The following is a 72,089-nucleotide window of genomic DNA, read 5'->3' as shown; positions in this document are numbered from 1 at the left end:
TTTTTTGCAGGTGTAGCTATTTCATTCTTAACTACTTCCTGTTTATCAGTTTTTCCTGCTGTATCATGTTTTGCTAGCATGTTTGTCCATGTCATTTCAGTTTTAGTGTTTTTGTGCATCTCTTTTCCATCATCAGGTGTTTCTCTTAATTCTTCAAGGTCAGATTTAGAATCTTTTTCTTCTGTAGCATCATTTCCTTCACTTTTTCTTTCTCCCATGAATTCTATTTTTTCTGATGCTTTATTTGTTCCTGTTTCATTTCCTGTTTCAGTGTCTGATTTTTGAACTTCAGTCTCGTCTCCTGCTGTTAATTGTCCTTCAGCCTCTTCCTGTTCTCCAACTGCATCAGCCTCAATAGCTATATTTTCTCTTGTAGGTCCAGCTTCAAATGCATGTTTTTCTCTTACAGTTTTAATTTCAAGAAATCCTTTTTCCCCACATAATTCATCACAAACTTCTTCATCTTCTGTAATTTTAGTTTGGGTTCCAATATCTGTTCGTCCATTCTGAACTTCAAAATTTGCTTTACATAGCTCTTGTGTCTCCTCCATCTTTAAACTATCAAGCAAAAAATGTTCAGCTGGGTTTCCAAATGTGTGTTTTTCTTCACTTCCATTTTCCTTGATCTCTTCTTTGCTTTCTATGGTACCTTTTCTCTTTAAATTAAGAATTTTTCTCAAATCAAAGTCTATCATCATTGCGGCAGAATTTGAGACATTCATAGCAAACACATGTCTTGATGACATTTTTTTATTAATGCAAGTGTCACATGGGCAGTAGTCATTATCATTTCTTTGGCCATTTGAATCAGTCATCAGTCCTGTTGTGTTGTTATCATCAGTTGTTTCTGCTAAATTAGTGATGGACTGGCTGAGATTGACTTTTAGACGACTACGCCTTTGTTCAGTTAAAATACTTGATTCACGTGACAGGGGTTCTTTTGGTGGTCTAGGTTTTCCTGCCTCACCCTGGATTTTTCTGAGTTCATTGTTTATGCTGGCTTGTATTCTTTTATGGACTTCATCTCTTAATTCAGATATCATTGCATCAAGCTGTTCATTGTCATTTAAGTTCCAGCGTACCTTGAATTCAGCCATTGAAGTCACATAATGTGTCATAAACTGCTTCTCTATATTATTTAACAGATTCAGGACCCAGACAGGATCAGGATTTGGAGAAACCTTTGCTCTTAACTCAGCCATTTGCTCTGATGCTGGGGTTTCTGAAGTTGTGTCTTCCTCATGTTCAGGTAGCTTTTGATTAGCCTTATCTTTATGTCCACAGCTCATGTTTAATATGGATGCTGTATCAGTAGCTTGACTAAAATCTGAGACAGTTGAAAGAGTGTTCCTGTCTTGCATATGGTGGTCTGGCGTCCACCGGACCCGGCTTGCAATGTCAGGAGTAGCTGGATCTGTTTTATCTTCTTCTTTTGTTAGTATCTCAGTCTCTTCAGCATTTGTATTTGTTTGTGATTTTTGAGTCACTACACTCTCATTAACTCTGTGCTTTCCAGAGTCTTGGGGGCCACTGTTAATATCCCCCAATGAGGATGACTTGGTATTGTTTGCTTCATCTTTAGACTTTTGATTGCTAAATTTGCTTTTATGTGTGATTGTCTCCCTGTCAGAAGGGTCACAAAGCCAAAGGGACTGGAGCATGTTCATGAGATGATTGTACTTTTCAGCTTTGCCATTTGCATTGTTGGGGTCGAAATCCAACAACTGAAGGTTCACTAAGCTCTCTAAAAATCCACTTGCTGATGTGCTAAGTTTTCGGCCATACACATGAGATACTTCTGGTAAACTATTACATCTGTCAAGTTTGGGATTAAGTAATATTCTCATAATATGGACAGAAGAGGAACTATCAGAAAAAGTGCTTGGTGGAATGCTTTTCAGAGTCGCAAAATCTTTTGCAGTTTCCTTCATACCATCTAATTTTCTCTCAACATTCTCAATTTCTTCATCTCCTACTTGCTCATTTTGTGCCCTAAACAAAGCAACATCAGCATCTTCCTCACTTCCATTCCCTCGTTCATATTGTGTTATGTTACCTGATAGCTCCAATAGTTCCTCACAGTTCTCATGGAATTCATCCCCCACATCATAAAAAGCACTATCAAGTGGAATTTTCCTCAACCATTCATTCACTACTTCAGTAGGGGAAGAGCTTGGTAGGATTGATGGCACTAACTCAGAAGGGTCATTATCTTCTTTCTGTGCCATAGAACTGTTGCTTTTTCTGCAACTAGATATACTGGTATTTTCACTTTTGTTATCATTGATGTTATTTTTACAATCTGTAGCAGCCAGGAACCCATTACAGATTTTACTGCTTACATTTGAATCTCTGGTTGTGATCAGTGTGTTGCCATTCTCATTCAAGGGAGGTGAACTATGATTGGAGACATCGTGGGGAATGACAGAATCTATGGATTTCTGTGTTAAAGGGCCATTACTGGTTAAAACCGCTGTAATGAGGATATCTGCTGAGCATGGCCTTGAAATCTCCTCCTCTTTGTTAAAGTGCATGTTACGTATAAGATTACTTTTGGATCGCGCACCTACACAGTTATATTTAGCCTTAGCATTACTCTTTTGTCCATTTACTTCCGATTGTGACAATGTAGTGGACACATTGCTTTTGGGTCTGTCAGTCACTGCAGAAGAATTTTTGCATTTACCTTTAGATGATCCAAAATCTGAATGAGCAGACTTGCTGCTTAAATTCTGACTGGAAGCTTTCTTTGAGTTCTTTTTTGCATATTTATTGTTTGCCACCTCATTGTCTGTTATTGGCTGGGAAGTGTCCTGGTGAAAACATTCAGTTTTCTTGGATTTGTCTGAGACAACTGTTCCTGCTGTCAGTGAACTGTTAGTTCTGTCATCTGGTGTTTGCATGCTTTTCTGACATTCATTTTCAATGTTTTTTGATGAAACTTTGCAACACACATCAGATTTTGAGTTTAACTGTGGAGCTGAAGTTACTGCAGCCAAAGACACACTGTTGTCCTCTTCAGCATTATCAACATTATATTCCTCTACAATCCCAATGGATACTGAAGCACTTGCCGGAGTTAAAACTCTTTCAGAATTGTGGTGGACTGACATGGTATTCGATTTTTTAGACAAAGAACTAGAAGCCCTCTCTTCATTGTTAGCATTATTTGAGTTTTCTGTCATACATGTATTTAAAGCAGCTAAAGCGCTATCAGATCGTTCATTCACATGCACAAGTTGTCCACCAGGCAAAGCTGAAATATTGGATTTGACTGATCTAGATGATACGCTTGAATTGGTAGATACATCAGCTGGTGCCCTTTCCTTTATCTTTATATCCCAAGTCTCCTCAGATTGGATTTTGCCAACATTTGGAAAATTGTTTGATGCTATAGAAATGTTTTCATCTTTAGCAGAGGTACTAGATTTAGCAGAAATGGTGCTAAGACATATTTTCTCCATTGGTCTGTTTGATTGTGTATCTGACCCCTTTGATCTGCCTGATGTGTTAGATTTAGCAGAGACTGCACTAGGACATCTTTTTACAAATTCTTCATTATATGCATTTTGAGATTCTTTAAAACAGTCTACAACAGCACTTTTCTTTGACTTTTTAGATGCATTTGATTTTCCAGACATGACACTTAGACTTCTCTCTGCAATCTGATTTTCCTCTTCCGCAGGAGATACAGAATCTTTAGATCTTGCTGACGTATTTAAGTTAGGTGAAACTAAAACGGAAGTTCTGTCATGCTTTTCTTCACCTTCTTCCTTTGATTGGTCTATCTTTGAGTTTTTAGATTTTGCAGAAATATTAGATTTTGCCGACATAGATGTTGGTACTTTCTCCTGAGTTTGGTCTTTGAACTTGTTGGATAGAGAGGAGATTTGAGATTTACAGGACATAGCACTTGCAGCTCTGTCATCTTTGGTTATTTCATGTGTTTTTTCAATTTCCCTAAATAAATCCTCTGTTGTTCCTGTATTATCTACTCCATCAGGTGAAAAGTTAGATCTATCTGAAATAATAGACTTTCTAGACATGGCACTTGGTGCTCCTTCTTCGTTGTCTTCATTGCCAGTGCCTTGTCTAGGAGCCTCTGATACTATTGACTTTCCAGATCTTTGAGAACTTACAGACAATGAATTTTGTGATTTTCTACCAGTTTGTTTTGGTTCTTCTTCCTCATTTTGACACAAGGCATCAGAAACAACTGAGATCTTAGATTTAACCGAGATACCAGACATTATGCTTGCTGGTCTCTCTTCTGCATGGTCACCTTCTGCTGCTTCTGTAAGCCTGCATTTTCCAGATTTTTTAGAACTATTAGATTTTGAAGATGTTGCACTTAGGGGTCTTTCCACTTTTTCCCCCATATCTGACATGCCTGACTTGTTTACTTTTGTGGGGATATTTAATTTTGTGGCTATTGTACTTGAAACCCTCTCTTTTGACTTGTCTTTAAAATCAACAGACTTGTCTAGTGCAGCTTCAGAAGTTTTAGCTTTAGATAGTTCTGAATCACTGGTCTCAGAAGGTACAGCACGTGTTAAATATCGATCTTGTAGTAGTTTTGTCATTTCAGCTGTGTCATCATTGTCATCTCTTAGCTTAGATTTTGTTGATCTTACAGAAGAAGCAGATCTGGAAGATATAATACTTGAGGGTCTTTTTAACTTTTCTTTCTCTGGATCAACTGCAACCTTATTGGCCACTGGTGTAATCTTTGGTGTATTTGACCTTGAAGAGGTACTGGACTTATTAGATTTTGCACTTGGAGCACGGCCCTCTATTTCCTCCTCTGCTACATCACTATCATTTAGGCTGATATCTAAAATGCTTGATGTTTTAGATCTTACAGAAGCATCAGATTTAACAGACATGGCACTTGGTACTCTCAAAATTGACAGTCTATTATCCATGTCTACTGGTGTTCCTTCTGATAATTTTGATGTTCTTGATTGGACCGATATGTTTGTCTTAGTTGATAAATCACTTTTTAGACTTTTAGCTGACTGTACTTTCACAAGTTTTACAGGAGTAGCTTCTGAGATACTAGATTTGATAGAAATGATGCTCGGAGATCTGTCTTCTATTTGGTCATTCATTTCACTCAACTCGGAAGTCTCCAGATCTGATATTTGTGATGATCTTGATATTATTGACATTGCATCAGGCATTACCTCCTCTGTCTGTTCACCCCTGTTAGCTGATAGTTCTAAATCTGATGACAGTTTTGAGATGGTAGAATGTACAGATATTTCACTCTGGGCTCTGGACGGATTTGCTGAAACATTTGAATTAGGTGACATTGCACTTGCTACATAAGCTGGTTCTTCCATTTTAGTTTTTGGTATTGGAGACTCAAATGTATTTGTTTTTGACAAATCAGATCTAAATTTTAAAACATTTTCTGACTGATTAGTTGCCTCTGATTCCTCTCCAGATATCCCACTTTCTCTAGCCCCATCTGTTGATTCTTTATGTTGAAGCCTATGTGGTGTAGACAAGGGTGCGTTGTTTTCATTCTGGTCCACATTTCCGACTGTTTCTTTGACTACAACCTTTCTGAAGGTTTTGGATTTCACTGAAGAACACAAACCTGTGCTTGATGTCCTAGATAATAATGACTGCTTTGGAGACTCCAATGGCTTACAGGGTGTTAACAAATATGGGCTCACTATAGCATTTCTGGTTTGTTCGTCATTCTCCTTCTTACTTTGGGATGCTCTGGAATTACTTAAAGATAGATCAGTTTCCTCCTTATCTTCATCCTCTTTAAGGGATGCCAGGATATCTGAAGAATTGGTTTCAACAGACAAAGGCCTTTCATCTTCTATTGAAGCCTGGGTAATCTGGACACTCATCTGATCGTTTTGTCCATGCTCTTCATCCGTATAGCCCGCTTTCTTTGCATTGGCGGAAACTGTACACACTTCACTACGACTACAGCAACGACTAATGGTACAATATTGAATTGGGTTGTCACCCTTGTCCTCCTCCCCAACAGTCTGATGAATGTAGGTTGCCTTTTCTACTACATGCTCAGTGTATTCTTCACATGATGTGGTGTGCACACTCTCTACAGATTCCTTTTTGCATTTTATTTTATGTGATATTCCCCTTAAGCGAGTGGATCCGAAGTGTCTCAGAGTTTCCTGCTCACTAAGGGCTGGATTTTTCCAAATGTTATTTTCCTGACATTGAGTGCAGCAGTATTGGCACTGTGGCTTCTCCAAACGATCCTGACAAACTTTGGCAACATAAACATCATCAGCTTCACTAGTGGATAGTGACTCTGTCTCAGGGCAACTTTCACCATGGCCACAGTGGGGAAAGTACACATTGTCTTGTCCCGGAAAGGACACATTAAAAGTGCATGAGGATTTCTTAATCTCAGTAGAGCAGTGCAATGTCTTGTCATTTAGAAGTCGAAACCGGACCTTCATCTCCATTGACAAGCTACCATCTTCATTGACAATCACACGCTTCTCTATGTCATCATCCAGCATATTCTCTCTGGCTTGAGGAAAAGAACCTGTTGGCATTCTTTTTTTGGATTTCTGTCCAAAGTTGACTATAAATAAAGGAAAATGTGACAGTTAATATAGATGTGAATGTTTATGATATTTTAAATATTTCTGTTTCAATATAATTCAATATTAAATAAATGTTTAAAATATAAAAAATATACTGTAAATAAATCAAATATCCACTTATCATTGAGAAAATTATGTAATAGGATAAATTGTTCACTTTAATGGAGAATCTCTCTCTATGGGAGAAGTCATTAATTTTTAACATGGGTTTACCAATAATATTGCACTTTATAAGTGCAAAAGAAATGGTCTTGTGTTTGAGAAATATTGCTTTATTTGTGTAACTGTGTATGTATATGATGAAGCACTGCTGATAATTATAAATTTGTTGTATAAACTCTGATAAGGTCTTGGTTAAGAGCATGCTGTAGCTTGCTGGCAAAACACAACATATTTTGGACTACTTGCTTCACCGGACTGTATTTTTATTTATTTTACGAAAGAAATTTTTTTTTTACTAAAACAATTGTTGCTAAAATCGTTGCATATATATTTTGGTATGTGGCATCTGGGTGTATATTATTATAGTATATTAGTATTGGTAAACATACATATCAGTAAATACTAACTGTATGTTATTCAGTTAACATCAGCTTTTGTTTTATATCAAATAATGATTCTGACTGCAATACATTTCTGTATCCATGTCCATACAAATGATCCTTTACCTTTTAATTTAGTCAGCAAAGACAGTAGGTGATTACATTGAATTATGAATGTCCCATGTCCGATTTCTAAACAGAACATTGTTTTAATTAAAATATTAATTAACATACCATTTTTCTTGTACCCTTGATCCTCACTGCAGGTACTGGACCGTGACTTAAATATCAGATTTGGAAGTTTATCTTCAGAATTTTTCTGGAAACTCTCCAACAAAAGTGGGTGGAACAGTTCACGGCCCACACAAACCAAGATCCCTGGGCCCTGTAAGAGACTCTGAACGCTGTCAACCTAAAACAGAGTACAACATTTTAGATGTGAAAAATGGGTAGATTTGCAATCAGGAAAAAGAATAACTTAGCTGGGAAAAACATTTGGCTAACCCAGGAACTGGTGAGGAACTACGGCATAGTCGATTACAGCCATACACATTGAATGCTGGCAGGAAGTGCAGACATCTGTGCTACAAATTTCCCCACGCTGTCTCACTAATCACTTAAACAGCCGTTTAATACCAGTAATGATATTTATATTTCAGCTTACTTATAAAAATTATTGGCATGACACTCAGATGACGTGATTCTGTTGAATACAGCAGTCATTTTGTTATTTACAGAAACAGACAGGCATGGTTACTATATTGTTTTAGGTATTCATTCACAAAAAAACATACAATCTACGGTATGAAATGTATAGTTATATGCATGTTTAATATTAGACAGCATTAACATACTGTAATGAAGTAATATCTGAATCTCATTAACCAGTTAACTAGTTAATAGGATGATAAAATGAATTATTATTTAATGGTACTACTGCTATTGTTGTTTAAATATTATTAATGGAAGCTTGTGTATGCTAATGTTAATATGTACTTAATAATACATTAGTCAACTTACTTATCATTTCACCATGGCGCAAAAGGGTTAAACATTTATTTAAATAAAAAAAAAAATAATATATATATATATATATATATATATATATATATATATATATTATAATAAAAATTAATTAATAATAAAAAATATATATAATTAATAATAAAATATAAGGAGTATTTTACTTTTTGATGCCATATTTGCTTGGTTTGCACTTCTCAAAAACACACCCCACATAATTAATCAAAAATAGTTAATGGAAAAAACCTTGAAAGATATGATTCTGAGTGCCTCACACTATATGTTTGGAAGCCGTTGACCTCGTTCTGTTGGTTCAAAATAGCTCTGATTTGAGCAAGATTAATAGTTATTCTCAGCATGTTGGAAAATCACTACAGGAGAAGATGCTACCAGAATGCTTTCTACTAGAAAAACATATCAGAGCAGCATTTGAAAAGATAGTAGTGTAAACATACAAAATATGACATGATATTCTTGACACAACGACCATCAAGAATAAAACTCTCAAAAAATGTGAATTACTTGTATATATCTAAAATAATCTTTTGAATTGCATATCTGCAAATAACATCCTTCTGTATGATCGAGCAGGCAGATTAAAATATAAAGAACTTTAATTCATCAAAGAACTGCAAATAAGGAAATTGTAACTACGTATATAACAGCTTAAAACATAAGTTACACTGTTGAACAGTACTGTGGTGACACACAATATCTCAGGCTATATAATTTGCTGTATATCACTTAATCCTGCAAGACCTTATCTTGTGTTCTCTGAGGTAAACTTTTAACTACTGTCAACAAAGCTGTCTCGGGCCTTTATAAGATTTACTGCTGCACTGCACTTGTGCCGTTCCTACTGGCAGTTTTGTATCAATCAGGCCCCTGTGGAGAGGTGTGTGCTGCTTTACAGCATGTTTTCTCTGGGAAGTACATGCCTTTAGCCAGCAATGCCAAGCAAAAGCCAGAGGTCTGCTGAGTTCAGTCCTGATTAGCAGGAAAAGCCTGGATCAGCTCCAGACATGTTCTACATTACAGACCAAGTGCTTACTTAAAGCAACAGCTCTTCAACTTTGCCCTTGATAACAAGGTGACATTACTTAATGCATCATAGTGATGGTAAGTGCCTTCAGTATTATAAGCAAATGCAATGACTTTAAATTGGAATACTACTATTAGAGTTTTCTCTTATTTCACTTTTACTATCAGTTCAAAATGAACCTTAGGTTTCCCACCTGCTACTGTATAGCCACACCTGCGATAGCACCTCCTCATAAACCTTAGACCACAATTTCCTTTATCTACCTAAATCACCCCCAGCAGTGGTTATTCCCTACTGTACAATTTATTTATAGCGTTGCCCTTTTTGTCCTAGTGTGAGTCATATTATCATTTAACTTTAACACAAAGTAACCAGCTAGTGCACTTCTTCAATCCAAATAATTGTATTGCAATTCTATAATTTGTCATTTTTGTGTAAATTAGTTTTTTAATAAGTTAAAAAAAAAGGTTACAAGAATTACAGACAGTGAAGAATGTTACTGTAAACTAAACAATAGAACAATTTACAGTTTTCACCACAAGAGGCCTCTGTATTTCAGTAAATTGAAAATCCTAGGTACTGTTGATTATTTTTATAAAACAACCACTTATAAAACTGAACTGTCCCATTTGCATCGTCCTCACACAAAAATACACTATACATACATTTAATTAAATAAATATAATTTAACAGCAAGACATATCTACTGATTTTTTTTCTTTAAGAAGCAATCGTCCCACATTTTGCCCAAAATCATACTGTTTTTTTCAGTCAAAAGAGATTGTTGACCAATTTATGAAGACAAACCAGGACTTTCTCATGAATAAAGGCATAACATTTATTCATATTTACAGAAGTTTTGAAGCACAATAAACAGAGACGCGATAAAATATTTGAACGATGCTAATGTTTTAAATAAGGCCTTCAGTCCATGAATAACAATGCCAACCGAGCTGGCTTGGCGCCTACAGCAGTCATTCTCATGAACATTTAGTAAGTGGAATGACTGGTCCTTGAAAATTGATGAATAACTCGTCGCCAACTTGCGGAAGAGATATCTCTCTCTCACATTACAGGAACTCGTCTGGGAGTTATTGCCACATTCCGCGTACAGTCCTGACTTTGTGCCAAGCAATTTCCACATGTTTGATTTCTTAAAGGAGCTCCTGGGAGGCCAACATTACAGAAATGAAGAAGGCGGGTTGATCATGAAACTGACACACTAAAGAACTTATTTTATACGTTTATTTATATTTTATTTTATTATATCATGATGGTATCCAAGCACTAGTGAAAAGTACTGGGGCATTAATTTAGCAGGAAATTATATTGAGAAATAAAAGTAGTTTTTTACTCTCATTGCTGTGTTCTGTTATTCTGCATAACCAAAAGTCCTGTTTTAACTTAAACTCCCCCCATATATCATGCATCTAAACTCAGGGAAAAAAAGGTAAACCCAGAACAATAGGATCTTACCTTGCAACCATCCAGTGTGTACAGTTTTCTGATGAGACACTGCATAAGTTCAGATACATCATCCAAAAAGACCCCAAGGCTGCGAACAGGCTTACGGTGCAGGAGAATAGTTTTTTGGATGGACGGGTTGCTATTCTTTATAAGCAAAATTCTCTTGTAGTGCCTGCGGGTGTCGTATTGGTGGTGGTTGTGGTGGTGATGTGTGATACCATTCACCCGATCCCCCTCTGGTCTCATGGGCCTTCGGGATGTATGCTGGTGGCTTGGGCTTTGGGGTTGGTACCATGAAGCAGAATGATTTCCTGAGACTGCTGAAGACAAGGGCTTGGCATACTGACATTCTGAACTCAGAGAGCATCTACAATTCTCCAGTTTCTCCAAGTGTGTTGAGGGTAAAGAGCTTCTGTGAGCTACTGCAAAGTTATGGCTAGCAGTTAAAGGTGGCTTATCCACAACAGCATCAAAACACTGAAATCTCTGCTTGGTGGGTGTCATCGTGCCCAAAGCCTAAAGTAAGTGTAAAGTCAAAAGATAAGAGAGTCACATCAGGTCAAGGCCGGGAAATTTTGCTCCGGGGGATTGCTTTCCTCCCATGTCTCTGTAGCCAAGGAGTCCACATACACCCACTCTGTTCTCTGAAAAGGAAAAACAGCAATCAGGTTAAGTAATTGATGTTTTTAGTGCTTTCAGTAATTTTCATTTTAGTGATATGACATATTAAACTTAATTATTGGGCCCAATTAATAAAGCAGAAAAGGTTAGAGAAAACCCATGTGGACGCAGAGGCGACACCATGAAGACAGTAACCCAAGCTCAGGAACGAAACCAAGGATTCTGAACCTGTGACGTAGCAGTGTGTCACACTGCACCAATGTTCCACCTGGGGTAAATCTCTCTAAATTTAAGTACCAAAAAAGTTTACCTAACTTGTGCAAAGCATTTTCAAGCCTAATGAGATTAAAGATTTGTTCAGAGATTTTGCAAACTCAAAACAAGTTCCTGTTCCAAAACAGATTATCATCTTGTATTTAGAACAGACTTAAAAAGGTTTACTAATTAATGACTAATAATGACTAATGATGCTTGATTCCTGCACTACAACCAAACAAACCAGAAGTCTTAGAGATGAGAAACTAAAAATGGCATTGTGATTAAAAAACAGATATTTAGCTTTTCTGACTTAATGAGCTTAGCTTCAGGTTAAAAATGAAAGAAAAAAAAGATGTATTCATGTAACATGCTGAGGCTGCAGCAAATGCGTTTAAGCTATCAATATACAAGGGCATGTTATATAATTTAATATAATTTCTTAAAACACTAAAATAGTTGGTTTGACTAACCTGGCATATACTGTACCTATCTTGTATTGACTTGTCTTATCTTTTTTTTATCCTATTTTTAGAACTACAATAAAATATATAATAAATGAATAAAATAAAATAGAGGTTTAAAGATAAATCATTTTTTAATCTACATATATACTGCAAAAATGTCATCCACATTTTTAAATACAAATTTTGATTATTTTATGACTTCTGCATGTTATATTTTTAAACATTTCTTTTCCAGCAACAACATTTTTTTGGCCTGTAAAAAAGACATTTAGGGATCTGGGCAGTTAAATAATTTGTGTGTATTTACACTGATCATCCATAACATTATGACCACCTTCCAAATCATGTATGGTGGCAAAAGGTTCCCCCATAACAGTGACGCACTATGTGTCCTGACACATTTCTGTCACAACCAGCATTAACCTTTTTCTCCATCTGATCCACACTAGTGCATCTATGGGATCAGACTACATGGGCCAGCTTTCACTTTCTATGTGCTTCTGTAAGCCTTGACCACCCATGTCCCGATAGCTTACTGGTTTTCCCGACTTGACAACTGAGTCAGAGCAATTCTCTTGTGGGATCTTCCCAGGCTGCAGTGGTCAGGACATTCCAAAATGGTCCAAGGAAGGAAAACTGAAGTGTTAGCTTAGATTAAATTGAGGATAAGGTTAATGCTGTTTCCAATAAAGTGGTGTCGGGGGGGCTACTTAATATTAGGGCGTTGGTCATAATGTTATGGCTGATCAGTGTGAGTGTGGGCATTTGTGTATATATATATATATATATATATATATAACAAAATTAATGTTAAATATTATCTATACTATTTTATTCATACTTATTAACTGATTAATAAATCAGTTAACTGGTTAATAAATATAATTATACACCATAATTGTTCATAAAAACATTTCACATTTTGCATGACATCATACAATGCATTGTCCAGCTATGTTAAAAATATTTGATTGGGAAATATTTTTACTGATGCAAAAATAGAATAAAGAATAAAAAAATAGAATTTGGAAGAATCTTTAGCTACAAAAATTTTGTATAAAAGCAATGCCAAAAGTGCAATTGATGCAATTGTGCTTTTGTAATGAATAAAGAGAAGTCACTTAAACAGTTGCATGTTAATTAAACTTTAAACAAAGACCTTTCGGTTTACAGTTATTTAAGTGGAATAGTATTGTAATAGTAATATAGTATAAGTTTTTACAAACCCCAAATTTTCAAAGGATTGCCTTAAATAATTTATTTTTTCCAAATTTGTCAAATAACATTTTACAAACTGTATATTTCCACAAAATTATTAAAAGTAAAATACTCACTGTTTCAACAAGCATGGTGTTTCAGTATGGATAGAAATTTGTTAGACTGGTTGCAGTAAGCTGCTGCAAACTCCAGGTTTAAGAAGTGTTGCTTCACCTTAGGGACTCCCTGCTCTTCAGAGCCTTGAGATACTAAGGATAGAACTAAAAGCCTAGCTAATCACCCTGATGGCATTAAAATCTGCTGAGGCTTTGAACACATGACAAGCTCTGCACCGTTCTATAACGAAGGGACATGTTTAGTGCAGGCCCTGCTAAACTTACGTAGCACTGCCGGTCTTGAGAATTAATAAGAGCAGAATTCAAAGAATTGAAGATTACATCACATGTCATTACATAACACTGTTCTTTGACTCCATTAATTCTGTAAGTAATAACATGGTGCATGGTTACAGATTATAATTTACATAATTATATAATAATTTTACCAATGACAATCTCAGGCTTACATTTTGTCTTTTTGGCACCTGTTTTGAAAAACTCAAATATGGCAGTAAGAACGACAACAGGGAACAACCTAGAAGAGCACAGTAGTGCTTAAGGTAGTGTTTAAAAATTTTTTTAACTGTTTTAAATGTTTTACTGTGTTAAAGACAGAGAAGAGATAAAATACATAGCATTTATGACAATCCGTTGGCAACTTTCTGGCAATTTCAAAAGGTAAAGAAAAGTGCTTATTCACCAGCAGGACTCACTTCTTCCACAGACACATTTATTGTCCAGCCACTTTTTTTAAATCATAAGGCACACGGCGCAGCAAAATGGGCTAGTCGATTTTTTTAAGGACCACCATCTGAGTCAGAGGAACAGGCAATGACAGACTGACAAAAGAATTTTGAATAAGTAGGCACCTATTGACCTTTAAGGGATGATCCCTGGATAAAAAAAGACGGGAAAGTTTTCTAGGTGGAACTCCACTCTGGAGAAAAGTATTTTCCAAGTGAGTAAAGGATGAGTAAAGAAACTGCAGCTCTCAGCGGGATTGGGTTTTGTTCTGTTTGTCCAGTCTTTCAAGAGACCTAGTTCTCAGGCCCCACATGTGACACTCGAGCTTAGCCACTGCCGCCTCCATCAGTATTGTACATCAGACCTGATTAGTAAGAAGTTCTTAAATGAGCTTTTAATTGTCTTTTTTTCATTATGCCACTTAGTTGTAACCTTACATTTATGAGGAATGCATTAATGAAACAGATTTTTGATGCCTTTAAAAAAAAAAAAAAAACCTACAGTAATCATATTTATAGAATTTTTGTCTTCTTCCATTACAGTGAACTAAACCCTATAATTAAAGATAAATGCACCTGGAACTAATGCATAATCAATACTGACAAAGGGTTGGGTAAAAATAATAAGTAACACTAAAATGTTATTACCTTTCTAATTACATACTCAAAACTGAAATATCAAATATACAGTTAATGCTAGTTGTTAGTGTTTTTATTTCCCAGGAATTATTTAAATTACTTAAATGAATGAGATTTGTATAAATACCCAATAAATAATTCCTGGGAAATAAAATGCATGAACAATGCGCATTATTATTTCCTCACTTTTACATTTACATTAATTACATCAAACTAATTTTACAAAGTGTTTGTTTCCATGTTTGTCCATTTGTATTTACAAGATGGCATTCATCATGTCAGTGCAAACTGTAACAAATGGCAAAATCTTCAGTTTTACAGGCGATCACAAGCATGGCTCAGAAGACTTGCAGTCAGTCATTAAGGAGGATTATTTTCCATCGGGTATTTAGACTGGACCAATCGCAGTACAAAAATTTTCAGGCTATGGGTGACGGTGACTATAGGTTAGGGAGCCATCAGCTCATGTTGTAGTTAGTGCTGAACCTAAGATGTTCGAGATGTTCAAATGTGCAAAACAGAGTAAGTATACAGTACTAAGCTTCTATAATAATACTTCTTTATTAGCAAGCTAAAAAATGTGTGTCCTGTCTCTTTCGAGAAAAAACTGTTTAGGAGTTTCACAGCAATGGTGGAGACGATAATTATGCAATTATAACATTTAACATTTTATTTGTATTTTTCAGGAAAAATAAAAAATATATATATTTTTAAGGTGTAATTTGGTCTATTATTTAAAAAGAGCTTCACACCTCTGTGTTAAACAAATTATAGATTTTTACGAATTATGTTACAAAAAACGTAGACCCATGTCTCTCTCTCTCTCTCTCTCTTACATTTTAAGGTTCTAGCACTTAGTACACTGGATGTATCAAACAACTTATTAATAAAAGCAACAAAAAGCAATAAAAATTGCTTTTCTGAAGCAGAGGATGCTTCAGAAAGTGTGCCAGGCAAAAACAACAAACTTGCTCGAAAGCATAAGAAAATAGGCACAAGGTGTATCCAAAGGGTATGACGGGATCCATACACTGTAAAGAAATGGCCAAATAACTATTTTTAGTACCTTTATGTTTACAATGCAAATTTTCAGTAAGAATGAAATTTAGGTAAAAAATTAATGCACAGGTCTTTACGTAGTTCATGTTAAAGAATTTAAAATAAAAGTGTGTGTAATATTATGCATTAATTAAACTACATCCTCAACAACACTGCAATAACACATATTAAATACACATTGTGTGTGACAAAACCACTAAGAAATAATTTCTTATTCTGTAACAGGATATGCTATGCTTATTTCTCAATCACAGATCATGGTTTCTATTGCATCATGTGGAAGGCCAGGTGCATGTGCGTCCTGGAATGGAAAGAAATGGCATCAGGATGCACTTTGGGAAGAAGACAAGCCGACAGAGGCAGTTTGATGCTTTGGGCAATGTTCTGCTGGAAAATCTTAAGTCCTGCCATTTATGTGGTTATTGCTGTAATTTGACACATACCACCTAACTAAACATTGTTTCTGACCAAGTACAAAGGCTTCAAGAAAATGGTGTTCCCTGATAGTAGTGGCCTTTTTCACCATATAATTAATGACTTACTACTAAGGGAAAGGTATTGTAATATGTTATCCAAATTTCCATAAAAGTACTTAGTGAGTGGGAAATCATAGGAAAGACTACAGCATATAGTATTTCTATGTGAGACCTTCCACAGCAGAATACAACGAGTAACAACATACAAGAAAATAGATGAATAAAGAACCTTTGTCACTTATATGCACATCTTTTTGTATATCTTTGTCATTTGGTTTGCCTAGTTAATTACCAACTATCTGGTCTTAAGCTGGCATTAAAAAATATATTTTTAAATTTTGTTCATGCTTTAACTCCTTCAGCTTTAGTGTTACCTTTAAGACCAAATATAGCTAACCTACAAACAATGCCCTCTTATTGCCCTGCCTGCATCATCAAGAATAGCTCTATGACCTTCATCCCCCCTGAATTCATGATCTGAGCTTATTTTTAAGAGCAAAATGCATGTGAGCCTGACAGGCACTTTCCAGGTTACTCACGTGTGTGCTGAAGAAACATTTATACAGTTATTAAGTGTTATTTGTATAAATTGTATAAAATGATGCTATTAAATAATATGTAAGAGTAAAATAAAACAAAGCATTGGCAGCAAAATAAACTTTAGGTACTGTAGGGATTCTTGTATCTCTGAATTCAGCTCGTGTTATTGTAGACATGCGTGCATTACAGACTCATATTGTAACGTTTTCATAAACTTTGGTGGACATTTTTCAAGCAATCAAGGCGCACACAGCTACAAATTTTAATGACTCACTCACATTCAATAAATATTTCTGCCGCTGATCTTTTACATTCTTGCGAAAAAGTATGACAACATATGGAGTTCACAACTTGCGTCAAAAAAAAATTTGAACATCCTGTTTTGCACCTGCCAAGATGCTGTCATGGCACACTGTCAGGCTTTTGGGGATATTATGACTCATTTCCAGGAGTCTCATTTGATGTGAAGTCTTAAAGGAAATGAGCCTAAGCATCCACCAGGAAGAGATTCGTAACAGACATCAACAACATCCAGACATCAACAACATCCACACAAAATGCCTGCACACATGTGGGGAAGTGCAGCTACTTTGTGCAGTAGCCAAGGTCAGCATGCTACTGCTGCTCCTGCTGTTGCCTCACATAAACATGTCGGATCAAGGAGCTGGTGCTTCTTTACATTGAGTTAGAGATAAATATTTAAATGTAGATGTTTGTACCCTGAAGTTTAATGTTTTGCATGAGCTAAATATAGTTTAATGATCAGAACGACTTGACCTGGAGTGATTATGCTTTCCGTGTCAGAATTATTAAAATCCAATTTTGTGCTTTTGATTTAACTACATGCTACAGTATGCTTACAGTACGTAACATAGACGTCACTGTCATTACTAGCACTGTGGGATATTAGTCATGTAAACCAATGCACAAATTATTTTCAATAAGGAAAGCTACATTTTACCTGTGATAATGTGTTTTTTCACATTTGATTATGCCATAAGTAATATGCTATCACATAAAAAGTACATTTAATTCAATTTAATTGTATTTTATTTGTATAGCACTTTTTCACAATGGTCACTGTCTCAGTGGTTATTGTCACGTATGAGCTACGAATGGCAATATGTTTTTCTTATTAATAAATATATATGTTCTTGTTCATACATTACACACATCTTTTATATGATACGTCACTTTCCGAACATAATGTAGCTTCACTTGTTTTGATATTGCACGCGCGAACTCAAATAACATATCATATGTAAGATATATGAACATGAACATATATATTTCTTAATGAGAAAAACCTATTGCCATTAGTAGCTCATACGACAGCTACCCACCAGGAAGGATGAGGGCCTACACACGCTTCCTCTGAGACCTGTTACGCCAACCAACTGCATCTTTTTACGAACTTCTGTTTATGCTACATCACACACCAAAGTACACGCACAGAGGAAATCACTATCTGTCCTCTTCTCCATACAGACATTTGAGATTGGCTAGTGTCCCTCTCACCAAAAGACTATTATAATTTTGCTTCCTTGGCTCCCAGCAACAGACGGCTTTGTGTCTTTGTTGGGACTCGAACATACGCTCTTTCTTAACAATAGGAAAAAGCTTTGTCAGGAGCCAACAAAATGAATAAATAATTACGCATGCACTGAATGTTAAAACTCCAGCACATGAAACATTTTACACAAATTTGTGCGAATACATTTTTTTCATCTTTATCTAGGGCAAGTGAGCTTTAAAATGCATTATCGCAAATAGAGTATACTACAGAAAGTTTTAAAGGCACAAAGGCAGGGTTCACTAGACAGGTAATGATATTTTGACATAAAGTTCAACATGTTAAAACTTATTGTATGTAGGGACATCACTACTGTTTGGTATCCACAACAATAAGTTAAATTACTTGTACAATAAAGGCAGAAATTATAGCTTTTCTGCATTTCACAATTTTTACAATCAATCAATCAATCTTTATACATACATGGACACTAGGGACAACTCCACGCACATCTTCACTACATGTTTACGTTTACATTCTGGACCATTGCACAAAGACACTTTAATAACCTTGGCACAAAGTCACTTTTTCTATGCATATTTGCACACCATTATATTTCTATTTGTACAGCACATTTCTATTTTCAGTTTCTATTTTTTAGTTCTATTTTTCCTAGTTAAATTTTATTTTATTTATTTATTTTTTTTATTTATATTTTCTATCGTATTTCTTTTATTCATATTTATTACTATTATAAGCTTCAATTCTCTTTTTAAGGTCACTGGCGGTCGTGTAAGCATTTTACTACATTTCGTACTGTGTATGACTGTGTATGTGACAAATAAAATTTGAATTTGAATTTCTTTTTATTTTAAACTATAAGTAAAAGTCATAACCAATCAAAAAAATTAACTATTTTAAGAAGCAGTAATTGAACTTTAAGATATTTGTAATAGTCCAGATTAATTCAAATGATTAGATAAATGATTGACAACTCTGCAGTTTCTATATATAAATGCATCTACCCATGGGCAAACAGGACACGGCAAGACTTTTTCACAGACCAAATGGAAGATCCACATTGCAATTAGGAAGCACAATAGGAACATCCTCCTCCACGTAGGGCTAAAGAGTTATGGCACCCCGGGGAGATCCTGTTCTACGCAAAAACAAACCTACAGCTTGTGCTGTTTACATGCATTGACCCTGTTATGACGCATTGAATATTTTCAGACGTTTTATATATATATATATATATATATATATATATATATATATATATATATATATATATATAAGTGGCACTAATTACCAATTATTAAAACATTTTTTTTATCTGGTTGCAAAATAATGTTTATGATTTATATATATTATACCTTTTTTTGAGGTTAAATAAAAAAAATCTGAAGATTCCCATAATTGGTATGCATCTGGAGTCTACTGGTATAAACAGGAGAAAACAAGGTGTGCAATGTTGTTGCAGGAATTGCTTTTTTTCCCTGAAAAGGTAACTGAAGATCCCAGGGTTGGCAGAAGAACACCAGCCTTATTTTCTCAGTTAATGGCACCCTTCGGTATCTGCAGAAAACATGTGTTCTTCTCTATACGTCTGGTGTATTCATATGCAGGTACAGGTGGGTCTCCGTTGGCCGGTTTCACCGTCCCTTAAGTTTTCCAGGGGTCCCCATCTGTGTGCTCTACCACATGGCACACAGCCCTGGGCCCGATCTGCTCCATTCTTCAACCAGCCATGCTCCACGCCTGCACTAACAGCGCTTGCCGAGTCTGTTGTTTTAGTACAATGAGCAGGAGAACAGCTAGCCTTATAATCCCCAGCCACAAGTAATCGATGCCAAGTATGAGCAGTAAACAGGTTATTATTGTTTTTTATTTCTTTTGGATTAATGTGATAGTGTGAAAAGCGACCACAACGGATAACCTACTGATCAACTTCGAAGGTGCTGATTAAATGATATATCATAGAGGAAAGTGTGAATGAAATAAAACCAAAAGTCTATAAGATTATTTCTTATGTTGAATCATTAGAACTGTCACACATGGTCACAGGGACATTGTTCTCTTGGTTATAATGACTTTTAGAAGAAAATGTTGTCAGCAACCTCAAACGTAAGTGATAAAATATAGATGCTAAAAAAAATGTTTTTAAAAAAACAAAAATAATATTTTCTTATTCTTTATCTTTTATTGACGTTTTGAGTCATATTGAGGAGAAATAAAATGTAGAAATCATGCAGAGAATCATGCAAACCGAGCTATCTGACGCAGTTGATTTAAGTTACGGGTGGAGAAAAAACAGATCAGCAGTTTACAAGATTATGACATTATTCAACTCAATTCAATTCAATTTCATTTGTATAGCGCTTTTAACAATTGGCATTGTCTTAAAGCAGCATTATGAGTCTTAAATTAAAATGTACAGTTTAAGCCAAGAGTAAAGACCATGAGGTGAGATCAGAGTGCTAAATAGAATGATAAAACAAAAAATAAATGACAACTGGTACCACCATGAGTGGTAATTTAGGGAACTGATAACCAAAATGAAATTAGACGTCGTATCACTAAAATATGTGACAGCTCTGATGATCATGGAGGTCACTTGGTAGATCAGTTGTTAAGGGTGGATTTTTCCTCTAAGACGACTGTGTGAATGCATGGCATTTAAAAACCTGAAGTGGCCAAAACCACAGACAGATCACAAACTAACATGCACAAGTCATACGTCCCATAATCTAGAATGAGCCATGTTACTGCAGTCATGACACGTACAGTACCTCCAATAAGTCACTTCCTTGAAGTTCCCGACTTCCTTTATACCAGCTTTAATGCTATATGCTGTTTATCATACTCATTTCCGGACAAGGCCCCATGCTATCATTCAGCCTTTTTTTCCACACCCAGGCAGGCATGGAGTTCAGAGCAAAAGCCAGTGTGTCTCCAGTTAGGGATGTCATTAAGTAGGATCGCCTCTCCCTGAGGATGCTTAATACTTTAACCAGATGTGTTCACCAGGGCCGCCCACACGCTGTCACAGCACCATGTACCTGCAAAGGTCACCTTGTTTATTTGCTTGGCGATGTGACGTCACCGTGGGGGAAACAGGAAATAGTTGAGACTACCTGACAGTCTCTGACTTGACACTGGACCTGATCCAGGGAGCAACCATGGAGAAAAAAACAAGAAGTGGTCATTAAAAAAGGGAAATTTGTTTACTCAGCTTGTTTCCTGCAGACACAAATGCGGCACATCTTAAGGAGTCAAAAATAACTAAAAATATAGAAATATACATATATATATATATATATATATATATATATATATATATATATATATATATATATATATTACATAAATGCAATATGACAAGTAAAATGCAAATGTAAAGCATGTTGTAAAACCTATGGCTTGTAAAACTTTTTCAAAAATTCAAAAAGAGAGTCACGGAACAGCAGTGCAAATTGTTGTTAAATGTCGTTGCCATTAACGTTCATTTGTGCATGAACCCCATTAACAAGTTTTTTTTTTTGCATGATAATAATAACAATTGTTGTTATAAAAGAATATTATTAAAAGAACAACAACCTTACTGTGATTGAACCAAACTCTTTCAAAAAGTCACATATAAATATTTAATAGCCTTTATTTATTATATCACTGTTTACTCCATGCATTTGGCATGCCATTGTTTAGAGAACCTTAAAACCTAACATCACAATAGAATAGAATAGAATAGAATAGAATAGAATAGAATAGAATAGAATAGAATAGATTTACATATACAGTATAGAATATATTTTCACATGATCTGCTAGTGATGTTGAGAAGGAATAAAGTTTTCTCCAATACAAAGCGTTTCAATAGGGTTAAGGTTAGGACTCTGTGGAGGCCAGTTTATGTGTAAACATTATTTGTCTTGATCCCTGAACCACTCTTACAATTTTAGCCTAATGAATCTTGTCACCCTGGTATATGACTGTGTCAACAGGGAAGAAAAAAAACCTAATTATAAATAATGAGATTGAAATAATTTTGATTGCCTCAAAAGATTGCTGAATCTAGACCTGGTCAATTGAAAAACCAACAGATTATAAAATGGCTTTAGAGGCTGGTACTGTGGTCGTTATGCATGACATAAACATGAAGCTTCATGCGATTCCCTTCTTACACTGATGCACCCATCTTTCTGCAATGGATATATTTGGGCTCATCAGATGACATGACCTTTTTCCACACCCAAGTAATTGGAATCCCTTTGTTCTAAATAGTCTCACTAACAAGTGGTTCTTATATACACACACAGCTGTTTATTTCCAGACCTGTTATTTGTTTTGCATTTTTTGTGGGAATACTTTTTCTTTCACTATTAAACATAACTGCGATTTCAACTGCCGATTTTTTTTTATAATGCAAATGTGATCTGCAATTTTTCTAGGGTTTAATAATGCTTTGGATATTTCTTAACTAAAATCTCTTTAGTTTTTTGCTTGATTTAGCACAAAAAATCTTTCCCAAGAACAGAGGATCCATCTTCCAACATGGCTGTTGAAGATGTTAGGGTTAAAGAAGTTGTTGCCAGCTATTGGGTGTTAATCCTTGCAGTAATTATTCAATTAAAAACCTTTAAGTATTCGCTTATTTAAATTCAGTTGTGGAAAGGTTTTGGCCAGGTAAGACATGCATTGTTTATTAAGCGGTCAGGAGGAATTGCTCAGAATATCTTAATCTAAACTGTTGCTCACTCATTGTTATTAGTTTTTCTAGCCATTCTGTATAAACTCTTTGTAAAAGTCCTGAGAAATCAAAAGTTTCTGAAATGCTTAAACCATTCTATCTCATACAGACATTCAATCTTTCAGATTTTTTATGTGAGCATTGCCTGAAGCTCTTGACCTGTATCTGAATGTTGTTGTTGTTGTTGTTTTTTTGGTGCTATACATGCATGAGGGTGTGTGCATGCATGCTTGTGTGTGTGTATGTGTGTGCGTATGTGTATGCTGTCATATTGGATGATTAAATAATTACATGAATATGCAGATTTACAGGTGTTTGTAATAAAGTAGGCAGGGCGCATATTTACTTCAAGAACCTGTGCTTCTCTTATTTTTGAAAACTACAGTACCAGCTGGTACTACTGGATCAATAATCAGCGTGAAAACTGCTTCCCAGCCCCCAGACACTGCTCAAGAAAGGCCATCATTAAAAAAAACTTGACTAGGATTTGACAGGTAGACCATCAATCACTTTCTTTTAGGAAATGTTGTATATAATAAAAAACTGTAAAAGAAAGAAAAAATAATATATATATATAAAATAAAATAATAAATATATATATATATATATACCCGAATGTCATCACAAAAAGATATGACATTTTCTCCCTACTTTATTAGCTATATATATCCTTGTACCGTTACGTATAATTATTTTGCCAAACGTCTTCCTGGTTGATGACACTGATTAAATTTATAGTTATCTGCTATGAATAAAGAGAAAATACTCAGTAGAAATTATGATGTACACAACAATAGAGTTCAGGTCTCAGGAGGTTAATACAGTAAAATATCATGGTTATTTTTTTCAGGCTCCATTTCGTCTCAATAGACAAGCAACCTTAAAAAAAAATTCATTGTTTACAGATAAACTATAGTTATGAACTACAAGAAAACTCATTTTCTAATTTTGTGTAAATGTCCACCATTAAATATGCTGAAATGCGGGTCATCCCATAGCGTCAAGTCCAGTGTGACAGCTGCATAAAAATAAGAAGATAAATGTAAAAAAAAAAAAGGGTATATCTGACCTCAATCCCACTAAAAATCTATTCTAAATACTAATCCACAAGAATCATCCAAACAACCTGCACGACTTTCTGCAAATCTGGCAAATGAAGACAATTATGCATTCTCAGTGTAAAATGTCATATTTCAGTTAATTAATACTACTCATGCAAATTGCATATTTCTGTATTATTATTTTTATTATTATTATTATTATTTACATCATGAGCTATTTTTATCCTATTTAAAGGATGTGGAAATAGGGGCCACTCTCAAGGTGACATGGTAAGTAGTGTATTCTTGGCCTATGTTGTATTGAGCCAAGAATATTGAGACAGTGAAAGACTGAAGCAGATGAGCTGAACATTTGCCCTCATTTCCTGAGAGTAAGCAGGCTCCTTGATATCCTCTATACAACTTGTGGATCAGCGGCTTGGTCATGTGTGTCAAACAGAATTCTTTGTCTTTTCAACAAAGCCTTAAATTCATAGACCCCTTTTGTAACTACCTTACTTTCCTAATAATTGCACTGAATTACCAATAATTATTGCATTCAAGAAGAATAATTGAAGAATAAGATGCAGGTTTGGGATTTAAATATATATTGTTATGTAGTGTTTGACCGTAGTACATTTATGGTCTAGTCGCTACTACCACATTTTTATAAATAAATAAAAAAATAAATAATGTAATGTCATCAGGCATTAGAGTGTGACAATATTTGCTGTTTAATATGTCACCATGTCCTTCCTTCCCTGGGGCAGTGAGCACCCTTGAGATGTATGAGTTTTAAGCCCTAAGTGAGATGCATGCTTCAGGCACCCTGACCCAAAATACCCCTTTTCAAAAAAGCCATCTCTTTTACGCATATAGCCACAAGGAAAAAGGGGCAACAATCTGTCTTGGCTGAAATCATTTTCCACTGCTGACACATAACAAATGTTATTTAATGTGCTGTAATCAGAATGACCTGTACAGATCAAAAATATATATAAGGTTAAAAACTCAATACTCTTGGCCATATTAAACTGTCTTCAATTAGAAATAAGGAGTCCACAGTGCTGAGTCCACAGTGTGTGTCCAGGCCACAGAAGGGTCAAATAAGATCCCTAAAAAAACACCACAGTGTAAGATATTAATCAGTGAGAGCCATGTTTCCTCCCAGCTAAAACGAACAGCAGGTTCCCTTTCCCTTGCCATGGGCTCTTTTAATGCACGGACCAGCCAGGGCCCAAACATCCTGACGGAGAGAGGCTTTACTCTTATCAGGCAGGAAACACTGCTCCTCCGCTACATCCTCTTTACAAGGAACGCGACTCAACCGTTCCCAAAAAACGCAGGAAGACCAAGCCAGACTCCAGGATTTGTCAAACACCCCCCACCACCACCATCACCCGCTTTTCTCCCCCCGTCCAGATTCCTTTTATCGAAAATGAAGAGGAATTTTTTGGGGGAAAAAAGACTAGGAGAAAAAGAAAAACGATGAACGTGTAAAACAGTCAACAGGGCTGAGGTGCATTTATTTATTTCATGGAGATTATGAAAGTCTGCATCAGCAAGATAGTAAATAGGGAGCAATGTGGGTGGGGGGAGGCGGGTGGTGTGGGGGGAAGAGTAGGAGGGGAGTTTCTGCTTAAGAAAGACACCCTGAATAATACACAGCAAACAAAAGGCCAGTGGAAATGGAGGCGGCAATGCAGGGAGACGAGACCGATGTTCTATGCCGATCCTTTGAAAGTGTGTGGGAGTGAAACTAAGCAGGAGACATGGTAGTCATACCAGCCTGGCAACACAGGGCGGGTACCACCAGCTCCATGGTGCGTATACTATCAAAGATCCAAACAATACTTAATCTTAGATGAGGGAACTCGAATTAATGTACGCTTAAATTACTAGAACCGATAAACAATAAAGTTGATTCCTAAGAAACCTTTTCAAAAACTTTTTTTAAATGCTATTGGTGTTAGAAATTGATTGTTTATAAACTACTGTAAAATTAACCACCACAATTAACTGATCTCCACAAGCTCAAAGATCATTTAGGTTGGTTTGGGGCATACAAAAGAAGGAAACAAGGTGCAAATTAAGAAGCAGTGATTAAAAAGATTGGCCTATCTGCGACAGCCAAAACAAGAGTCTTTGATATACCAGTGTTATAATGTTTTTTTATTCACTGTAGCCTGTATTGTCTGATTTCTCAGAACATTCATTTTAACATTTCACAAATTGCTAGAGCATCTACAAAGCATTATTTTTCAGGTCATCCGAAACAATAAACATTGTCAATGTGCTGGGTTTACTTCGACATACACAATGCAGTTTTTCAAGGAAAAATGCCAAATGCTTGGTCCTTCATAACGATCATACAAGCAACCCAATTTTTAATATACATCAGCTTTCTTTTTGATCTACAATCTTAGCTCGCACTGATATCTGCGGAGATATCAAATTAGAAATTTGGTATTTTATTCAAATTAAATTAATGCCACAAACCTAAATCAGCATACAATAATATTCCTTATTATTATTTTCTTGGTAACAATTTATAAGTATAATATATAATTCATATGGATGTGAATAGAAAAGGGAGACTACAGAATTTCCTTCACGAAACACTAAGTCAGATGAAAAAGAAATCGCAGAAGAGTCCAGTCTCAATTAAATATGGTGTCTTGAGGTAAAAAAAAAAATGAGGTTTGTATTAAAGATATGATTATTAGAGGATTAAAAAAAAAACAGCAATACAATATGGATTAATGCAAAACATTTAGATACATAAATAAGCTATAGGGCAAATATACAAGCATCTCTGGCAAAGTCTGAGAACATTTCAGCAGGACTAACAGCTATTCCAGTCATTTTATCCTCATCCTTTTCCTTTTTGGAAACAAAAATGGGAATGAACTTTAGAACAATTATCTATGCATCCCTGAGGTGTCCATTGACTTCTCCACAGCTTCTCCTTTCCTCTCTACATCACTTCTCTTTCATTCACCTGCCAATCACATTGCTGTCCCATTTAAAGTCTATGGGTTTTGTCTTTGTTGACTTTAAAATTATTGTCTTTTGGTTTGTTTCACTTTTTAAGAAATGCTGTAATTGTTGTAGTAGGCAGCTGTTGCATCGGCCAGTACAGAAATAAGACTGGTTTCTGTGGTGCTGCTGGGACAAGTAGATGCTGGTGTTACCTGGATGTGTCCTGTCACGGTCATACCACCCTGTTCGCCATGATAGTTGGTGGAGTTAAGGTACTGGTCGAACTCATCACGATCCACCTCACCCAGCAGTTCAGCCTGGCTCAGCTGGTCCAAAGTCTCCAAGTGACTCTGTTCAGGTGGGGGTGAGAGTTGCCCTAAGTGTCCCTGGAGGCCATGGTGGACTGGGACTTGAGGGAATGCAGTGCTGTAGTAGGACAGTGGAGGAGTAGGGATAAGGGTGGTTCCACTACATTGGTGTGGCATAGGGATGTGATTCAGATGTGCGCTACCACAATGGAGAGAGGACTGATGTGAGTACTCAGGGTGATAAGGAGGAGGGCTGCCCATGTGAGCTGGGGTGGGACGTTGATCCTCTGGGCCTGAAGCAGAAGATGAGCAGGAGCTGGGAGGGGGGACAGAGCTGGATGCTGAATAGTAGGATGGATGCTCATGATCTACCACATCAAGAGGGGACATTTCAGGTGGAGTGGGAAGGCCATAAGGATATGTGTCAAAATTGCTGCTGGAGTTTGCAGGGTCCCTGAAGACCCTGACACCAGGCAAAGTTGCACTAGAGGAAGAGAATCCATTGCTCCCACTGACAGTATTCTCTTCTTCTTTGTCCAGAGGGTGACAGCAACCCCGCGGGTCTGACAGAGAGCTCTGATCAATGCCAGGCAGGAGGAAACCTGGGTCAACCCGCTTACAGATTCGCTTCAACTGCTTCTTCCTACGAGGACGGTACTTGTAGTTAGGGTAGTCCTGCATATGTTGTACCCGTAGCCTCTCAGCTTCCTCCACATACGGCCTCTTCTGCAAAGGAGTCAGGGCCTTCCATGACTTACCTACCACAACCCAGGAAAAAAGTACAAACATTAGACATGTCGCTATTTCCCTCACATAAAGAATCATACTTGATCATTAACATTATAATTACACTAGAATTTTTTTTCTTATATAAACATTTCATATATATTTGCTTAGACAAAAATACTGAAATGTTGTGTTATATGAACTATATCAGTGTAGGGAAATTTAGAATGAATTTCATGAACAGAAGATCTAAAAATCTAGTAAATCACTATAATGAAATGTGAGAATTATAATTTATTAAAGCTCTTTCAAATAAACCACTATTATTTCGATCATTATTTCTGGTAATGTTGGTACTATATGGTACATATAATGTTTTTTTTCCCTGTTCATTTCTGTATTACATTAAAAAAGTACAATTGTTGTTTTAAAGGAAAGTAAAGTGTTCCTGATACCGTCAAAGCAAAAATATAACGACGTTTAAAAGTAGTTATGAATTTAGATTTAAACAGTGCAAACTAAAATATGAATACTATTTATATTAACTTAACAACAACAAAAACAATAATAATAATAATAATAATAATAATAATAATGTATCGTAGTTTTTCCGATTTCAGCTGACACCCCGCCGTAAACTTCTACAGCATCTCGATCAGTATCAGTAAAACCAGTCGGAATTACGGATGCTCTGATTTTAGTTACAGTTTATTATACATTTACAGTGGTGTTTTTTTTTTTTTTTTTTTGGTTTGTTTTTTGTTTGTTTCCAATCAGAAAAAGCTTTTGTATCTTTTAAGTTAAAACTTAAGTTAAAACTTTAACTAAAACTCTCTGATAGGATCCTCGCAAATCCGGCTAAACCACATGGGCGATTTATTATAAATTCAAGCCTTTAAATTTTTTAAAAATGTTGTAATAATAATTATAATAATAATAATAATAATACGCATAATTAAAACGAAAAACTAAACACAGGAAAGTTATTTAATTGATGAAACCTCTGATGTTAAATTAAAAGAGGATAGTACAGGGAGTATGTCAACTTTTATCAATGTCAATGTCTGAGAAAAGAATCTGTATAATAATAATAATAATAATAATAATAATTTGATATAGACAATTACGAATGAGAATAATAATAAGAAGAAGAATAAATCTCTACATGTCTAAACCCTTACCCAGCATTTTGCTGAGCTCTGCATTGTGAAGGTCCGGGTTTTGCACGGCGAGTCTTTTGCGCTCGTCTTTAGCCCACACCATGAAGGCGTTCATGGGTCTGCGGATGCGGGGTTCGGGGGTTTTATCGGCCGCTGCTCGGTGGCCCGTGCGTCCGTCCCCCGCGTCTCCATCCGTGGATGTGCACTCGAAGCTCTCCGGCCACGACGAGTAGGCGCTGATCAGGGCAGCCATGTGCGCACTCCGCTCAAAACTTTACCTGCCGCAAACTCTCCCTCTCTCTCTCCCTCTCTCTCTCTCTCTCTGTGTCTCTCTCTCTGAAACTTTCTATGGCTTGCGCTCACGTGCGCGTTCACCTGCAGATTGGTGTTTGGAAAGAAAAAAAAAAATCTCCGATAAGACCTGATTTTCTGTGTATGTGTGTCTGTGTGCTCTGCTCCGAATCTGTCCTTCACTGTCCTGAATGATGATCTAGTCTGTGTTTGTCGGCTTGGGTGAGAACGGTGTGCTCGTTTGGACTCCTCCTCGAAAGCAGTGATTCACTCTTTCCCCGTGCATGGGGGAAGAAGCGCTTTATATCTGAGCTGCAGGTTCCAGCACAGGCCCCGCAGGACACGCAGCTCCTCCTTGATTGCAACTTGAGACGTGCGGAAAAAAAAAAGAGTGAAGGAAACTACCTCAACACCCTTTACTCCAAAATGAGTTTATATGCTTGTGTTGTCGTGACACATTACTAGGATGATTGAGGTGTAAAGACAGACATGCTCTTTGCTCTTCTTCTACACTTAATAGATAATCTTAATAGATAATCTAATCTAAGTACTTGTTATATCATTAATGGTTTCTCACTGAGTGAATAACAGAAGAGTATGATCTGTTTAGCCCTAGATTTCTTAAATCGTTTAAATTAAATGCTTCTGAAAGTTTTTATTATTATTATTTTGCTTTAGGACCAGATATGCAAATGCATGATGTGTATACCAGACTCCTTCACTAGAAAGCACAAACATTGTACTGGAAAGACACATGCATGTTTTAAAGCTTTACTCATTTTCCATTTATGTACTTTAAACCACCTTTAAATATGCATTATATCTAGGTGAAAGATACATAGTAATGCTACAAATATACCACTTACAAATATACCACAGTGACAAGGAAGTATACATCCATACATTTTCCATATAGACTATCCTTTGTAGGGGGTATTATAATTGTCTGGAGCCTATCCTACAGGGCAGAGGGCACAAGGAAGGGAGAACCCTGGAAAGGGTGCCAACAGTCACACCCTCAATCATACCTTGCAGACAATTAAGAAATGCCAATCTGCCTAAACTACATGTTTTTGGACTGAGATGAAACTGGAGTACTTGGAGGAAACCGGCCAAGCACAGGAAAAACATACAAGCTCCATGGACACGGACTGGCAGCAAGATTAAAACCCTCAACCCTGAAGATGTAAGGCATGCCGCGTGATCCCTAAGTCACTAAAAAAAACTTTGTTTTGCTGCAATCCTCAACATATTGTATTTTGATTTTCAAATGTTCTCATTTGTAGAAATATTTGGGAAAATTGTCTAAAATGCTTAAACAATTTTAACCATTGTTAGACAACAAGTGTATTGCATCACAGGAAAACATACAATTAAAATCCTGCCTTCTGGTCTAGATTTTTGTATTTATATTTGCCATCTTGTCAGTCAACACCCTTTTACATCCTCCTAAATAATTATAAGAATTTGCATGCTGATATTGTTGCTTGGCCTTCAATCAGCTGATTGCACCTCAAAGTGACAGAGTCCTTACTGACTCTGACTCTAACTCCAGGTTAAAGTACTTTGAGATTGCCGAGTTAACAAACTTGTTCTTGAATATATCCAGAACATCCAGAAATTGCCACTGGTAGTTTTGCGCAAGACTTGTAGGTGTAGTGACATCACCTAAGCGTCAGCTCTTTATTCATTCAGCTGTCGACTGACATAACAGCAGGATGTGAGACGGTTTTATGTAAGCATTTATTCGTTGCTCATAAAGGCAGCGATCTTACAAGAGTAAAAGTAGGTATTTGAAAGTACATCACATGCTTCTTATACTTATAGGAAAAAAAATTAATAAAGTCGTATTAAATATATAAAGGTTTACTAAAACAAATTGCATAAAGGGAACACCAATGAGAGCGTAGAACCCTGGACGGTTTTCTTTTTTCAAACCTTGTGGAACCTCGTTTACAAGAACGCACCCCAAGTTTCTTAAATGTTTACAAGTAGTTGAGGCACTGTAAAATCTGAGGTTGGAATGAAGTCAGTTTCCTTACTGTCAGCAGAGCTCTTCTTATCACACAGAGGGTTCCTGCTGACAGATTATTGAAGTAATGGCCACTCCATGGAAGCTGTGGAGCAGACAGGAAGTGCTGGGAGAAACGTGCAAATCGTGCTTACACCCATTAATTCTGGTACTCAAGGAAGGCGCAAGTTGTTGCCAATCCAAACTATTTTCAATATTTCAACATTTTCTATTTTTAAAAAGTTACAAAAAAGTGTTAATATTTATAGAGTAGGTTGACCTCTTAAAGCATAGTCTAATAGCCTCCCCTCTAAACACACACACAGGAACAGGAAGTCAGGGTAAATTTGCCACAGAATAGGGTCCTTCACTTCCTGTTCTCACCACCTTGAACAGAGATGACAGTCAGGACATCTGTTTGGGTGTTGAAAGGTATTCATGTGTAATTCCACTTTTTTCCTTTTTTTGCTATTTTGCTGCTGATTTCCTCCCAATGAAAAGAGTTTGATCACAAGCCTGTCTGTCTTGATGGAAAATACAGGAATTGAAATTGGGATCGTCTGTTGTAGCTCGAAGCACTTCGAGCAAATGGCAATTTCGTCTTCCAGCTGATTAAATGAAGTGAAAATTAAAAGCAAGACCGCACACTTTTCTAAACCCATTTCAAAGCTAAATCTCTCTTCCACGTCACTCTAATCCTTTTCTATACCATGCACAAAACGTACCAGGAGGACGTGCATCACCGGTTTTTCTCTGGACTTGCACCCAGGTGGTGGAATGAACTTCCACTTGCTGAATGAGCAGCTGAGTCACTGGCTGACTCATGAAGAGTGACAACCTACCTCTACACGAAATACTTAAACAGCACTAACAACATAAAAAAGCTCGACTCGTACTATTTTTGTTGCTCTCCAAACATACAACAACGTAAAAGACTGAAGAAAGGGAGGGTTCAAACCAGTTAATGAGGTTCTGGGATTTACTCTAAAGATTAAATATCACTGGCAAAGGCATTACTGACGCATAAGGTTTAAAGACTTAATCCTGTTCAACATATCTTTTCTTTTTAATAATTGCATTTCCTCAAAAACAACAGCAGCTTCTCAGAATATCTCACACTTGCCGACCATTAGAGTTGCCTTCAGCTTTAGAGCACTAACGTTATTTTAGTATAACTTTATAAAAAGCAAGTCATCAAGTGTGTCTCATATGGCAGGTGTGTTTCTCTTTTTCAGTGAGACAAACAGAAAAGCTAATATCACTAGCCAGGGTTCGCAGTCCAAACTGTCCAGTCCGAACACTGCTCAAAAACAACTTTCAGCCTAAAACGACCCCTGAAAATGTCATGTATTGGAAAAAGAAGACTTTTCTCTTTTTTTCTCTCTGCCGTTGCAGGGGAAACAGGGTCACAGTGTGTTTCTGGTGTATGAAGATTATCGACTCAAAAAAATCCCTTTCCCTTCTCCCAAAATTTGCAACATATCTTAGATTAAAAATAATTATGTACATCATAAACAAACTGTCTTTATTTAAAGTTTATCTACGTTTGTAGTAATTCATCAGACTGACCAATTTAAAAAGAACAATTTAGTATAAAATGATATTACCCTAGCAGCTAATATTTATTTATTAACTCTTCTTTCCTCTGTTTAAGAGGCAGTGGGATTCGTGCACCAATGGACCTCTGTTAGTGCAGTTTCCATTTTGGACACTAGGTTCAATAATTGCTGAATTGAAAATGAAAGCAAATGCATGAAACATCAGATTACATCGATCAAATGAAAGAAATGTTTTATATCGTTGATCACTGAGAGTTACTTCTTTAAATGATGTGAAACATTCTTCAACAAAGTGCAAATCTGACTTCAAATAAAATACCACAGCAAAATTTGGTACAAGTTGAATTTTTACTTTATTAGCCTACATGTAAAATTCATACAATCTAAATCATAGCACCATCGCATCACATTGCAAAGATCTCATAAGTACTTAGACCCGTCACTGTGGGACAACCAGTAACTTTGTGCTAGACCTAGGAAAGGCACAGAGAAATAACCCTATTTTATCACTGGGGAAATCATTTATGTTAAGCTACTTATAGACCTGGACATTAGAACCAGTAGTCCTGTGAGTAAATCAACACTATTGTTAAATGCAATTTAAAGTAATGAAATTTTAATTTAGCATCACATTTATGCTGTTCACAGGAGGTGCAAATATCACATTATGGCAAAATAAAAAGTGTCAGAGGGAAAAACAAGATTATTTCGATTGGACAGCTCATCAGCTTTTTATGGGCGTGGTATGTGAAGTGTGGGCTCTAATCTATCAGCATCTTCATACATCACATCAGGAAAAGGAAAGCTATGACAGTAGGAAAGAAGATGCAGGAATATTTTAAAAACTGAACATTGAATCAGATTTCTGCACTGGTATTACACTCTTCCCAGCACTTATAATTTTTTATAAAAACATTTAAAACAGGTTGCATGGATTTTTCTTAATATTTGTGATTACTCTTGGAGCAAAAAGTGGCATTAAAAATAGCATGTAATTTGATGTTTAAAATTGAAAATGAAATAAAAATGTTCATACATGGATTTATAAAATTGAATAGATTTTTGGCTATACAAATGGTTCCCGTTGCAAGGCATACAGTACAATCTGACCATAAAGAACACAATGAGCTTAGAAAATTAAATGCTCATTTGCTGCTGTTCAATTTATTAACAAACTACAAATACACCAAATCAAGTCCTAATTGTCATTTTTCTTTTTTCTCTTTTCCCTTTTGGATTTCTTTTCTGTTATTACTTCTGTCTGCTCTTCCTCTTGTTCTCGCTGCTTTCTCTTCTTTCTCTTTTTATCCAAAACCTTGGTGTCTGTGATGTTATCAGCTTCATCGTCTTCATTAGGTGTGCATGTAGGCGTTTCTTTATTTATTCTTTTCTTCTTTTTCTCTGAAGAAAGGGCCACTGGGTCTTGTTTTGTTGCTGGGACGCAGCACTCTTCTGCTGTATCCTCCTCTCTAGCTTGTCTATCTTTCTTCTTCTTTTTCTTTTTGCTGCCTGAGTCAGCATGCTCAACAGCAGTAACCTCAGTCACTGGGGCATCCTCAGTTTCTTCCACCTTTTCCTCGTTGTCATTCTTTCGATCTTTTTTCTTCTTTTTCTTTCTTTTTTTGCTCTCCTCCATGTCGCTGGTGTCGCGAGAATCCTCTGTGAATTTGCATGTCTCTGACTGGGTCCGTGGGTTGCTGTCGATGTCAGGAGTAGAAGCGGAGGACCCATTCTCGGCACGACCTTTCTTTAACTGCGCCATCCGCTGTGCGAAGTACTCCTGCATGGTCAGAGTACTGGTCACTGTGTTGTGTTCCGCCTCCGGGTTTAATGGACCATTCTTGTCATCGCTGTCCTGCTCTTTCTCCTCCTGAGAATCAGTACTGTTACTTGCCTGTGGAAACAATGAAATAAATCCTCAGATTAAAAGGGACATTATGGACGTAGGTATTCTCATAGATCTGATGCAAAAAATCTCTACCACTTTATTAATAATCTTTTTTTATATAGCATGTCTCATTTTAGCTGTGCTTTAGATGAATCAAGTGTAAAAAGTATTTATGAGTAATCAATGAATTAACATTGAGAAATACTAAAAATTATATCTGTATTTTATGTATTAATAAAACCACAAGCTCTTTAAATGAAACAAATTAATAAGCAATTTAAAACAATTAACTCTTTCAGGTTTCATTTCAGTCGATCTGGGCCTACTGTATATAAACAGTGTTGGGTGTTAATTCAACACTGGAAATGTTAAAGTGACTGGGATCAGTTTTAATTTAATTAGACATCTTATAATTAAAAAAAGAAAAGAAAAAAATTGTCAACTTGCTTTTTTTTTCCATAATAAAGATTACCTCGCATTTCCACTCGATGTTTACCAAGTTAAATCCTATATTTTTACTCAAACTGCCAGGGAGATGGTACAGGGGATTGTACAATGGCAGTGAAAACACACAGACAGGGAGATTAATACGAACTTATCATAAGTTAAATAGAAATATTACAATCCTGGAAAAATAACATTTTGCCTGAGGTATTCTAATACAATCTTTACACACATCCCACAGTTAAAGAAAATAAACCTCATTCAGCAGAGTGACATTACACAGGCTATGTGTTGGACTCAGGAGACTTATGTGTCAGCTTAAATGTAACGACTACATTTGAAATTTTGAATGGAGTAAAAGACTAACGATCACAAATAAAGTTGTAATTATAGACAAATTTGCAGGAAAGTTTAAAAAGCACAACCTGTCAGACATAACACATGCTTGTGCATAAATACAGATGTATATTGAAGCAGGACATGACAGTTAACAACAGGATTAACCTGTCTCTCACACCCACATTACCGCTCCCAAATAACACACGGCACAATTTAAAGGGCATTAAAAGTTCATTCACTACGAAGAATGTTTTTAAATATGACACGCAATACTTCGAAATGAATGAGAGTAATTTGCCCTTATTTAAATCGAAACCTTAACTTATCATCTCTGAAGAATATAACATTAATCACTGTAACATGATTCAATTACATACAGAATATATAATACCAAATGATATCAAGATTCTTTATTACCTTACTGTATAAGCAAGACATTACTTTACCTGAATTTAAATCGGGAGCACCCGAATCCTGCTTTGGTTCATTTGTGAATTTTAATCTTTTCATCCCATCTTAAAAATATTAATAACCTAACCTTTACACAACTAACTTATCATAACATTAACACAATAACTTTGATTATCAATAATCAGCATCCAGGGCTAACCCATGTCTGAGGGGACAAAAGATTAAGCCAGTCTGGTCTATTCTCAAAGTAAGCAAACACCTTCATGAAAATAGTAAATGATGGCCCACGAGAGAAAGGCACCAGAACACCCAGTGCACCACAGCACATGGGAAAATCAGGCACCCGATCCGGCCTCCAAATTCTTCAGATCTCAATCCGATTAGAGCACTTATGGCACACACCAGACAAACAAGTCCAATCCACTGAGGTCCCACCCAGCAACCAACAGCACCCAAAGGATCCACAGTCAACACTCCAGCACTAGACACCCCAGCACATTCCCAGAGGTCTTGTAGAGTCACACTCTAAGGGGCCAGAGCTGTCCCAGTGGCACATGAGAAACCTACACAATACTGAGAGTCATGTTTTGAGTTGCAATGTTACAACTGATCTGTGTTCATCCTAAAGCACTATACTGATTTGTTATCCTGGGTTTCATTTGAATGTGTAGTATAATAAATATTAGATTAACCTCTGTAACACGATTCAAACTGTAGGTTATTACATACAGCATATATAATACCAAATCACAACAGTGTCCTTATAATTACCTAGTAAAACACTATCCTTACTATATGAGCAAGACATTACTTAACCTAAATTTAAATCTGAAGTATCCGAATCCTTCTTTGGTTTATTTGTAAATTTTAATCTTATCTACACTCATTTTATTTCTTTCCATCTTAAAAATATTAATAACCTAACCTTACACTCAACAGTACCAGGTTCTCAATACATTTCTCTTTTTATGCTTTTTTTTTTGTCTTTACAGTAAATTTAAAATGTATTTAAAAAAATTTTATTAAAAAATAGCTAATCTAATAAGGTGATCATAAAAAAAAAAGGGGGGGGGGGGAGGTCATATATTGAGATTGCACAGAAAACAAAGATGTTCGGGATTTGAGCAAATGATGATCCCAAAAAGAGTCTTGATATTTTAGCATTCTCGCATAAGCGAGAGAAGAATGAAACTGAAACCTCTCTGTTCAACTCTATATGCTGCCGATTCACAGCAGGTCACAAAAGCGGCAGACACAATGACTATGTTGAAAAGACCACAGGAGTGCGCTTCAGATTAAACTGTACCAGGCCAACACTTAGTCACTGCAGCACCTCTGCCCCATTCGTCTTCATTTGGCTAATGGGCTGCTCAATGCATAATGATTTGAGGTGAAGAATACCTACTCTGAAGCTTGTGCTAAACAACAGCAGAGCTCTACATTATGTCACAGGCAGCCGTGAAAACGGCATTTTTCAAAACTCCCAACAAGGGACCTCGGGGTGGGGGGGTTGTTTATGTGCTCCTACTGTAAAAAGAGCAACGAACGTAACAAATGGAAACACTTTTTCTCGCCTAACAGACTAGCACTGCTACATTGGTTGAACAGATTAAAGCATGTACACTAATTTCAGTAGACAACATGCATGGCGGTCATGTGTGTGATTTATGCTCACTCAAACCTAGCCTGAAATCCGAACTCAATCTGAAGTCGAGGTTTTGTAGACGTGCCATAAAAAGCCTCAAATCAAACACAAATAACACCATACTCACAGGATCTAAAGCCTCTAGAAATTTAGAACCTTTTTTTTTTTTACTTTATCATGATTTGCTTTTATTATTGTTATTTTTTTATCTTCATCATATTCACATAAAAATGTAATATAAAAGCAAACAAATGAGGAAAATCCTATGTATTAAAAGTAAATTAGATCCTTGGGGGAGAATGAACAATATCAATAAAAGCTATAAGAAAACAGTAATTCTTTCATGTTTTAAAAATAAATAAATTAATGAAAAAGATTTAAAACTTTAAGGTGAACATAGCTACAAGTAACACCACGCCCAAAGACTTCCTCTCTAAAGCCTGCCCCATGGTAACACGTTTGTTGTCCATTTGTAGTTACAGTTTTACATATCACACCTCTTTCAATCAAACTGACCCCCCCAACCCCAATTTGATCTCTCACTTGAATAGCATCTCAAGCCCATGTAAAAAACGTCCTATGAAACACCTATATTACGTGTATATTAATATACAAGTTGTAAGGCCTTTAATGTACTTTAAGTACAACCTGATGCTTTATACACTGCCTGACCCAAAAACAAAATGGAATAGGGTCAATCTGAATTCTTCAGACCACATGACCTTTTCTATATTGCTCTAAAGACTAATCTTTATGCTCCTTAACAAATTGAAGCCCTTTTCTCTGACTGGTCTTTCAAACAGGTGTCATATGTCCTGTGAATTCTGGTCCCATTGTGTGTGTGTATGGGAATGCTTTAACTTTCACCAGAAAACATTCGCCATTCAGGTTTTTTTCTGACCACATTTCGTCCACAAAGCTCAAACGTTCAGCATTGTCCTTCCAGGTTTTGGCGCCAGTTCCAGTAATTTCAAATCTCCTTAGTTGTTTTCTTTGCTTGATGCAGCCCAATTTGACCATTGTGAGTTTTTTTTTTTTTTTTTTGGCCAGTCAGTTTATTTGTGATTATCAAATATTTAAAAGTAGTTCAATAAGAAAAAAAGTGAAAGAAAAAAAAAGTTTTCAAAGTTTCTCATGAAAAATCTATAATTCTCAGTCTGTGTGAAGGAGAAGTGAACAAGAAGTGATTGGGCTTGGTGAAATGTCTGGGGGGCATTTGATGAGTTTGAACTGTGAAATTGCTCTCAGGAGGAAGAGGAAGGAGAGAAAAGGCAGAAGAAGAGGGATGGAGTGAGCAGGGAAATCCTCTTCATCAGAAAGCTGTGTGTGGTTGCGTATTCGGGCCCGCTTGGGGACCGCCATTAGCCTTATCTCTCTAATGGGGTGAGAGAAGTGCTGCTGGTTGCATTCCTTCAGGGACTTGTGGCATACACATACACACACATTCGGAGTCTGGCACAAACAAACAAAAGCAGAAACTTAGAGGCATGCTGACATACAGACAGGTAAAGCCCACCTTACAGGACTGCGCTTAAGTGTCACAGAGGTCCCAGCTGACAGCAAACAACTACATGAGGAAAAAAAAGCCATCTGCTTCTCCTTTTTAATTTCTGTCTCATCCTTCTCCCTTCATTCTCTCAATTTCTCCTCCCTTTCCATCTCCTTAACGCTCCTTTTGGCAACAGGGAGGCCCCAGGAAGAGGATGCGTTCTCTAGACTGTGTGCAGGACTCAGATAAGGCCCCAGCAGTGTGAGCCACTAGCTCTTTTCCTGCTCACCGCTCCCCAAGCACATGCTGCTCTGAGAAGGAGGAGGAGGAGGAGGAAGGCCCCTGAGAGCAGCAAAGGGATCTGGGACAGACATGGAGCCGAGAGCTGTTTAAAGAGCTCACAGAAAGAAAAAAAACAAACAAATAAGCATGCCACGAATGCCAACACAGCGGCAGTGAGACCCAGGTGACAAAGCAAAATGCTTGTAAGTCGAAAACTACACGCCTCTTTTCTTCTTCACGCCACCATCTAAATTCGCAATTACAGTACTCTAATATGCTGCTGAAAACTGCAACAAATTCTCCCACTCTGTGCTATGTCACAGCTTCCCTAATTTATAAACGAGAGGCAATATCCCTCGCTGAATAAAGACTATGCTAGTTTAGCATCGTGAATGCTGTGTCAGCAAAGAGAACTTCTTGTGTCCAGGGACTAAAGACTGCATATGGTGGCGAACTACTGCAAAGGTATAGTGCTATATTTAAGAGAGGGGATAAGTCGAGAGAGGTCTCGTGTTTTAAAATAAGATTTAAGCATATTGAACGATTCTTTAAAATTGTGTTTTCTTTAAAATAGAAAATGAGCATCAGTGTGACGTGATGACGGAACATCAAAAAAAATTGTTTGCAAATAAATCATAGTTTTTCTTTTAACACCGAATGCCACCGTAACTGATGAGATTAAAGAATGGCATTTTGAAAGGACAAATATATTTGGCTGCATGCTCAACATCTTTTTAAATAATTTTTAGCCCAGATAATAAGAGCAAATGCTAAAAATAGACTATTTAACAGCTGGCACCCGAGTGGCACACTGTATAGGTTTTTACTTCCCTGGGCTGTTTTACTCACTCATTTAGGAGCTATATACGGAAAAGATAGGGGAGCATTTAAGTCCTCCGAGAGCTGCTCTAGGTGTATGCCAAATAAACCTGAAACTGCTCCATTATGGGCACGAGCCAATAGATACTATCAGGACAATATTGGGAAGAAGGCTGATTGTGTGAGCATGCTCTCATTGTCCTGCCAGTATTATAAATTTGGTGGTGGTCTGGGTGTATGGATCGGCCCCAGATTACCCAGACTACCCTCCCTGATGAGGAGAGCGAGGCTGGCGCGCCATCCTTCATACCACTCATGTGGGTGGACAGCAAAACAGGTGGCGCCCACGCAATACAGAGCTTCGGCCGGCTTAATTGGGACCTTAACACCTCATATTACAGGATACTAAATGACCCTCAAATTATCGTCTCAAATACACCAACTGACTCCTTTATCCGACTTTGGTGTTTATCCTGTATAAATTTTTTTCAATAAATGAAAACAGGATGTGACTGATGCTCATAAATATATATTTGATATGAGATTTCCTACATCTTTAATTTCACTCTTTTTTTATTCCTCCTAAGGATGTTAAATAAATGAAAGATTTAAATGAAAGGATAAAATAACTCCGGACAAGGTCGCTATGGTGCTATCAAACAACTGGGAGGATAATGAATGGACGGCAATTTTACGTGACATTAAACAACATGACGACAGAGGATCGAGATTCCTAAGGAGAGGCTTGGCTGCAGCCTCGTCACTGCTTTAAAAAAAGAAAGAAAAAAAAAAAACATTCATAATAAAAACAACAGATTAGGCTAAAGTGCATAATTAGACCAATTTACACAAAACATAATTAAAGTAGATAGGCTAAAATATTTAGCATCCAATTAAAGGAAAGAGGTTAAAATAAATAAAGTAATGAAAAGAGAACAAAACAAGACAAAAGAGCTTAATGCTAAAGCTGTGTCTCCTGAGACCTGGATTAACTTCTCACCAGAAACAAATGACCATAACACTCTGCATAGGGCATCATCACTAAATTCTGCTTGCTTTACATTGTAAAGTGCTTGCCTTTCCATGCCCCCCAAGGAGCTGGTGTGTCAGCCCCAAGATGGAGGAGGCGCTGTTTTACTCTCCATGCTGCCGTGATTTATTCGATTAAAAAAGGGCAGTGATTAAACATGAGCCGGGGCCTCCGGAACAGCAGCAGCTCGGAGGAGTGGCAGGCAGTTAGCTTCCTTCGCTGTGCTGTAATCACCCTGCCAGGGCAGTCCTGCCCAGGCATGCAGCTACCGAACCACACGGCTATTCCTGTTACCGCGCGCTGCCTTTTGTTTCCCTCCACAGAAGCACTAATCTGTACGCGTCAACAGATTGGCACAGCCAGACAGCTATTGGTGGTGGTGGTGGTCGGGGTGGGGGGAGGGGAGGGGATTTCAGGGGCATGAAGAGCAGGGAAGGGCAGGACAGGGCGGTTGTCAGTTTGGCTTGTTTCTCTATTATTCCATGGTGGCAGAAACAGAGCCCTGTCAACAGGCACGAGGGAGGCCACACTTTTGTTTAAGGCAATTAGATGTTATCTGATATTAACGCTCCCTGACTTCAAACAAAACACAGCGTCGGGGTGAAGCGGTCAGGAGGCAAATCGCTGAACGTGCCGACTAACATGGCTGCGATATTTAGTTTACCTTAGTGTCTGCTCATGAGCTCACAACGAGACAGCGTGGCAGAGAACTTAATAGGCGTCTAGTTTCCTGTACACTGCTTTAGCCTTTAGACATTACATGCACCGTTTTATTTACATAAACATACTATAAATAAGAATTTACTAGGGTGACTAAAAAATTTTAATTTTAAAGATTTAAAAAATTAAACCGATGCCAACTTTCGCTTTTGATACTGTTTAATGTTTATGAGGAAAACTTCAGGAAATACTGCAAAGGAGAAAACAATCTCAAGCAAACATAAGTGGTCAGGATAATCTGCCTCAAAACTGTTAATGCTTTAAAACTTAAACCTGTTTCAGGAGCTTTGAGAAAGAAAATTGTATTTTTAGGAAAAAATTATAAACGCCATAAAACACTAAAGAAATGTGCTGAGATATTTATGCTACATGAGATATTCAATATAAGGAAATGCACAAAAAGTTTGCTGCTTAACTTTATGTACTGTATAACAATCGTTACATACTGGACATTAATTACTCCACAAAATATAGGAAATGATGAATAGGAATGTGAGTAATGGTGGCACATGCCTTACTGCTTAAACCTCATACTATAGAAAAAAATGCATTCTTGAGACCAATTTTGTTAATATCACATTGTAATGTTTAAACGGCACACTGCGCTTTTAAGCCCTCCAACATCTATATAATATGACAATTTGATAAACAGTAATTTAAACTCTATTATAAGTCATTAATTCAAAACAAGCCATTGTTTACAAACATCCACTTATAAACTGTAGCACAAGATTCCAATGTAATTTGATAACACCATTCCTTACAAATTTGGTCAAAGTACCACAAACGAGAATCATAATCTCACCCCCCCCTCATAAAGACTCCTGTTCCATTAAATAACAAAAACACGCAGCTCTTGTAAATTTCCTTCTGCTCTAGCAGGCATTGGTCATGGCAGCAAAACTGTTTCCAAGTTTCGCCTCATCAGCAAACAGTCAGTTTGCATCCCTCTAGTAACCAGCGATCGCTCCTCACTGTAAGCAGCCACGCTGATGCGGATGCGCCCCATTTGGGGATGCGGTCGCATCAGGGGAATGGATGAGTGAGTTGTTGGACGATTCTTCAAGAGGACGGGCGTGGGTGGACCATGAGGGGATACAGGTGCCACCCGATGGTCCTTCTGCTTTGTGTCAGCATTGGCGTGGGAGTGAGAGAGGTCGCCAAGGGTTAGAACAAATCCCTGGACACAAGCTCAATGGGCGAAATCAAACTTCTTTAAAAAAAAAAAAAGAGTAGGAAGGCCAGGTAGAACCAAACATACGCATAAAAACTAAATTCTGAATACGCCCTGTTTTAAAATGAAGATGTATTTGAGACAAACCAAAAAAATATATATCTGCAAGCAACAGGTGGCCAAACACAAACAATCTGAAATAAACAGAAAGTCATCCAAAGGCTAAATACATTACATCGTTATCTTAATACAAATATGATCCAACTGTTTTGATTTGACAGCAAAAGTGTGCATTTTTTTATACATCTTTTTAAATCAATCCATTAATAAATTAATTTCTAACGTGCTATTTGAATAGTTCTCTTAAAATTCTACAAACCTTGACACTTAGATACCTTGTAATCCAGATAACTATTCTATATACACAAATGAAATGACAAAAAACACAAACAAAAATTCCACAAACAGATGAAATTGCAGGGAAAAAAAAAAAAAAAGAAACCAAAAGTGTAGGACTCGGTGATCCAGCTTTGACGCACGCAGCAGTGGTAAAAAAATGACTAAGTTTGGTTGATGTATGAAGCAGGCGGGAGTCCATTTATCAGCAGGCCCTCAGCGGTCGCCCGCTAGGGTCCCTCAAGTCACAGGCCGCAACGCTCTCCTTTTGACTGATTAATTAGCCAATCACAGGACATTTTTCACCAGCGGCAGTAGGGTTTTATTTCAGCTAATGCAGAGGCTTGGCTAACCGCGCCACGTTCAAGCAAACTCGGCTCTTTCTTTCAGGCCCGCTGGAGTGGAGGGGGGTGCGAGAGGGCTGCGGGAGATAAATCAAACCCACTCCTACATCCCTACACCCCATGCTGCAGCCTAACTAAACCTCCCAAGGGAGCAAGAGAGGGAGAGAAAGAAAGAGACTAGAAATGAAGCAAAGAAAGAAACATGGTTTAAAAAGATATGACGATTGAGAGATAGCCGCTACTGCTTCCTGCTCATTCACACCGCCTTCATGTGGAACTAAATGCTTGTTCCCCTAAACATCCTCACAAACAATGACTGTTTCCAAAACTATCAACTGTTTCATTTCAAATACACAGAGCATTCATCATTGCTTAGTGTCTTACTGAGATGAGCTGGAACCCCTAGTGTGAAGTGCTCAAGATGTTGTGCCTGTACAAGGAACAAAAATCGCGGAGCTCAGCACTTGTGACAAGCTTTTCAGAGCAAGGTGATGGAAAGAAAAAGTTTACACCGCCACAGTCAATCCAGAGCTCCGTGTAAAAACATGGAGAGTAAATCTCACAACTTTTTACCTGATCCAAACTCCATAAGGGAGTCTCATGAATGAATTCATTCACTAAGAATATTCCTCAAAACATTTATACACTTGATCCTTGATAATAAATCACTGCAATAAGTAAGCTACAGGTTAATTCATTAATTCTCGATTACCTTGTTAAAAGCTCTAGATCATAGTTATTACTCTGTTACTACACACAGATCATTTTTCTCCTAAATTTTCAAGGGGCCAGTTTTGTGCTGCTGCCACGTGATTGGCTGATCGGAAAACTGCATGAATGTTCCTATTAAAGTAGACATTCTGGATTACTGATTATTCCACCGAAAAAAAAGAAAAAAAGTACATTGGAAAGAATTTCCGTCTGTAATTTGACACACTTCCAGGTCAAACAGCCCTGTGTGTTCATGTGGTAATTGCAGGGAGTGAAGAGAGGAAAAAGCGAATTGCAAATGATCCAATGTGACGTGATGATCAAAAGTTGTACTCAGGGAACCATGGCTAGGCTCCACTTACACAAAAAAAAGGGTACATGACCTGCTCTTTCTTCTGAAAGCTTAAGGAAATTCACATGATTACAGAAAATACGGGATCGTGGAGGTACTGTACATGCTGCGCCTTTACCCCCACTGGCTAGGCTAAGTACGGTAACAAGGCATCCGGTGAGCAGGGGTGTGCTGGGACAGCCTTTTGTAAGTGCATACGTGTGCGCGTGTATGGTGTGTGTGTTTGTCAGGGAGCATTGTGAAACGAGATAAGGACCTGGCAGGAAGCTGAACGAAGAAGGAAAACCCCTGGTGCAAGAGGTGGGACAGATCGCTGCCAAGACCAGGACGGAGTGATCTCACAGTCCCACAACCTTCACCATGAAAGGAAAGTCCTCAACTATCGCACCGTTCTGATCGTACAGCAGGTCCGACGTGAGACATCAACATCATATACATGTTATCAGAAACACAAGACGTCAGGGCCAATAACGTGACTCATAAACTCAAGAAGTTTTTCCCGCTCGACATGCCGTCAGCACTAGCTGTAAAGTTAGTCATAAAATGAGCCACGGTTCCTGTGTACTGTAGCCACTGTATAAAAAACATCCTCATGGGCACTCAGTGCTTTGTGTGTTTAGAAAGTACACACATGCACATATGAACGCGCGTACACACACACACACACACACACAACTTCCTCCACAGGCCTAACTGGTCGCTCTTTTCCCGGGCTTGTGACCAGCCCTTACAGCAAAGCCTCATGGGATGCCATTGTGACCATGTTCAGATTGGTTTTCGATCTGGTCAATGAAGTCCCTCTTGACCTGCACAATAGCAAACCAGAACAAAACGATTGCTGGGGGAAAAAATAAAAACGAAAACACTGCCAACATTTCCAATTTTGGGCAAAGCAGGAACGGTGGCCATTGTGTGTCACCTGCTGGGCGAGGAGAAGGAATTATTCATGCTTGAAGGACTATCAAGTGTGCTTCTGTGAATTATCCACAGCTTTAGTTCTTATGTTTAAGTAGAACTGAGTAAAATGTTGTAAATTTATTTATTTCATTACAAACTGATAGGAAGCAGCAAGTTAGTGTTTTCCGCTAATCTTTAACACATAACTTTTTTCTTTTCCTCTCTTTTTTTTCAATGATCAATATTTTTAATAAATACAAGAAATGTTTAAGTAAAACCGGTGTTATGTACTAAAATGTCCCCCCACATAATCTCTAACAAATATTATATTAAAACATAAATTTATAGGTTTATGATTTACAAATTACAACAAACAAATTTTAGTATAAAATTAGCATATATATATATATATATATATATACACATACATATACACACACGCATACATGCACACACACACATACATACATATACAGAGTAAAACCTCGGATTACGAGTAAGGCGGTTTGCGAGTGTTCCGCAAAACGAGCATTGTCTTGGTTTACGAGCATGATATCGTATCACGCATGCGCTTCTTAATTTGACACAGAGCGTCACGTGATTACAACTGAGCCAACGTTTTTTCTCTCTCTTGCGCTGCGGGTGATCGTCTCCCCTGCTGGGTCTTAGTGCTCGTCTCTTACTGGTATAATTAACATCCGTGTATGTGTTTTTTTTTCCTCTTGCGCTGCCGAGTGTGTGTCGTGTGTGCACGCGCGTAATTTGACACAGCGCCGGTTCACACACATACACACTCTCTCTCTCGTCTTTAGTGTGTGTCAGTGTTTGAGTGTGTGTGTTGTATGTGTGCGCGCGGGTAATTTGACACTGTGCCAGTTCACTTTCTCTCTCGCCTTTAATGTGTGTGTAGCAGAGAGGGAGTGCCAAATTACGCGCGCACACACAGACTCCGCAGCATATATATGTATATACACACATACACACACACACACATATATTCATATACATACACATACATATACACACACATTCTGTTCATATATGACAAGTTTTTATATTGCGTATTTTATCATAAATTTTTTTTGTAATTTTTCATCATAAAAAATATTTAGTGTAAACATTTTTGTATTACATGACAAGCCCCTGCAAAATAAATGTGCCACAAAATAAACATTATATGATAATTTGTATTAATGGTCTCGACGGCTGTCTCATGCCTAGGGTTTATTATAATAGTAATATTATTTTGATAATAATAAACCTATGAATTTATGTTCTAATATAATATTTAATAGAGATTAGGTGAGGGGGGGGGGCAATCTGTGGCAGGGGGGCATTTTAGCAATAAAATTTCTTGTGAATGAAGGTGTAAAACATTTCAGAAGATGCCAAGCACAGTACAGTAAGGTACAGGAGTTAAAGTAAAACAAATCAATGATGGAAACGTTATAAGGAAGGCCGAATGCCGGTGAATGATATCACTGGTGGCTCGGAGCACACCGCAGCCGTTCACCTGAACATTCCTTGAGTAGAGCGGCTGATCCTTGAAAAGAAAATCTACTGATAACTTGTCGCCAACTTGCTGACGAGGCGCATCTGTCTTTGGGAACTGCACTCACAATCATTCACCAACACCACTTGTACATTACAGGAACTCGACTGGGAGTAGTACCACTTCCAAAGTACAGTCCTGACCTAGGTCCGAGCCATTTCAAAACAGGCAAGTAAGGAGTTCTTGGGAAGCCAGAGTTTTAGACGTGAAGCAGGCAGTCTGATCATGGCTCCAGCGTACGGAGGAAACTTTAAACACTTTATTGTATCATTGGTAGTTCAAATTCAAATTTTATTTGTCACATACACAGTCATACACAGTACGATATGTAGTGAAATGCTTACACGACTGCCAGTGACCTTAAAAAATAAAAGCTTAAACATAAGAGTTAAATATGAATAAAAGTAATACGTTAGAAGATAAAATTAACTAATAAAATATACTGTACAAGTAAAATATACTGTAATAAAAGAAATTTAATAGAAAATGAAATTAGCTAGTTTGTGAGTAATCATATATACTGCAATACACATCCTGCACAAACGACAACGCATATCCTTCCGCAACTGGCAGGGCTGCCGACCGAGAATTAGTTTCCTTCACAGAGGTGAAAGTACTTTAAAATTCTTACTGGTACGATGTAACCAAAAGGCGAGAAGAATAAACAACAGAGGTGGTAAACAGTCCTGTAAATCTCATAAAACTTCTCTTTATGTCTCCAGTTATTCCACTTTAGAACACACACGGCTAACTAACTGTTCCAGGGTTGAATCCCAAATAGCGTGAAATGCAAAGCTAGTGCACTGTGTAGGGTGTAGAAATTCCTTGCTCTACACATCAAGTAGTGCACTTGTTCAGGGATTAACAATTATAAGAACACTTGTGAAGTGCAGCGATACATGTAGCTGAACATCCCAGTGCTATTATACTACTATTATATCAGCACTACATCAGTGGAATCCAATCCAATCCAAACAGATTACTTGGTTGGACCCAACCGTAGTGTAATTAGGAAATATTTTGTATTTTTTTCTGATAGACACTTGCACAAAGCAAATGCAAATATCAAAACATATGGGTTCAAAGGACATGCTGAGAGATATTCATTGCTTTCAATGGCCAGCTACAGGAGCCACATATTTCAAGCCAATTGAGAAACTTTCACTTCCACTGTTATTATTAGACAATCATGCTAAGACTAACGCTTAAACATAGTGACATGATCATAATACATCTACAAAAGGATCTCCACTGGTTATATGCAGCATCAGCAAACCAAGTTAACTCTAAAAGTCTTCGTAAGCTGCCAAAACAACTTAATCCTCACAACTTCAAACTAACTTCCCAGGGGGTTGAGTTCTCAGAAATGATTTTTGTTCATCACTTCCTGTGCCCTGCAGGACAGCCGCTAACACATTTCCAGTAATGCTGCTTGGTCACATGCTGACCGCAGTAGTGTACCTGATGTGACCGTGGTAGAGGAGGACAGAGCAGGGATGTTAATCCGTTAATGGGATTTCTGCACTTTCCCCTGAACTGTACGCCATGACACGGCTAATCGTAAGCTCATGGCCTGCCGCGAGCTACTCACACCACCCGGAGCAGGTCAGCAGTGCTTACCGGGTGAGGAAAGTGGAATGCGCAGGTATCAAGAATATTTCCCAACGATCACTCATGCTTTAGGTCACCACCAAAAAGTTTGACTTTTATCTCTCTTAAAGAGCGTTTTCACAGGAAAAAATGTTCAGAGCTGTGCCTCTTCTTATTAGACACAACATAAGACACAAAATATTTTGAAATTTGAAACGTTTAGCTTACCTCTTCCTGATTTCTCATCTGTTTAGCTCTTTTACCGAAGATGCAAGCAAGGTCCGTTTCACTGCGACTGGACAGATCCTTTCCTATAAGAGAAGGTTTAAAAAAAAAAATAAAAGAGGTCATGTTTATGGATTTTCAACATCATAATTTATATGTGTATGCTTTCGCACTTCCTAGTGTTGTAATTCGTTACTAATATTGGACACTTCGTGCTTTGACACAACCAGACTCATTAGCTTTAATGCAAGAGCATCCTGAGGTGGATATATTTAAAATAAAAACAAAAAAATAATAATAAAAAACTAAGAGCAGTTGTTGCAGGGGAGGAAAAAAAAACGTCTACTTAAAAGTTTTGTGTTTATCATTTACATCATGAGACTTTCTTTAACATGAAAAGAAAATGTCTCTGTCTGGAAGCTGTTGACAAATGAGTATTTTTCTAAAGGAGGTTCGACTGTGTAAATTATTGATTTAAATGGATAAGGGTCGCGGGACAGTTTTGAACTCCTGCCGAGAGGAAAGGTTTTAAAGGCAAGAGAGGACTCGCTACGTGGTCACAGAGGATGGAGCGGACGAAGAAAAACAAACGGTGCATGGGCGGCCCCCGCCTCGCGCCTCCCGCTATCCAGCAGCTCAAAGGCTCCAGGAGAGTGCAGGCGCCCGTCTCGGCCTGCAGGCCTGTTCGTCCAGCTGCATCCTTTTCCTTAAAGCAGCTCCTGATAAGACTGCGTTATTTATTGCTCTAAGCGCTTTTGCTCTCTGCCTTTCAAAGGCGAGACCTTGCCTCCCTGTAACCAAGTTGTCCTGCGAGCATGCTAAACGAAACTGTAAAAAGCTGCCTCAAGATCCAGTGGAAATCAAATAAAGCCCAAATATGAACTCGACATTTCCCACTGATATCCATCAACATGCCGAAGCCCACGCTGATGGCGCGTTGGCAGCGAACGTGCTATGACGCGATGATGTGCGGTTCTCAAGGTCACAGTTGAGTAGGTGATGAGTGCCGAACCAGATTAGCAAATCGCACCGGCCTTTTAGGATGTACTCGCTAATCTGACAACCAACAAACTAATTGCCTGCCTCAAAAATCACCAAGATATTATCTGGGCCTCATTCTCACATTTCAAAGAAGAGACATTTTGTAACACAAATCTTTTCTTTTGCACGTGTGGCACATTCTTGAACTGACAGAAAACGATCGCTGTAAAAGAAGGGGCGTTTTTTTAACTGAAAGAGCAGTCAACGTAATAACATTTGCCACATACAGCATGATGAAGACTTACCAAGCCCTTTGAAAGGAAAAAAAAGAAAAGGCAAAAATCAGGCCAATTATTTAGCTAACAGTCCAAAACTGGTTTATGCATCTACTCTGTAATGGATTGGCCTACTCAGTCACATGGATGATAAAGTGCTGTAGTTCAGCGTGCATCAAGAACTCCCAGATCTCTTGATAAATGGACGGCCAATTAAATCTGGGTTACTGGTTTACACTGCTAGTGCCTGTGGTGAGCATAGGAGATGCCAGTGCCTTTCTCCGGAGCTGAAATGCATCACCTGCAAAAAAAATCCACGTGGAGCAGGATATGACTGACATGATCAAGATGGCAAGTGGTTTGCAATAATCACCAGCTTCATATTCATGAACATTTAAGCAACTTTTTTTTTTTAACCCATTAGACCTCAAATTCAGCTCTCATGACCATGAGTCTATATATTCCTCCGAGACTGCTCAAGATAATGGACAAGAGATTACAGCTCCACGTTCCTATTTCTGCCAAACTAAAACTTCTACGCATCACAGAAGTGCACTAAGCTTCAGCATCACATCACATGGGCACCTGCTAAATGCCACCTGCCCACATATGCAACAGGTTTATCTTGGCTAAATCCCTGATCTGAGACTACATAACACAGTGTGACCAAAACCATGGCAAGAGACATGGACACGATCCTGGTGCCTTTCCAAAAAGTAAAGTCTAATGACAAATCCGATCTAACAAGCCAAGTAACGCTACTCAAGGATAAGGCGCCGATTAAAGCACTGGACACTAACTACAGAAAAAAAAAACTAGCTATTAATCAGTCAGTTCAGTGTAATGTTAGAAATTGATTGCTAGGGAACCACTTTTGCATCGATGGTAACCGGGACGCGAAAAGTTGAAGTTCTGGTTCTACTTTGTAGTTTTAATCCCAAGAGCAGTTAAAGTTCTGACATCATGTTATAAGAGCTGTAGGCAACGAAGGTAACAGAAAAATGATCGCACACAGACCCAATAAACAAGGATGGGACTTGAAACCTGAGTATTAGTGCTTTCAGGGGGGTAAACTCTTCAACGTAACTGGGAAAAACAGGCTCAGTACCTTGTTTATTAAACTCATCAACGCACTTTAACCTTCAAAACACACTGACAAAAGTTTCCAATCCATGACCATGAACAGTTAACGTGTACAGAGGTTAGCGAAGCTGTCCCAAGCCTGAGGCTCAAAAATAAGTTTTGTCTAAGGTCATGAACTCATTTAAGTGATCCACCTTTGGGAACATCCACTTTCATCCTGTCTGTACGGACAACAAATGTCAGTCTCAAGGCTAAATAAAGTGCCTGAAATCATGACGACGGCGACGGCAGTGTGCTCCCCGGTCTAGCAGTTATCTGCGATGCTCATTAGGTGGTGATTGAGACCATTTAAAACCGCAAATGCATCAGCCGGTGCTCTTCACAGGAAACAGGAAGTTGTGCTTTTAAGCTGTGTGCAGTGGTGACTTGAGCCGATAAAAGATGAGAGACCTTTCATCCACATTCCTGGCATTTTTCAAAAACATCAAGCCGAGAGGGGAATTTTCTGTTTTTTCTTGTCAAAAATGTTAATGTTAAGCATGACCAGGTCTAGAGTGCCCATGAGCTTTTCCTCTACAGATTTGAACAATTAGACATCGGATTCACGCAGTCAAAAATAAGAAAAGATTTAGCGCTTTGAAAATGAAGCTGGTGAAGTCAGAGAAGCCCGGGCACGTTCCGAAGGTGGGTTTAAGCCACTCCTTGGTTAAGTTGACCTCAGTGTCACGGCAGGCTGATCTACTGCAGCACTGACCCATGAGCACTGCTGCTACTCCTGCCAAAGGCAGCAAGCGATGAAAGCACTTAACCTCTGAGGAACATATTAATAAATACACAGGCATTTATTTCAGGAACAAGTCTAGCTGAGGTATCTGTTAAAACAGATCCAAAGATTAAAAACAGTTTAAAAACCTTTGACACAGACAAATTTTAATAAGTTCTACTGTGTTATTCTGAAAAATAGGTTCCTCTGCACATATACAGTCTCATTTTTTCATATTTTGCTTCCAAAAAGCCAGACCTTTTTGTATTTTTTTTAAGAGTCTTCAGGAATAGTTCTCCAAGCTTCCTAAAGGGTTCTCTCTCTCTTACTCTTAGGCCCTGTACCTGAGCAGGTTCAGAGGAATGTGTTTTTATTTTGCTAAGCCACACAGTGACCTATGAATCATTCAAGCATTTAAAAAAAACATCTAACTCAACGAACGAACCAGTAAGAAACAGGTGCAGATGACAGATGATCAGGCCGGTGATTAGTATACTGGTGATGCTGAATGCTGAGTGTTTGGAACAGACGAGACGGGAAATGAAGTTGCTGCTCAAGTTGTTACATAAACAACCACATTTTTTAATTGAATTTTAGCCGCTTTGCTGCCTGTTGCAGAAGGACAACAACAAAAAAACCTGTTTCCGTTTCTTTTATTTAATCTTCATAATTTACCTAAATTTTATATTTAAAAAATGACAGGTGGCTCAAGACACTTGCACAGTACTGTATCTCAACCAGAAATTTCGATTTCCCTAAAAAAATTAATGGAATGGTTTCGTTTTTATTTAATAGAAGATCAAATAATGATGGCCTCATCTACATCATTACCTAATCACACCACCACCACCACTTTATCACTTTACTGCCATTATTAACATCTGTGGTTAAATAATAACTTGTTTCATCCAATCATTTCTGTTGCCTAACGGCTAGATTTTTTCTCATTATCAATTCATTTAAAGATTTCTAAAACTTTATCTACATTAATCATGTGTAAGCGCTTCTCTGGAGCGTGATCTTTAAAAACAAATATCTGAGTTTTAAATTCATAAAAAATTTAACTGAGATTAAAGGAAAAATCTATTACGTTATGTATTTGAATTCTTTTATATAGCAATTCATGTATCGCCACACTTAAACTGACAAAAATTAAAAAAAATTAAGTGGGAAAATATCTGTTCCTCTATAACCCTACAGGTGGCGCACACTAAAATATTCACACATGGGCAGGCAGTAGGAGTAAATTATTATGCTGGATGACACACTCATCCCTATGCTAAACTGGACTTCATGTTAATTTAAAGAATTTCTGTTATATTGTACTTTCAGCTGCATAACACACATGATGTTATATCATCTCTATCTGTTTCACCCAGATGAGGATGGGTTCCCTGTTGAGTCTGGTTCCTCTCAAGGTTTCTTCCTATTGCCATCTCAGGGAGTTTTTCCTTGACACTGTCGCCATCACCCTCAGCTTGCTCATCAGAGACATTTTATTCATTCATCTCATTATTATCTAGACACATTTTTCTCACACATACACAATTTATTATTATTTTTATTATTATTATATATTTTTTATGAATTTCTTTCATTTTTGTGAAGCTGCTTTGAGACAATGACCATTGTTAAAAGCGCTATATAAATAAAATTGAACTGAAAAACTGAACAAGTGATGTGTAATGCTCGGTTTATTTCGTTCCACTATAAATAAAATTTTAAACTCTGGTATTTAAAGGTATTTGCATTGTTCTACTTATAACGTAGTAGCTATGGTAATGTTATAAAGAATGGGCTTGTTCAGCTCAGGTGTAAAACTGTTGTATAAAGATTTCAAGGTATAAAGTTAGCAGTGCGCTTAATACTGTAGGTAGTCGGTTTGACCTTAAAAGTTTTTGAAACTGTAATAAAATAAAAATTAAAAACACTAAACATCGAATTAGAACATTTATAAACCTGTGACACTCAGGGACTCGCAATACTAATGGAATCAGCACCTAGGTGTCGTGAGAATATCATATCGGGTTGTGCCTGGTGATTCCCATGCCTAATAATTATATCTACTGATTATATATATTTCTCTGCAGCACATATCTATCCAACAACTTTATTCATATTCACTGTGTTCCAGATATTGATGCAGACTGATTTCCAAATTTCTGCCAAAGTGATATAAGTGGATTTCAAAGTCTTCTGTGTATATGCTGAAAAATTGCTTAAACTTTAATCATTATATTCTGTTTCCTATTCATGTTTTTTTTTATATATTTTTATTTGACAAAAAAATTACAATGCAATAATTTTGACACATATTGCGATTTAAACGGCATTATGTTACTATTAAAAATGTATAACACTTTGTATTCAAATGTATTTATCTAGGCTCAAAATTAAGGCACAAATGATCTTGCTAAGTGGCAATTTGCCAGTAATCATTTTTTAAAGGTATTTTTTTAAAGATTTTTTTTAAACAAATCCTTCAATTATTGACAAAGTCTATTTAAAATCCTGACTATGTGTATGTTGCCTTTAAAAAATTGCAGCTTTTTGAAAATAAATTACTGCACAGATTTTTTTTTTTTTATGCAATTAATTGTGCAGCACTAGCGAAGATCTATTTTAACCTCTACGAAGCCCTAAAGCTCTTTCCCATGACTACAGAGTGTAAATTATGGATTCTTTTACTCATATTAACAAGACATCATTTTAACCAAATTTAGCCTCACCTTTGGTGAACTTCATGTAATGGACCCTTTTTTTAGATGTCTTTGATTTCTCCTCCAAACTGAAACCTTGTGCCTGTTCTGGGGACGGCTCTGTGCACACAGAACAACAACAAAAAAATTCCAGAATAAACTGCGGTCAACATCTAAAATACATAATCACAAGAAATAAATAAAAAAATAAAACCACAGTGAAATTCTAGTCCTTATAACAGGCCCAAAGGGTTAACTTTACTGTTCAGCTCTAAAAATCTTAGCACAGATTTTATACGTTTAGTGCAAGCAGTTGTGATAAGTGTAAAAACAGCAAAACTACACAATGTGAATGCTGAGCTTTTCTATCGTACAACAGCACCACCTAGTTGTATTTTAAAAAATGGAAATCAAAGTGGTGAACTATAAAGCCTTGATTATTCTGAATATTTTGAATGACATTAACCACCAGAAGTAGACTGACTCTTAACAGCTAATTAGCAAACACATGTTACCTTCACTGGTCTGTCCATGGCAGTTGTTCAGTTCAGCAAGGAGCTGATTAAAATCATCCTGATGGGCAATCCAGTTGTCCTGGAAAAACAAAACCACACCGATTATAATGATTCAGTCACTCAAAGCGTTAAAGCATTAAGGCGTTAAAGTTCCTACACAGCTCAGTGCCGGCTCTCACCTCGTTGTTGACTGCGGTGCCCAAACCCAAGCTATTGTTCTTCACTTTAACCTTGATGTGCTCTGTAGCACCCTGTTCACTTTTGCCAAGACCCTAAGAACAAGGAAAAAACAAAAAATAGGTACTCAATGTGCAGTACATATATAAGAAATAAACTGAGACTAAAATCAGACAGAGCACAATAAATAAATCTAATGCTAAAAGTAATACCAATAATATTAACCAAAAATATAGAAACAATAAATTGATGAAATGCAAGCAGTGTTTTATTGTTTACGTGTCATTAGACTTAGACTAGAAGGCCCTGTGGATTACTGATGAAAAGGATTACATATTATTAATCCTATCAATTTAAACCTTTTATTTGAGATTTTCCTTGCAATCAGTTTCAGTCTTAAAAGAGCACAAGTACACTACCAGGTAAAAGTCTAAATCGTTTCTACACTGTAAAACAATGCTGAAGGCATCAAAAACATGCAATAATCCCCTTTGAACAGTTAATGTTGAGATGTGTTTGCTACTCACGATCTGTAAATCCTTTATAACGCCTCTAATCTAAGGTGTTTGTTAATTGGTGATTTTCAAGCTGGTAACTTTAAATAACCTGCAGCTGAGGTAAGTTTTGGTCTTGCTTTCCATTAAGGGCTTAATGAGAGCAGGCTTCATCATGGTGTTTGATGGGTTTTGAAAATGCACTTGACAATACAGTTCTTACAGGAATTATTCCAGAACAGCTGACCTTCGTAAATTAAAATAACAACTGACTGCCATCGCAGTTGCTTAATTCCAGACGTGGTTTTGAGATCTGGTGGTTTTGACAAACGACTCTGTTAGTGTCTACAAATATACGGCAATGTAGAGTGTATGTCTATGAATATTTAGAGGATATTTTTGGAAAAGAAAAAAAAAAGTAGATAAAGATTCAGTAAAGGAAAAAGGTAAAATATTTTTAGTATATGATTTTATAATATACGCTAGTAATACATTTTAGCAGGTGGCAACAACAAGCATAACATCCTCATACACTAATATCAGCATTTCATACTCCTCCACTGACATTTTCATCTCACTTTGCTTGTTTGTGATAGATGAGTGTTCCTGCCCTTCCCTTCCTTTGTTGCAAACTTATTTTTAAAAACAAACAAAAAATAAATAATAAATTCTACAACAATCCTGGAGATTTCAAAACCATGAAATAACACATTTGGAATTAAGCAACAAATACAACAGTCAGGTATTATTTTAAGACACAAAGGTCAGCTGTTCTAGAATAGTTCTTGTTCTAGATTAGTTCTTTAATTTTCAAAACTCATCAAGCACCATGATGAAACCGGTGCTCATTAAGACCATCCCATAAAATCAAGCCCAAAACTTACCTTTACAATGTAAAATAATTAGAAGGAGCGCGTGTCTATAGACACTAATAAACCATAAAATTCTGACCACCTTCCTAATATTAAGTAGGTCCCTTTTTTGCCATCATTACAGTGATGCACTGTGTGTTTTGACACCTTTCTATCACAACCAGTTTTAACCTTTTTATTCATTTTAATCTACACTAGCTTTTATTGGATCAGACCACATGGGCCAGGCTTCACTCTCCATGTGCATTAGTGAACCTTGGCCACCCATGAACTGGCGACAGTTATGTCTTGACCATCGCAGACCAGAAACATTCCACAAGAACTGCAGTTTCGGAGTTGCTTTGACTCAGTCCTCTAACCATCACAATTTGGCCCTTAATTCTCAAATATAAACAAAGTCACTCAATTCCTTATACTTGCCCACTTTTTTTGCTTCAAACACATCAACTTCAGGAAAAAAAAAAAGTCAACTTGCTACCTAATATTACCCACCCACTTCCAGCTGCCATTGTAACAAGGTATTAAATATATAGTGACTGTGAGAAGGACCAGATTGTGATGCCTAGACAACTGGATCTAGTGATGGGTCGTTCATGAACGATTCTTTCTTTTTGAATGAGTCTTTGACGTGACTCAGAAGAACTGGGAGTCTAGTAAAGTGATTCGTTCATGTTCTACTGTGCTTGCATGCGCAAATCATCGCAAAACCCCTGCAGGTTATGTATAGGAAACAGAATTGAGTAATTCTGTTTTTAATGACTCTTCTACTCTGAGTCGTTCGTTCTTTTGCCTCATGACTCCCATAGACGCTATGTGGTGCAATAGATTCAAATGAAAGAACGACTCAGACTGGAAGATATAAGAGGTGAGCGACTCATTCTGTTTATTATAATATGTCCTTAGCTCCACTGTAATATTTTGATAACTGGAACTATAGCCAAAAGTTTGTGTATGTAGATGTATTGGGGGTCTTTTTTTATTGGATATGAAACCTTTTTTTTTTATTCCTTATCAAAAGAATGAAATGAACTAAATGACTCAAAAAAAAAAAGATTTGTTCACTTCCCATCACTAACAGGATCAGAGTACCGCAAAAACTGAAGCTCATGTGGGATGTTCCAAGGCTGCAGTGGTCAGGACATACCAAAAGTAATCCAAGGAAGGAAAACCGGTGAACTAGCAACAGGGTGATGGGTGGCCAAAGCTCAGTGATGCACATGGGGAGTGAAGGCTGGCCAGGGTAATCAGATCTCTACAATAGAAGAGCTAGTGTAGATCAATGGGTAAAAGGTTAATGCTGTTTCCAATAGAAAGGTCTCAGAACACATTGGTTATTACTGTTATGTGGACAAAAAATTCATCACCACCTTCTGAGCAGAAGGAGAAATGCAACAGATCTGTGGTGTAAATGTGATTTCAGATTTCAGCAGGTGATTACCTTCCCTTTAGACCAGCCCATTCTCTCCAGCATCTTCTGGCCGAACTTGGAGTCATCATTACTCCACGCGCTGTTCCTCGGGTCTACAGACCACTTCTGCTTCCTGCGAGCTAAAACAACCACAACAGGACAAAACACCAGCTATTTGTCGTTTTTTTTCACTATCATCTATGACAACACATGCTTTAATAAACACGAGCTTGATCTTCTCCTAAACTCGGTTATCCACTGACTCTCCATATCCTAAGATCAGACACCAGCACTGTTAGCATCCATGCTAACACATGAGCGGAACGTTAGAAAAACAAAAGCTCAGTGGTTACAAATGAAACCATACATGTTGCTGTACCTCATACACCCATTCCCTACAAACATGACAAAAAGAAAATAATAATAGAAGCAATAAATTTATAATAAACTATGAACTCACGCTCAGCAAGCATGGACATCTTGGGGTCCTGGAACACATGCGCCGAGTCAGAGCGACTGTCCTTTCCGTGCCTGACTGAAAAAATAAATAAACGCGTGTTTCTTGTTTTATACACAATTTTTGCCGTAACAGAAACTTTTTAGAATTTAATTCATTTGTAAAATGTTTTGTATGAAAAACATATAGGTTTCTATATCTTTTAGACAGGATTATTTTACGTTTAAATCTATTACTGGCTCTGGATAAACACTAGGTGGTGCCAAAGTATTATTATTATTTTTTTTACTTAATGTCTTTTCAACAATTTTATATTCATATTTTAGTTTAAATATTTTTACCTTAGGGTATATATTCCACAGACCCCCTTATATCAGTAATTTTCAGATGTGTATGTTTTATTTTGTCTGTTTAATAGGTCTATAGAGATTTTTTTTCCTTTTACTTTAATTATTATTATTATTATTATTATTATTATTATTATTTTATGGGGAAATTAATATTTATTATTCATTATTTTTTTATTGTTCCAAAACTCCAGCAACTCAAAAAAACAAAAAAAACAAATAAGCCTCTATGTCAGCTTAAGTCTTACATGGTCTGTCAGTGGAAATAATAATAATAATAATAATAATAATAATAATAATAATAATAATAATAATATAAACATACCCCTGCTGCTTTTGTATTTCCTCATTAAAAATGTTTTAGGCTGAGCTGCGAGTCACAAATGCACTGCTGCCTTCATTTCTTCATCAGAAGTGAATCTTCGTCCTCGTAGGGCTGCTTTTAGGAGACCAAACAGGTGAAATTCAGATGAAGCAAGATCAGGACTATAGAGGGATGCTTTAACACCTCAAAATTAAGTTTCTGAGTGTTGACAGTGTGTGCAGACATGCATCATTGATTGCACTGTTGATTGTTGAACCTTTTTCCTAATAATGTTCCAATACTGGTCCTTGTAAATCTCAGAAAAGCATCACCTTTCCAGCTGATGGTTGACTTAACATTTTCTTGGTCGACGATTAAGGATGTTTCCATTCCACACTGGTCCATGTCTTGTCCACAGTAATAATTCTCTTTAAAAAGCTTTCAGTCTCCTAAGACCATCAGTCCAAATTTTGATTGCAGATCTCCCAACACATCTGTTTATGCTTTTCCATGAGTTGTTTTGGCACAAGGTGCATCCTCAGACCACAAAAAAAAATAAAAAATCACTGCATGCTACTCTTTGTGGTGCAAATTACAACTGTGGTATTCATTTTTGCTCACACTGCATTTACAAAAAGTACATAAAGTGATGTACTGTAACAACTTCACACTTGCACAGCAATGACTGAGGAGACAGTACAGTAGGTATAAATGGAAAGCACTGAAAAGATGTTTCATATAACCAAAGTGCGGATAATTTTTGACTTACTCCCATATCATGTAGTAAGTACATTGTATGGTCAAAAGTTCTGACCTCATCTACAGTAAACATGAGCACTGACACTATGCCAAGCCACCTCACACAACATCAGTGCCTGGCCTCAGCATTGCTCTTGTAGCTGACTCAGCGAAGCTCGTTCGTTGTGGCAATGTTAAGGCAAATTTACTGAGGCTGGAACACCATTAATATTAGGTTGTTTTTAAAAGTTAGAAGGTACATTGATAAAATAATGTTGAACCAACATTGACTAAAATGACTTTGCAATAACAATGAACAAACCATTCTTAAACAGTCTTGCAGATACGACGTCTAAATAACATTTATTGATAACATTTATTTACATTTCTCAATTAAAATACATTCTTGCTCATACTACAAATGCTAGCTTTTTCCCCTTTTTTGGGGTCACTCATTCACCATTACTCACTTACTCATTGTCTATACCGCTTTATCCTGTATACGGGGTTGCGGGGGGGCCTGGGAATGACACTTGAATGAATCCTAGGACACTTAGGGTACGAGGCGTGGTACACCCTGGACAGGGTGCTAATTCAGTCCACACATATACACACAGACTTATTCACACACTACAGGCAATTTGGGAATGCCAATTAGCCTAATTTGGAGTACCCAGAAAAAACTCACCAAGCACAGGGAGAACATGCAAACTCCATGCACACAGAGGCAGGAATTGAACCTGGCCAGGAATCAAACCCAGACCCTGGAGGTGAAAGCCAACAGTGGTAACCACTGAGCCACCATGCCGCCTCATTTACCATTGTTGGGAGTTGGGTTCAATGATGATCGATTGGGTTCAATGATGGTGTAAATCCATAGAGATTATGTTGAGTAGTACATTTGTATGGAAGAAGACATACTCTATATACATGTGCAATTTAAATGAGTTTTATCAGTAAAAAAAAAAAAAGGTTAAGCACACACTATTGCATTACTACCGGCCCTTACAGAAGTTATATCACAATGATAGAGGAAGTACATTCTCTTCGTTGCAACTAAAGCCAGAAAGGCATGCCAAGTTTTGTATCTAAAAACCTGTTCTACAAATATGTCTTGGCTGTAACCTTGAGTCCTATACACATAAGAGTAATCATGAGAGAGAACCATGTAATGATATGATTTATTTACTTTGTCTCGAGACAATCTTAAATAATCAGAAAAGACCGGAGAGTTTAGTTCTGATTAGACAAATATAAATTGTAATTGCTGAGTCTTTAAAAAACACTGTTAAAAATCAAAGCACTGTTAAAACATTGAATATATAGTAATGCTACTTTTGTATGAATACATTTTCATCAAAACAAACATTTTACTTTATTCATATCTTGCAATATCCAGTCGAAATTTTTAAATGATTTAATAGAAATTGTCACAGTCAAATGAAAGTTAAAAGTTCATCTGCTGAAAAAGCATCTAAGAAACTGAAAACTAAATGTGAAACTAAAATGAAAGAAGATTTTAATAGCTTACTGAATCCTCCTGTTACACCCTGATGACTTCACTGAAGACTAAAAAGTCACCAAACAGTCACCAGCAGCAGTCAGCCTTTGCAGTGAATGGACGCTGTGTGCTGTCTTTGCAAATTACCTGTTAGGGAGATGTATTGCAATCACATACTTTATTGTCTAAACCAAGGATTCTATGTACAATGTACTACCTAAACATCCTAAGTACAATTCAATGTAATAGGAACCATGATGACATAATAAATTACGCTTTTTAAAAGGCATCTAAAATAACATCTTTATATGACAGTAGTCAATGGTTTACTAAGGGTCCCCATAGCAACAGGTCTCCCTGTAAAAAACAGCTGCACCACAGAGTGTTTTGGCATTTCCCATTCAGGCTGATCATGAGACTGAGTCAGTTATCTCACTGAAAGCCCAGCCTCTGTGTAAAAGGCATATTGTAGCCTCTGTGGTTCCTATTGGGTGAAAAGAGGGTGTGTGCCTCTTGCATAACCCCTCATATCAAACGTGGGAAATGTAAAAGCTGTCATCCATCCATACTCCTCCCCTTATCCCAGGCAAGGAGAAGATTGCTTTGACTTTACAAAGCAGATTTATAAAAATCAGCAAAATTTCCTGTCTCCACTAGACCTCTAAAGGTGTGTTGTGGTATCTGGTACCAAGCCATCCTACATGTTGTGAGGAGGACCCTCACTAGTTATTACAGCACAGTACCTTTTTTTTTTTTTTTTGCAGTGTGGCATGGTGCATTATCCTGCTGAAAGAGGCCACTTCCATTTGCCAATCCAGTTTCCACGAAGCAGTGTACTTGGTCAGCAACATTGAGGTAGGGCGTACTTGTAAAAGTAAGATTTTGAATGGCAGGACCCAAGATTTCCCAGTAGAACACTGTCCAGAGCATAACACTGCTTCTGTGGCATTGCCTTCTTGCATTCTTCCCCACGTAGTGTAAATCATGCATTCACAACTGGCCAACCACCTGAAGTAAAAGAAAATGTGATTCCTGTGATCCTTCTTCAATTGCTCTATGGTCCGTTTCTGATGAAACATGCCAAAAATAGGTGTTTTGGATAGTGGACAAAGGTCAGCATTGGTACCCTTACTGGTTTATGCAACAAACTGTGATACACTATATGTTTTGACACCTTTCTATCAGAAGCAGCATTCACTTTTTCACCAATTTGACCTACAGTAACGCTTGTATTGGATTGTACTACATGAGCCAGTCTTTGCTCCCCACATACATCAGTGAGCCTTGGCAACCCATGGCCTTGTCACCAGATCACCATCCATCGTCCTTTCTTGGACCACTTTTGATAGGTCATGACCACTGCAAACCGGGAACATCCCACAAGAGTTGAGGATTTGGAGTGACTCTGACCCAGTCATCTAGGCAGTTTTGTTCATCTAGGCACTGAGTTATTGATATGAAGATTGGCGGTTCAATCAGGTTGTTACTGTTGGGCCCTTAAGCATGACCCTTAACCTTATCTGCTTTAGACGCGCTGTGTATCATGGCTGACCCTGCACTCTGACCCCAGTTACGATGAGATATGCGAAGAAGGAATTTCACTGTGCTATAATGTATATGTGACAAATAGAGGCTTAACTTAGGTTTCACAATTTGTTTCTTGTCTCATAAATTCTCACGCTTGCCCATTTTTTTGTTCTTTCACCCACTTTCACATGCTACTGTAGGCTGAATATCAATGTTATTCAGGTTACCTGACAGTGGTCATAACGTTATGGCTGATCGGTATATGAAGAATGTATGTACTGTACAGTATGTGCAGACACATCCGTGATTGCTATGTGGCATGATTTAAATGCCTCTAAAAATAGACCCATTTGGTTCTATTGACTGAGCACTGGATTCAATTTGGGGTCAAGGACAGAACAGCCTACCACAAGGCACACACAATCCTTGTTATTTAAAAACAAATAATTAAAAGGCTTACAAATTGAAATGTCAATTGAAACCACATGATTATAATGTAACTGGAATGTTGCAAAATTCCACAAAAAACTTAATATATGCAAGACTATTTGCCTTTATTTATTACAGATATGTGTCATACTGCGCTGGCATGGGATTATTAAAGACTGCTTGGCTGCCTTATCTTTCTCACAGTACAGACGTTCTCTGGGTACTGTGCCAAGTAGCCTAACTATTCAGCATGCACAGAATAACTACTCTGATCTTATCTATCCAATAAGTCAGAAAACACAAGCCCACAGCTGCAACTCGGCACAAACGATGTTTGGTTTTTTTGTAAGTATTTTAGTGGCATCAGCAATAGTTGGTACATAAAACTGTAGAAATGTACCCAACAGAAATGTAATCTTAAAGCTTGTGTTAATCTTGGATATCATAATGGGAAAGGGCTTTTAAGTCTATATACTATAGATATGAACATTATGTAACCTAGCACACTGCAAATGAAAGCACGATCATACAATTAGTCTTTGCTCTTGGGAACAATACCATTACGCCTATTTAAACAATGTATTGTTCTACTTAAGCCACTCGCAAAAAACAGAGTTATATAATTACTGAAATTTGCCTACTTGCAAGTCTGTGCCGTCAACAATAATTGGCTTTAATCAGACATTTTATGATATTTACCACAACGATGTGCTGCTAAGAAGCTGCTCTAATATTCTAAATAGAAAAAAGGTATAATTAACCTAGTAAGCCTATATGGACATGAAAACAGACTTATAAAAACAGAAATGTAATCTTAGATATTGTTTTAATCTTGAATATCATAATGGGAAAAGGCTTCAAGTCTATAAAGTATAAATACAATCAATGTGTAACCCAGCAGTCACTTAAACAGACACACTGCAAATGAAAGCATGATTATACAATTAGCATTTGCTCTTGGGAACAATATCATTACGCCTATTTAAACAATTTATTGACCTACTTGAGTATGTGCCATTATTGCCTGCCTAAAGTTGTATTTAATGTCAAGATTTTTTATTTCATTACCAGATTTATGCAAAACATGTCCAATAATGGACATCAATTTTTAGGCACCCTTTTGAAACTTAAAATATTAATTCAGGCTCCAAATGATATTTTAAGTGGTCTATTAGTAGGTTGTTGTCTTAAAATACCACCTCCTATAGTTTATTTAAAATTTGGATAAAAAAGGCAAACACATACCAAGTCAAAAAACTTTGGGTGTTACAAAGTGTGGTTTGTGAATGTAAACACAAAAGCTCTCGCACACTTTTGCTATTACAGTAGTACTAAGATTTTATATTGTACTGTACTTATTAAAAAATCCTTTTGTAACATAACGCACCAACCATTTTTTAAAAATAAACTAGGAGCACATCAGCTGATAGTCACTTAGTAAAAATTTCAAAGCAAAGTTATAAAATTACTGAAATTTGCAAGTCTGAGCCATCAACAATAAACAAGTCTATCCAGCATGTCTGTGAAAAAAGGCTTTAATCATAGACATTTTATAATATTTACAACAATGCGCTGCTAAGAGGCTGCTCTAATATTTTAAATAGAAAAAAAGTTATGATTAACATAGTAAGCTTATATGGACTTATTAAATCATAACAGAAATTTAATGTTAGAGCTTGTGTTAATCTTGAATATCATGATGGGGAAAGGGTTTTAAGTCTATATACTATAAATGCAAACATTATGTAACCCAGCAGGCAAGAAAAGCACAATCATACGATTAATCTTTGCTCTTGCGATCTATGCAAAACATGTCCAACAATGGACATCAATCTATATGCATGCCTTAGAAAAAATAAATACATGAATTCCGGTTCAAACTAAGAGGTTTATTAACAAGTTATTGTCTTAAAATACCACCTACTATTAGAGAATATAGTTTCATAAGGAATTTGACAAAAAAGGCAAACAAAGAGTCAAAAAATGTCTTTATTATTTCAGTTGTTGCAATCAAAGTGTGGCTTGTGGATGTTACCACAAAAGCTCTAGTACATTTTTGCTATTAGTACTGAGATTTCATATTGTACTTCTTGAAGTAAGCTGTTGCAACATAAAGCACCAACTATTTTCTAAAAAATAAACTAGCAGCACCTCAGCTGATAGTCACCAAAAATTCATTTACAAAAAGGTTATTTTAAAAAATGACTGAAATTTGCCTATTTGCAAATCTGAGCCGACAACGAACCAACTCATTCCAGCATATCTGACAATTTTCAAAGGATTTGATCATAGACATTTTATCACAGTTATCACAATGTTTTGCTAAGAGGCTGCTCTAACATTTAAATAGAAAAAAAAGGTATGATTAACATGGCAAGCTTGTCTGGAAAACATAAAAGATAAGCATTTATATAGAAAATAATATCCATCTAATAATAAAGAAAATGATAAAAAAAAAACATTACATTATGTAACTAATGGTGCAAGAAAAACTTATTAGACAAAAGCTAAATAAATAGATAAATAGTACACAAGTGATGGAGGAAAGGAAAATACGAGCATTACTTATGCTGGCCCCTGCTTCCTTTTTACACCCACACTTACGTATGTATGTACATACAACATTCAGACACAATTTCAATTGATAGCTCAGGGTATAAGGCATTGGTCTACTGATTTTAAGGCTGTAACTCAAACCTCAGAAGTGTCAATATACCTCTGCTGGGCATTTAGGCAATGTCCTTAATCCCAATTGCTCACCGATATAAAAAGAGATAAAGGTAACATCCATAATATACAGTAATTTATTAGCAATTTGTTGACTAGTTACTCAACTTATTTTCAGTGTATTATTCATCATTGCTAACACTTTTCATTTTCGCAAAGCACATAAACAGGCTGGGATTACTGATGTAATTCATAAGTGCATTACTTGACCTTGTCAGGAATATGATCAAAATTATATAATATAAAAAAAGATTTAAAACACCTACTTTGCTAATAACTTAAATACAGTTAGCCAGATTTTACATACCTATGTTAGCTCCTTCTGATATAAAAATGTGTAACAATGTTTTGACATTGATTCATCTTTTCTTTTCTTTTTTACTATGTTACAGTTTTTGTAACATTTGTTTCACTTTGTCATAGGTGGAAGTTTCTCATATTCTGATTTAACTTATAGTTGACATTTCTCACTTAAAGTATCTAAACATGCTTATTTTTAAACCAAGCAGACCGTTGCACATAACTGGTAACAATCATAGCAGACTTTAGTCATAAAAGCTGGCTTAATCGTTTAAGCAATACAGTACGACAACTTTGGGTAGCAATTTCCACTTAAAGCCAGCTCTTAGCCCTGCCACTGAATATTATTTTGCAATGTTGCTTTTACCAATTAAAGCAAACCAGGCTTTTTTTTTTTTTTTTCTTAAATACCTGAACGTAAATAAAAGACGTTGGGGGAATAATATGTTTTGGGCACTCAAAAATTCACCTTTTAGCAATACATCTTATATACACGTCTCCATATCTGTTTTCCTCCAGATAATCCAGGCACATAAGAGGGAGCAGATAACTATTTACAGACCAGGGAGATCTCTGTTCTTCAAGGCTATCAGTCTTTATGAATATGCATGTACAAACTCTTTGATTTGATTCAGCTGGCTTGGGCAACTTGGGACTCTGAACCAATGAAGTTGAGCATCGTCTGAACCAACTCCGGCAGGTCGTAGTCGTGCTTCCAGCTCCAGTCCTTGCGTGCATTTGAGTCATCAAAGTTCATCGGCCAGCTGTCGGCTGTACAGGCAAATCACACACCAAAGAACATTAGTACATCTTGATCACTCAGATAAACAGACAGGGAAAAAATTATGAAGGTAAGAACTCCATTCAGGGTTTACCCTTAAATGAAATACTGTACACAGTATGGGTATGTTGGACAGCTTGACTCTTACCTATAGCCTGCCGTACAGGGTCAATTTTGTATGCAACTTGGAGGTCAGGCAGCTGTTTTTGGACCTCCTGTGCCAGTTCATCAGGAGTGAAGCTCATGGCATTGATGTTGTAAGTGCGCATGGACAGCGTCTCAGCTGGGGCTTCCATGACCTCGAGCGTAGCCCGCAGGCAGTCATCAATGTACATCATAGGAAGTCGGGTGTCCGGCTTCAAGTTGCACTCAAACTGTCCAGTTTTGACAGCGTCATGGAAAATTTGCACAGCATAATCTAAAAAACGAGCACAGACTAAGACTTAGAAGGAATTTAAACATTTTCTGTCATAATACTGCACTGCTTTGTATAATGGAATTCCTGTCCTTGTCAATGGTACTTAGTAAATTTGAGGATGCAAATGTAAGGTAAAGATATGGGATAAATGCTTGGCCTGATTTCACCACATGCAGAAGGTTGAAGTGTATGGTATGTCATTTGATAAAAATGTCAATTCTAAATTTACCCTCTATTTACCTATTATACCTTCTAATTTAGCTAATTAGGTATTTACACATAGATCTAATTGTCTTTCACATAACAGTTGTTCGATTTATTTTTTTTTACAGAAATTGAGTGAATATTTTTGCATTAAATCATTTCAATTGTTTCGCCTTTAAACTGATTAATCGATCCAAATTGTCCGATTGTTACACTTCTAGTTGCAACTGAGGCTACTGTACCTGTCGTACCACCGCCAGGCTGGGAATCTGCAGAGATGATGCCAGGGTACCGGAGACAACGGAAGTCAAGCCCATACCGGTGATGGTAGTACTATGAATTAAAGAAGGAATCATTGAGAAGAAATTAAGGGTTGACTGTGATCAATATTTTAAATTATGGTGACAGTTTGAATATGGAACGTATGGATTTTACCTCGCCCATTAGCTCAGCATGGACCTTGGAGACACCATATATGGTACGAGGTCGCTGCACACAAAGATCAGGAGTTGGGTTACGGGGGGAAGTAGGACCGAAGGCACCAATCGTGCTGGGAACAAAGAGTCGTAGCCCATGCTCTGCAGCAATATCCAGAATGTTGTGAAGACCTGAGAACACACACAATGCACATGTTAGCTGCACATGTCACTTCACAAAACAATTGAAAACAAACAGAGAACTATTTTATTCTTTGTATACTGAAAGATACAAGTGATGATAATGAAGATCACTGATAATAATGAAAGGAAAGAATTCCTTTCCTGCAGACATACCAGTAATGTTGACAGCCCGGGCCAGGGCCACATTCGCTTCCCCAACAGCACTGAGAAGGGCACTATAATGCACCAACCAGGTGATCCGGTTGTTGACGACAATCTCTCGCAAGTTTTTATAGTCCAAAATGTCAGAGTAGATAAAGGGGCCTGGACAGAAGTCAGAATAATCAGAATAGGATTCGACCTGAACACAAATTTTATATTATACACATACAAGTGATGTTTTTTTAAGTAGATATAAACTTGTAGTGTAGATGTATAACTGTTAGTACAATCTCCTAAACTGCTTTCTAAACTTAACAAATGTAAAAAAATAATTTTTAAAAAAGGAATAACATTAAACAGAATACAGACAGTCCTCTTCTCGAGAGCTATAGAGAAATGATACAAAGCCTGCTTTGTTTGTACTGGTAACTGTAGAAAGGCAGTGAACGGCATGCTCTCTGTGCTTTCAGGCTCTAGCAGGCTAAAGTTACACGAGAGAAGAGTAACACTCACCACTGTGAAAGACGTCTGTAGATGGTTTCCTGATATCTGAAAGAATCACATTGTTGTTTCCATACCTTTTCCTGTTAAACAAAATCAAACTTCATGTTACATTTTGCAGATTATATATTCACCAGGACAATTATACTCATTTTACTGTTTACCTTAACAGTTTCGCCAGTCCAACACCTAGTTGCCCGAGGCCACCTTTAAGAAAGAAAAAAAAAAAAAAGCTATAAATATGGAGTAACGCACAGAATTTAGGCAATGGTAAATATATTGAGAGTTAGTCATACCTGTGATAAGAACCTTTGGGTGATCTGTTTCAGAAAAGGACACGGAGTGAAAGCTGGCATCTGACGCACTGGTTACTTGGCGCGGAGAGAAACTGACATGGCGCACAGCCACCGATGAACCCTGGCAACCACATACAGGGGCAAGAAGGCCTTTCTTAGCCAGTTTGGTCAATGCACGCACCACTGGCATCTTCAATAACCTATGAAAAAAGAAACTCGTTAGACCATCTATACTAGACTTGTTTGAGATTCCCTAATTCACATCTTACGGTGTGTGATATTTTTGTACCAGTTTTTTTTTTGTTGTTGTTTCTACCATGAACTTCAAGCTGGCTCACTTACAAAATGGCTATTGGGTATTTGGTCAGGTCAGGGTGAATGTTTCAGCAGGACAGACAAGCAAAAATAAATATGCTAATGATGATGCACGATGACACACAGGGGACTGGATGGGGGCAGGTTTCTAGTGTTGAAACCTTATCTCTTGCACTCTGGTAATCGAGGGGTGAGTGCTGGGGTGGCAGGGAAACGGCTATTTATTTATTTTTACCGCCCCACCTTTACGAGCGACCAATCAAAATCGTGCGCGTGAGGCAACAAACTACACGAAAAGCGTTACCTGTTACGTAACAGACCACGTGTTACGTGTTGCTTCTGTCACGTAGATCCACAACAAACATGTTTGCTTAATTTTAATTATGGTTAGCTTTAAATTAAAAATGTACGAATTCACTCATTCATCAATTACGACTTGTTTTCGGTCTCGTTGAAAACTTTGATGATTAAAAGGATCTTATATACATGAATTTACGGTTATGACTAAGATACGCAAAAGGCGCCACACAAGACGGTACTGTCCTGTAACTCATATTATCTCACTGGCGTGTTGTGTTAGCAGCGATATAATTTTGCAACATATGGTGTTAAATAAATGATTTTTAATAATAATAAAAAACTTAAATAAATACACGTCATTTTAAAACACGTTTTCCATACATTTGATCAGGATTATACCGTAATGCATGCTGTGTTTAGGTCCGTTTATATGCCGACTCATGGTTACACCCAAAGAAAGTATTGCGAGACATAGCAATCAGACTTGACAGCTACAGACACACCTAATGACCATGAGATCGTACGTGACTGCGTGACTGTGCACTTCAGTGCATGAGGATGAATGTAGAATTCTCAGCTAGCAAACTAAACCCTGGTGCATTAGTCTATTTGTTTATTAGGATATTTATTCCTAACCAGCTCTGAATCTGAAATCTGGGCGGTCGTGTTTTAAATGAAGAAAGCACATTTCGTAGCTGACTAAGAGGTTTAAACGTGTGAATACCGCGCGCACTGCGTGTTCTAAGCTTTAATACAAAGGCTTGTTACCGGTAGACACGGTTACTAGGAAACACAAGCAGCACAAAATGTAGAGTGATTTAAATATTCAGCTGAAAATCAGACATTCAGACAAATATAGAAACTTAAGAAGCATTGGATAGAATCACATCTGTACTTATGTAATGTAATTAAAAAACAATTGATTTATATATACGCACATTATAGCATTTCCCAATTTATAATCATGTTATTTCACTATAATCATTAAAAACGAATCGTACGCTTACCAACAAGCTCGTTTAAACGCTTTCCCGGCAGTGTCGGATGCTTGCCCACGCCACTTCTTTAAACCTTCTTCCTGTCTCTTTCCTCAGTTGCATCAGCTCGTGAGAAGGAGGTTATTTATCACCAACCAGCTGACTTAAAGACAAGCCGGTCTTCGCTCTGATTGGTTGAAAAGCGAAGGCGCGGTCATCATTCGTTACCACACCTACTTGACGTCACCAACATGCAAAAGCGCGAGGGCCTCAGCCAAGCAACGTGGTGCCACATGTTGACTCTCGGACGTGCTGCCATGACAAGGACACATGACTAGGACTCAAGCTTGCTTAAGTGGAGGAAAACTGCAACAAAGACAGAGTTAACTGCTTCTTAAAAGTAACATGCTTCATCTGATAATTGTATTTAATAGTAGGGTTTTTTTTTTTTTTCGTTTTACATGTGTAATATAGCATTTATATAATTATTTTATTTTTAT

The 72,089-nt window shown here is 37.2% G+C and overlaps 3 protein-coding genes across 3 annotated transcripts; all 3 read right to left on the bottom strand.

Annotated features, from left to right (window-relative positions):
- Window positions 1–26,251: 26,251 nt before the first annotated feature.
- sox7 (SRY-box transcription factor 7) lies at window positions 26,252–30,052 on the bottom strand. Its single transcript, XM_053489522.1, has 2 exons — window positions 29,292–30,052; window positions 26,252–28,142 (listed from the first exon to the last, which is right to left on the bottom strand). The coding sequence occupies exons 1-2, from the start codon at window positions 29,521–29,523 to the stop codon at window positions 27,184–27,186; spliced, it is 1,191 nt and encodes a 396-aa protein (XP_053345497.1). The 5' UTR covers window positions 29,524–30,052; the 3' UTR covers window positions 26,252–27,183.
- A 3,408-nt stretch (window positions 30,053–33,460) lies between these two features.
- Window positions 33,461–59,241, bottom strand: pinx1 (PIN2 (TERF1) interacting telomerase inhibitor 1). Its single transcript, XM_053488538.1, has 7 exons — window positions 59,167–59,241; window positions 58,737–58,846; window positions 55,935–56,027; window positions 55,756–55,834; window positions 55,271–55,360; window positions 49,443–49,525; window positions 33,461–35,025 (listed from the first exon to the last, which is right to left on the bottom strand). Exons 1-7 carry the CDS (start codon window positions 59,183–59,185, stop codon window positions 34,330–34,332), a joined length of 1,170 nt encoding a protein of 389 aa, XP_053344513.1. The 5' UTR covers window positions 59,186–59,241; the 3' UTR covers window positions 33,461–34,329.
- A 6,739-nt stretch (window positions 59,242–65,980) lies between these two features.
- On the bottom strand, window positions 65,981–71,734 carry tdh (L-threonine dehydrogenase). The gene is made up of 9 exons (XM_053489557.1): window positions 71,620–71,734; window positions 69,998–70,197; window positions 69,866–69,908; window positions 69,714–69,784; window positions 69,213–69,362; window positions 68,875–69,047; window positions 68,682–68,772; window positions 67,966–68,235; window positions 65,981–67,807 (listed from the first exon to the last, which is right to left on the bottom strand). Exons 2-9 carry the CDS (start codon window positions 70,185–70,187, stop codon window positions 67,668–67,670), a joined length of 1,128 nt encoding a protein of 375 aa, XP_053345532.1. The 5' UTR covers window positions 70,188–70,197; window positions 71,620–71,734; the 3' UTR covers window positions 65,981–67,667.
- Between the last annotated feature and the right edge of the window lie 355 nt (window positions 71,735–72,089).

The sequence above is a fragment of the Clarias gariepinus genome, chromosome 27, assembly GCF_024256425.1.
Source record: "Clarias gariepinus isolate MV-2021 ecotype Netherlands chromosome 27, CGAR_prim_01v2, whole genome shotgun sequence".
In the NCBI taxonomy this organism is placed as follows: Eukaryota; Metazoa; Chordata; class Actinopteri; order Siluriformes; family Clariidae; genus Clarias; species Clarias gariepinus.
The sequence above is the reverse complement of the archived record's forward strand: the minus strand, read 5'-3'. Positions and strand labels throughout refer to the sequence as shown.

Excerpts from the sequence above, each read along its gene's own strand:
- sox7 (XM_053489522.1), bottom strand. The coding sequence starts at position 29,523 with ATGGCTGCCCTGATCAGCGCCTACTCGTCGTGGCCGGAGAGCTTCGAG. Across the intron at positions 28,143-29,291 it reads AGAGCTCAGCAAAATGCTGG|GTAAGTCATGGAAGGCCCTG; the intron begins GTAAGGGTTTAG and ends GGGTTGTGGTAG.
- pinx1 (XM_053488538.1), bottom strand. Across the intron at positions 56,028-58,736 it reads TGGGCTGGTCTAAAGGGAAG|GGTCTTGGCAAAAGTGAACA; the intron begins GTAATCACCTGC and ends CCTTGTTCTTAG. Across the intron at positions 55,835-55,934 it reads GCACCGCAGTCAACAACGAG|GACAACTGGATTGCCCATCA; the intron begins GTGAGAGCCGGC and ends TTGTTTTTCCAG.
- tdh (XM_053489557.1), bottom strand. The coding sequence starts at position 70,187 with ATGCCAGTGGTGCGTGCATTGACCAAACTGGCTAAGAAAGGCCTTCTT. Across the intron at positions 69,785-69,865 it reads GGACTGGCGAAACTGTTAAG|GAAAAGGTATGGAAACAACA; the intron begins GTAAACAGTAAA and ends TTTGTTTAACAG. Across the intron at positions 68,236-68,681 it reads GCCTGGCGGTGGTACGACAG|ATTATGCTGTGCAAATTTTC; the intron begins GTACAGTAGCCT and ends CTCGTTTTTTAG.